The sequence below is a fragment of the Bombus bifarius genome, unplaced genomic scaffold (assembly GCF_011952205.1).
Source record: "Bombus bifarius isolate JDL3187 unplaced genomic scaffold, Bbif_JDL3187 scf7180000008010, whole genome shotgun sequence".
Classification (NCBI taxonomy): Eukaryota; Metazoa; Arthropoda; class Insecta; order Hymenoptera; family Apidae; genus Bombus; species Bombus bifarius.
The window spans coordinates 270,638-342,726 of record NW_022884388.1 but is presented as its reverse complement, the minus strand read 5'-3'; the positions used below and the strand labels follow the sequence as shown (position 1 = coordinate 342,726).

General features: G+C 38.9%; 3 protein-coding genes across 3 annotated transcripts in view; 2 read left to right on the top strand and 1 right to left on the bottom strand.

Moving 5' to 3' along the window:
* Positions 1 to 16,637: 16,637 nt before the first annotated feature.
* Positions 16,638 to 21,205, top strand: LOC117206889 (putative fatty acyl-CoA reductase CG5065). Its single transcript, XM_033446589.1, has 8 exons — positions 16,638 to 16,694; positions 18,449 to 18,770; positions 18,859 to 19,175; positions 19,275 to 19,522; positions 19,754 to 19,937; positions 20,212 to 20,397; positions 20,492 to 20,746; positions 20,818 to 21,205. Exons 2-8 carry the CDS (start codon positions 18,672 to 18,674, stop codon positions 20,894 to 20,896), a joined length of 1,368 nt encoding a protein of 455 aa, XP_033302480.1. The 5' UTR covers positions 16,638 to 16,694; positions 18,449 to 18,671; the 3' UTR covers positions 20,897 to 21,205.
* Positions 21,206 to 37,025: 15,820 nt separating this feature from the next.
* Positions 37,026 to 40,420, bottom strand: LOC117206890 (fatty acyl-CoA reductase 1-like). The gene is made up of 8 exons (XM_033446590.1): positions 40,307 to 40,420; positions 39,211 to 39,542; positions 38,806 to 39,122; positions 38,459 to 38,706; positions 38,049 to 38,232; positions 37,590 to 37,775; positions 37,244 to 37,498; positions 37,026 to 37,172 (listed from the first exon to the last, which is right to left on the bottom strand). Exons 2-7 carry the CDS (start codon positions 39,454 to 39,456, stop codon positions 37,429 to 37,431), a joined length of 1,251 nt encoding a protein of 416 aa, XP_033302481.1. The 5' UTR covers positions 39,457 to 39,542; positions 40,307 to 40,420; the 3' UTR covers positions 37,026 to 37,172; positions 37,244 to 37,428.
* Positions 40,421 to 71,920: 31,500 nt separating this feature from the next.
* Positions 71,921 to 72,089, top strand: part of LOC117206891 (putative fatty acyl-CoA reductase CG5065) — a 4,029-nt gene continuing 3,860 nt past the window's right edge. The window contains exon 1 of the mRNA XM_033446591.1: positions 71,921 to 72,034. The gene's annotated coding sequence lies outside the window, so the exon portion shown is untranslated. The remainder of the gene's footprint in view (positions 72,035 to 72,089) is intronic.

Below are 72,089 nucleotides of genomic sequence, written 5' to 3'. Positions count from 1 at the left end.
GCAGGAATGCAACCATCTGGCATCTTTCTCAACTTGTCGTGTCTATCCTTATATGACCGTTTGCCATCTAGAGTTTTTAAAGTATATCTATCCTCCTCTAAAACTTCCGTTATCACGAATGGACCCTTGAATTTCGGATCTAGCTTCGTTTGGTTTCTCTCCTAGTTCTTACGTAACACAAAGTCACCGAGATTAAACCTAACTATCTTCGCTTTCGTTTTGTCAAACCTGTCTTTATCATAACTGGCGCAAGTCTCTATGTTCTGTATCGCCTGTTGCCTTACATTGGAGATGTCTACTTCCTTTTCCTCAATATTATCAGGCAACGATAAGCCGTAGGGCCTTTCTGCCTTCCCAATTAATAATTCCAGAGGACTTGATTTGGTTACAGGATTGGTGGTGCAATTCAAAGCTAGTTGTATCTCGCCAATCGCGTCTTGCTAAGATCGCCCGGTCGTTTCCACCGTCGTTAACATATTTTTCAGCGTACTCATAATACGCTCTACCTGTCCATTGGCCCTACTCGCACCGGTTGCTATTAAATGGAGTCTAATGTGTCTATTCTGGCAGAAATTTTGGAAATCTTTACCCGTAAAACATCTTCCTTTGTCCGCTATTACCCGGCAGGGATTGCCGAATAAAAATATAGCGGACTTAAGTGCTGTAATGGCGTTAAAGGAATCTAATTTACGGGTATGATTTACAGGTATACAAATTTTGTAAAAGCGTCGACCAAAACAATGATATACTTCCTTCGAACCAGTAACGCTCGCACAGTTTCTCAAGCGTTTTATCCCAACCTAAGTGCATAATTGACTGTTGCACATGGGTAATAACAGACCATCTAAAACCTCTGGGGACAATGGACAAGCAGAGAGTTCTGCCTTTTCTCTGTATTTTACGATGAAGGGTACCGGACCGTAATTCATACGTATTCGCGATATCTCCCGTGAGCTCCTCGTTCTGCAATTTATTGACGATCCCAGAAATTTGGGAGTCGCGACGTTATTCCACTAATAGCCAGTCTTCGGAGATTTCGGTCAGATTGATTTCCTTCTCTATGACTTCGTTGATCGTAAGGTGATCCAAGTCTACGGGATTTCGCGAGACAAAATTTACGTGGGCCATTCGTTTACCCTCCCGGAACAGAATGTCAATAGTAAAAGTTTGTAAGTAAGCCCACAACCTGTAAACCCTGTCATTCAAATTTACCTTACTACTGGATGCCTTCAAAGGATTACAATCGGAGACGACAAGAAATTCTCGTCCGTGGAGATAATGACGGAAATGCTTGACGGCGTTCACAACTGCTAACGTTTATAGTTCGTAAGAATGATACCTAGATTCCGCAGGGCTACTTCTTATATTGTAATATTCTATTACTCTATTTTTACCTTCAATCTTGTGCATTAAAATAACTTCATATCCATCCGAACTAGCGTCGATACGAAGTTCTATCGGATAGTTCGGGTCGAATACCATTAACACCGGCGCGTCGGTCAGGGCGGAAATTACCTTCTGCCTTGTTTTTCCATGCCTATCTGTCCAAATCATGTTTTTATTATCGGAAGTAAGCGCATACAAGGGTTTCATTACCCGTGAAAATTTAGAGACGAATTTTCGGAAATAAAGGGCTAAACCTATGAACTACCTGAGCTGTGTGACGGTCGTTGACGCAGGTAAAGAACTCAAGGCGTGCATTTTACCCTGATTGGGACGAACTTCTCCGTCGTAAATTACATATTCCAGATAGAGTACCGATGCCTTTAGAAAAGAACATTTTGAAAAGTTAAAGGAGCATCCGGCTTTTACAAGGGTATCTATTACGGTGTGCAATCCTGTTAGAGCTTGATCTATCGAGTCGGCAATAATTAGGACCTCATCCAAATAGACGGCAACGTACGAATGGCACGTTGGCTGTTACACGTGTTTTCAAAGGAATCTCAAGAATGATCTCTCGTTTCGCCTGCTCGCATCATCGAAATCAGCAGCCGCTGCTGAATACAATGAAGGAAAGTGTAGTACAGATCACTGCGACCAAATGATTCCCCATGTCACCACAATTAAAAAGGGTCAAATGCTACAGAAGACTTGGCATGCGACTACTCCTGAGGATTTCCGCAGCAAACGCTTTTATGGCTTACAAAATTGTAGCAAGGAAGAACATAAATATTAGAATATTTAGACAAGTATTAGTTGCAAAATTATTAGGGTTGTCCGAAAATATAAGAATCCCCATTCTCGACGGAGTCAGCATAGTATCGCCGTCCCGAAAATGACTTCCGGAAGAAAGATTAAACGCGCACGCACTTATGTTATGCAAATAAAGGACATCGAATGGATCGGACAAAGGCACAAAAGAATTCGAAGAAAACAACAACTTATTATCCAAATTGTTCCTCGAGGGTAATCAATGCTGTATACTTCCTAGAAATAGGATGAATAGGGGTTTGGAGAAACCCACCGGCCATGTCCAGAATAATAAAATATCTCGCTTTTGCAATCTCGCGACTTGATCCGCAATGAGGGGTAAAGGATACCGTATATTTATTTAGTTCTCGAAAATCTACCTATCATCTATCTGAACCATCGTTCGTCTTCACGAGTAACACAGGGCTCGCGAACGGTGAATTACTAGGCTTTATGATTTTTGGCTGTAATTAAATCGCTTGTTCTCTCACGTACTATTCCGCGCTCGCGAAGTTTATTAGGACTCCTTGTACGGCGATGTTAGGATCAATTAATTGTACTTCTAACTGGCCTGTATTTTTTTGTACGAGTACGTAGGGAACCCGTAACGGATGAATCTCTGAATTTTCGAAAAGAAAGATTAATCTACCTTTATCACTACCACGTACCTCATTGTCAACTTCATTAACATCGATCCCGTTTTCGGCGGTTTTATTACAGGCATTAATTATTTCGTTTTGCACATAGCGAGGCTATTTTGTGTAATATTACGTCAAAATCTTGGCTTAAAATTGAACGAGCAATCGCGATATCGTATTGTTAAATAACTTAAGCGAGAACGTGAAAAGTTTATCTCTACCCGCCGACACCTGCAACGGACAAGATTTGAGCGATACGTTTATGTTAGGGAAGTGATACATTTACACTGTACATGAGAGTGTGTGTGTAAGGGTTAGAGGGCGTCAAGGACTCAGTGGAGACAAAAGACTGTTGCCAGATGTTAGAAGAATCTAGGCTAGTCGGTTGGCAACCAGCGTGCGTGCAAGACGTCCTTAGAGAGGAATATAGGTGTATAACTATTATATGGAAATATAGTAAATAATTTGTATTCCCAAATCCTCGAATTTCCTTAACATGGTAGCAGAGCGTGGTTACTAGTTTTGCAAGATATTTAGTGCGTGGTTACGATCTTGCGAGTGAGTTTTCAGTAAAGAAAAAAACTTTCAGAAAAAAAATATACTTCGAGCACGTAGGAACGCTTGAGTAAGAAAAGAAAAAAAGAAGAATCAATTAAAATGGAGAGATCGGAAATCATGGTACCTATATTCGATGGTGAGGATTATGGAATGTGGAAGCAAAGAATCACGATGTTTCTCAAATATAAGGAATGCGAGGTTGTTACAACTAGAGTGAAGAACGAAAGAGACGATGAAGACTGGGACAAAAAGGATTTGAAGGCGATTAATATAATTTATAGTGCAATATCGAACAGACAATTGGAGTATGTTAGGGAAGGAAAAACGGCGTATGATATAATAAAAAGGTTCGATGAAATGTACTTGAAAGAGTCGACGGCACTGCAGATCGTATGCAGAAGGAGATTGGAAAACATAAGACTGGAGAACTACAGTGATTCAGCATCATTCTTTAACGATTTCGAAAAATTAATCAATGAATTAAAAAGTGCGGGCGCACAAGTAAGTGAGAGGGAAAAGCTGAATTACATGCTGAATACGTTACCCGAAGAATACAGCTACATAGCGGACATAATAGACGCATTGAAAGAAGAGGATCAAACGGTAGCGTATGTAAAAAATAAAATAGAGGTAGCAGAGAAGAAAAATAAATCCAATCGAGGAGAAAGGCAAACCAACGCCTTTTCTGCAAAAAAGGAAGGATGCTTCAGATGTGGAAGATTAGGACACTTTGCGAGAGAGTGTCAAATTGGCGTCCAAGCGGAAAGCAGTAACGGCTATTGGCATGGGCCAACACGTGGTCGAAACAGAGGAAGAGGGAACAAAGGCAATACGAGCAGAGGACGTGGAAACTTTCATCGTCAATCAACAACCGGCACGGGCGAGAATGGAAACTCAAGAGCAGGCATATGGATAGCAACGGCGCACGCAGCAAACAGCAGTGAGACGAATGAGATAAGTAAGAACGAAATAGTGTGGCTATTAGATAGCGGTTGTACTGATCACATAATTAATGATATAAATTATTTCGATAAATCTATCGACCTAAAAGAACCGGTAAATATATATTTAGGCGATAATAGCCCGATAAAAGCGACAAAAGTTGGGAATGTTATAAGTTATTTTGAAGCATTCGGAAAACAAAATAAAATAAATATGAGGAAAGTATTTTACGCGAAAGAAATGTCCGCAAATTTGATTAGTTTAGGTAAACTAACAGACAATAAGAATACGGTTATTTCCAAAGGAAATATTGCGAAAATAATAGATGAGGATAATAAACTTACAGCTGTAGCGTTCAAAGAAAATGGGACATATAGAATAAAAAGTATATTGAAAGGGAAGAAGCACTTAGTAAACAGCGCCGAACGTAGTGGTATGAGTAAAAAGGAAAGATGGCATAGGATGCTAGGACACGTAAATTTTAAATATTTAGAGATTTTGGGTAAAGAGCAGCTAGTGACTGGCATACCGAATGAATTTGAAAAGGAATTTTTGAAATGTAGGGTGTGTATAGAAAGCAAAATGCATAACTTACCTTTCAAAAATAATCGAACTAAGGCTAGGGAAATAATGGAAATTATTCATACGGACGTATGTGGTCCCTTTAAGACCACCGGATTCAATGGAGAAAAATATTTCATTTCATTTATCGATGATTATAGTAAAATAGCTAGGATCTATTGTATAAAATCAAAAGATGAGGTCTTTGATTCTTTCGTACAGTTCGTAAATGAAGCCGAGAATTTAACGGGCAAGAGGTTAAAAATATTAAGATGCGATAATGGTAAAGAATATTTAAATAATCGAATTTATAAATTTGCTAGGGATAAAGGTATAAGAATAAATAATTGCCCAACATACGTACATGAATTAAACGGGACAGCGGAAAGGTATAATAGAACAGTGATGGACATGGCGCGTTGCTTGTTAGCGGAAGCGAAAGTACATAAAAGGTACTGGCCGGAAATAGTTTGTACAGCGGCATACTTGAAAAATCGAATATTAGCGAATACTATAGAAAGAAAGACACCTTTTGAAATATTCTTCGGGAAAAAACCAAATGTTAAAAATCTACATCTATATGGTAGTAAAGTTTTTGTAAGAAGGCCAGAACAAAAAAGAGTTTCCAAATGGGACAAGAAGGCAGATATGGGAATTCTATTAGGATATAGTGAAGTAGGATACAGAGTCTTATTAGGTGGGAAAATAACAATAGCTAGACATGTAGAGGTCATTGAGACAGACACTAAATGTATCGGTTTTGAGGAAAATTCATTAGAGGCAGATAGAAATGATAGCGAAGATAACTATTCATTGGATGGTATGGATAAGGAAGAGTTAGAAGGTAGGAAAGATGAAAATAATAGTAGTATTGAAAGCTCAAACACTCCTAGGAGATCTACACGTATTAAGAAAACTCCAGTAAGGTATCCAGAAAAGGAAAATATTTGCGAGATTCATGCAAATTATTGTAAAGTAGATATCCCTCGTACATTTGAGGAGGCGATTTGTTGCGAAAATAATGAAGTTTGGAAACAGGCTATGGATAAGGAAATAGAATGTCTCTATAAGAATAAAACTTGGAAATTGGTAGAAAGGGTAAAAGGCAAAGAAGTATTAGATGTAAAATGGGTTTACACGAAAAAATCAGAGGACAGGTATAAGGCTAGATTAGTGGTAAGGGGATTTCAACAAAGAAACGTAGCCGATGACATATATTCTCCAGTGGCGAGTAATCAGACCTTTAAGATATTGCTATCATATTGTTGTCAAAATGGATTAATAATTGAGCAAATGGATGTAGAAACTGCCTTTTTAAATGGTGAAGTAACCTCGGAGGTATATGTAAATCAACCAAAGGGATATGCGGACGGAACGAATAGAGTTTGTAAATTATCGAAAGCGCTTTATGGGTTAAAAGAAAGTCCGAGGGACTGGTATGAGTGTTTTGATAAGTATGTGACGAGATTAGGTTTTAAAAAGAACAATATAGAGCTGTGCCTATATACTTATGGAGAGGGAGAAAATGTTGTTTATTTGTTAATATACGTAGACGATTTGTTGATTTGTAGTAAAAACAAAGGGAAGATACAAAGTGTAAAAAAATTATTAACTGATAGATTTGAAATGAAAGATTTAGGTGAAGTAAAAGAATATCTTGGAATAAATATAGAGTATGATTATTTAAAAAATGAAATGAGATTAAGCCAAAAGAAATACATAGAATCATTAGCAAACAAATATAAATTACATAACGGCAAATTGTACTGTACACCTATGGAGACCAACTTAAAAATTGAAAAAGCTGAGATAAATAGAGAGGACATTGGATACAAGAATTTAATTGGCGCATTGCTGTATATTAGTGTAAATACCAGACCCGATATAAGTTATAGTGTGAATTATCTGAGTAGATTTCAAGATTGTTGTAACGAGACACATTTTAAATATGCCTTGCGAATATTGAAATATTTGTACCGGACTAGAGATTTAGGGCTACATTATAAAAGAAATGAAAAATGCGAAACGATAGATTGTTATGTGGACGCTGATTGGGCAGGAGATCATATAGATAGGAAATCGACTTCTGGGTATGTAATTAGATTGTATGGAAATGTAATTGGATGGAAGTCTAAAAAACAAAGGTGTGTGACAAAAGCCTCGACGTATGCAGAGTATGTAGCTCTATCGGAAGCGGTGAGCGAAGTAATGACTATCAGAGAACTAATGAAAATCTTCGATGTAAATGTAGACGATAACCCTGTAAAAATCTATGAGGATAACTCTGGAGTAATGAGTATAGCAAAATACGGAACTTTTACAAAAAATTCTAAACACATCGAAGTTCATTACCACTACGTTCACGAGTACGTAAAGGAAAATAAGATAAACATAATAAAAGTAAGTACAGAAGAAAACACTGCGGATATTTTTACGAAGGCACTGTGTAGAGAGAAATTTGAAAGGTTTAGGTCATGGATGAATGTAAAATAAGAGAAATGTAAAGAAAGCGATAAATGTTAAATATTTTGTTAATTCGACAAGTATGTAAATAAAATTAAGTGTACAGTATAAATGTAAGGAGGCGTGTTAGGGAAGTGATACATTTACACTGTACATGAGAGTGTGTGTGTAAGGGTTAGAGGGCGTCAAGGACTCAGTGGAGACAAAAGACTGTTGCCAGATGTTAGAAGAATCTAGGCTAGTCGGTTGGCAACCAGCGTGCGTGCAAGACGTCCTTAGAGAGGAATATAGGTGTATAACTATTATATGGAAATATAGTAAATAATTTGTATTCCCAAATCCTCGAATTTCCTTAACAGTTTAGTACCAATATTTCTTATTCCTCGCATTACTACTATATCAATCGTTCTTTTGCCAGAGATTCTCAAGACTACGGATTCTTTAATTAGCGAACACTCGGCTCCGAAGTCGGGGCAAAATGGAAACGTCTCACCCGGATGGCTTGATCTACCAGTTGGCGCCTCCACTACGTAGAAGTCGATTCGACACTCGGTATTGAAATTATATTCAGGGCACTGCTTTGTAAAGGATTTTCCTCCATAATCAGATTGGTACCTGCGCACCATGCAGCGGAGTCGAAAAATTGTTAGGTTCCACACTCGATTTTTGCACTAGCGACGGAATTAACTCGCGCACGATGGTCGTAAGCTCTTGCACTGTTATAACCGGCATTTATCCCACTTCTGATGTCGGGTTTACATTAGAATTAGGGTTAGGGGCGTAAAGCGAATCTTCGTTTGGATTACACGTCGTCGTTATGCAATAGAGAAGACATTGGCTAGTGCAAATACTATTACCATAGAACCGGACAAGTAATCGTGGTAATTAGATACTCGAGAAACTAATGACAATGATCCTAGGTTCAATAACGAATCCGCGGACAACGGGACGGTAGCCGTACGCACTCGCAAAGATCTAAGTCGGATTCTGTGTTAATAGTCGCTGGCGTTAATCTCTTTTCTTTTCGATGAGACCGCAAGAGAGAATGACTTTCCGTCCCGGTGACACCCCAGAGGAAAACTATGACGGGGTGTGTCTAAGGACACAAGATCACCGGATTCGTCAGGGACATTCTACGTTCGGAAAGTAAGTAACTGTGTATCTGTTGAGGGATTTTAGATAACTAGATATTAGTGCTTATAACGGTCGTCGGGCTAGCCGATCACGTACTGCGGAGACGCGTCGGCATCTGGTAAACATCTTGCACGGAGAATAGGATCTGCGTGTGGCGAGCTACGGGACAGAAACCGTTGGAATGTTTACTGTCACGTGTCACTACAAATCTTTCTTTTAAGGAGAGCTATAGGGCTACTCAATGCCTTTGTTAGATGGAGAGTTCGTCCCGTTGACCGCCGCTACGTTGGGCGACAGACTGTCACCTCGAGCCAAAACTCACCGTCACTAATCTCGAACAATTACAATCGGATTGAATAACTACAATAGTTTAGTTACAGTTATAGTAGACTTTAGATTGCAATGTTGCGGGGCTATCCGAAGGTTCCGGTGTCCTTTCATCTCCTACATATATATATATATATATATATATATATATATATATATATATATATATATATATGTCTGATCGCCACTGGGAATGGGGTTGTGGGCGTCAAATGAATCTTCTCGAGGATTAGCCATTGATACAGTACACACAGGCGTAGTTTATTGCAATGATAGAATTATTACAGTCTTAACAGTTGATCACGGCGGTTCGGCACTCGCGACGCTAGTGACGATGTTCTCGGGCTCAATAACGAATCCGCGGCCAACGGGATGACGACAGAACGTTCACACAAAGTCTAAGTCTGAAAATAATCACTGATCGCGAAGGCGTTACTCCTTGATCGATGAGATCGCGAGCGAGAATGCCTTTCCTGTCCCGATGATGCCACAGAGGAAAACTATAATGGGGTGTGTCTAAGGACACGAGATCATCGGATTCGTCGAGAAAAGCCTTCGTTCAGAAAGTAAGGGAAATTGGCGTTGCTGCTAATTGGTCAATCTCTATATCGGTGGTTAAAAAAGGATGTTAGCCGCCCTCGAGGGAAAGTTGCTAGTGGGAGACGCCGTTCGTTAAAAAATATGTCTCCCCTATCTTCCCGTAGCTGGGACAAAGACTGTCTGTCTGTTTGAAGGACTTTAGTTAACTAAACCTTAAGATTTATTACGGGCCCTCGGGCTAGCCGAATATGTACTGCGGAGACGCATCGACATCTGGTAATCATCTTATTCGAAGAATAGGGTCTGCGTGTGGCGAGCCACGGGACAGAAACCGTTGGAATGTTTACTGTCGCGTGTCGCCACGAATGTTTCTTTTAAGGAGAGCTATAGAATTACTCCATACCTTGTTAGGCAGAACGTTCATCCCGTGACCGCGGCTACGTTCGGCGACTGACTGTCGCCTCGAGCCCAAGCTCATTATCACAATTCTCGAATAATTACAATCGGGTTGAATAACTACAATTGTTTGATTACAGCTATAGTAGACTCTAGGTTACAATGTTGCGGGGTTATCCAAAATTCCAAAGGCTCCGGTGTTCTTTTCATCTCCGACATATATATATATATATATGTCAGAGATGAAAGGAAAACCGGAGCCTTCCCTTTGGAATTTTGAGAAAGCCTTCTAATGCTTTAGCCTAGATTTTATCATAACTGTAATTAAGCAATTGTCATTTGTAATTGTTTGATATTTGTGAAAGCGAAAGTGGGTTCGAGGTGACAACTGGTCGCCGAACGTAGCCACGGTCACGGGATAAACGTTTTGCCTGACGAAGGTGTGGATCGGTTGTATTGTTCTCCCTAGAAATCACATAGAATTGTACTTTAGAGATGCCGATATAATGGGACACACGTTGTATTAGGAATCAATCTCCAGACAGAAACTGCCTAGTATCGGCGTTTGGATCTTTCTCGATGTTTCCAAAGAGAATACAACAAACTTTTGACAGAAATTGCCTAGCAACAACGATTGGAACCTTCTCAATGTCTCCAGCGAGCATATAACAAACAAATGCAGTCGTATAGCGAAAAAGATTTTCATCAGCTATTCATTCGTGTGATCGCCTTGGAAAGTGATACATCGAGCAATTTGCCAAGTGTCTCAGCAATCGTATTATTGTGTTTAAAATTATTCTACGCATAGTAAAGAGTTATCCCGTTGACCGTGGATTCGTTTGAACCCCGGAACATTGTTAATAGCGTAAATTAAATTCATTATTCGTAAAACCTATCAATCGTTAATCTCATTATTCGTTAAATTCATTATTCGTAAGACATATTATTCGTTCCTCTTATTGTTCGTTAAACTTATTATTCTTTAATTTAATTATTAATTAAACTTATCGTTTGTTAATCTTATCATTTATTAAACTCATTATTCATAATATTTTGTAAAATCTTGTTTATTCGCGTAAATATATTCTCTGTTTTGTAAAACAATGGCTAATTCAAACGAAGAATCATTACGCGCCTTAAATCCTAATGATAACCCGACATATATATAAGGTTTTTTTTATTTTGAGCAGCCTTTGTAGTTAGTAGAATGGTCACCTTGACAGTGGATGCACTTCGCTGGGGTTTCCGGTGATTTAGTGCACTGATCAGTGGGGTGTGTACCTGCACATTTAACGCTGCGGAAGGTATGGTTGCAGTATTTCTTCGCGTGATCGTACCTTTGGCGCCTTTTACATTGCACTATCTCTTTTTTAACAAGCGGTGGTTCGAATTTTACTATCGAGTTCATTAGACGACTGATATTGTAAATTTCCTTATTGTTAGGCTTTTGTTTTATGTCGATAAAAAATAAGGATAACGGGTCTTTCGAGACGCTGTGCCTTATGTTACTAACGTTGATAAATTCGTTACCGTGTTTTAAGATTTCGTATTTGAGTTCATCTATGTTTGCTGAGTGGTGGATGTTGCGTAGAACCACTCGGAGAGGTTTTTCGAGTTTGAGCTGGTATGTATGGAAATTGGCGTTCATGGTCTTTAATAGTTTGGTGAGCCTTCTATATGCATCAGGGTTTGTCGGCAGGATTTTTACTTTGTTATCATTTGTGTAATATCGGAATATATTAAAGGTGTAATTTTGTCCGATTAATTATAATTTATTAATAATGGATTGAAAATACAGATATTAGTTAGACAGAGAAACGATGTTTGATTAACAGGAAAACTAAATGCAACGCTCGTATTTACAACAAATAACTTGACAACTATTTGGTAACTCTCTCTCTCTCTCTCTCACTAGCAACTCTAACACTCGACAACACTCGCAACTCAATTCTAACGACTCTATGCTTCGACGTCTCGATCAACTCTGACCCTCGCCAATGTATTCCTGCTCGGTCCTGCACACACACACACACACACACACACACACGCACGCACGCACGCACGCACGCACGCACGCACGCACGCACGCACGCACGCACGCACGCACGCACGCACGCACGCACGCACGCACTTTTCGGCTGCCATACTCTGGCCTCTCGATTGCCACTCCTTGAAATATGAAACCGTACTTCTGTTTTGACGCTGCTTATTTTTTCTCGCGTCACTGTTACTAGGCGCTCTTGGATGTAAACAACCACAAAAAGACGGCGTACACGGTGTTTTCTAATTTCAGCCGATCTCCAATCAAAGCTATTCTACGATATTACATTTGTTTTTAGGTTGTAGTCCTCTTTGGAGATATATCTCTCTATAGAATTAATCATCGTTTGTATGTCGATGACATCATCATCAAGTATTGGTGGGGGAGGGGAATTTCTTTGGGTGTGTTGGTTTGTTGGTGGGTCTGCAATTTCCATGGCGTTGTTTGTGGATTCCAATATGGCGTATCGATTTTATGTGGTTACTTGGTTTGTTGACTGTTCGTTCTGAGTGGCGTTTGTGTTTATTTTTGATGCTTCTATTTTTCGCTTTTTGGAGTTTTTGGCGCCATTAGTACGAGGGGGATCTGTTGCACTTTTGCCACGGAGGAGGTAGCGCGGAGCAATTATGGAGTTGCTCCTGCCTGGTCGTGATTCCTGGACCATCATCGAGCTAATTAATTCAAAATGAATAACTAGTCGTGAGGCTATGAGGCTAGTATTCGGATAGAGTTTAGGAGCGTAGGATCTTTTTCTCTAAAGGATAGGAAACACTTAGCTGTGTTCACTTTCAACGGATGGGCGACACGTGTTGGTTTACGAACTTCACAGAGCGCTAGACAATCGTCTGCACGCTTCGGCACTCAACAGTGAACTGCTATATACGATTCTTACAAGAATTGTTGTTATTTAAGGCTTAGGAAAACGTTTATACAGCAACCACACACACTGTGGGCATTTCTGGCGCGCGTTTCTGTTCAGTGACAGTACTTCGGCGGACTGGACTGTCGAAGCGAAAGGGTTAAAGAAGAAAGACAAACAGGTCCGTAAGATTTATGAAGTGGAACATGTGTAACCGTAAAAATTGTAGACATTCTCGTAGTTTGTGATATTCTATGATTTTAAGTGATAATAACACGTTGTATATCTAGTTTTTCTCCGAATAATGAAAAAAAGTTGGATGTCATTGCTAAGAAGAGACACGGAGGTACGAGAAGCATTCTTTTGCATATGGAAAGAAATATAATAATTTTGAATTAATGATTTTATAATGATGAAAAATGTTTAGATTGACAAATGTAATCTTTGAAAATATCTGCAAAATAAGACGTATAAGGTAAGGAACCTTTCATACGATGATTTGCAAAAGTATAGAAACCGTTAAAATATGCCTTTTCTAACTTTTTTGTTATTCGACATTCGTAATAATAAAAATAGTGCGTTAACGAATTCGTGCTAATGTATTTCGAAATTTCATGACACTGTTCGTCTAGAAGATATGTAAGTTATTACTTGATAGCACGATAAACTGACTGTGAGTAGTAATGTTAGATAATATATGAAGAAGAAGCTCGACAGAAGAAATCAGGATACAACGATGAATGCAAGATTCTTAATATTCAACACGTATATATCACGTGGTGGTCCCTTCAATATGTATCATCCAGTGTCGAAAAGATACGTCCTTTCTATGAAAAATATTTTGTTTACTATTTTATAACGAACAACGAGCGAGGGCGAAGACACAGCTTGATAAACTTGATAATATAATCATAGTATATAAAGTATGACAAGAAGCAGGTTTTTCGTGGTGACTGTGTGGCGGAGCAGACGTAGGGAGGACGGAGCCGTGAGCGTACTCGCAATCTCCGGAAAACTGGAGAATTCAGGCAAGGAAAGTAACCAGAGTGAAGGATTAACGCCCGTGAAAGTAAAGCGGGTGTAGGAACCCATGAAATCTGGCGTGGAATGGAGCTAAAGGCGAAGATAAACCGAGTGCGAGGTTATGACGGTGGGGTAGCCATATTAGGACGCGTGACAACAGCGCCGCTACACGGGCTACCCGAGGAACTACACGGACGCAGTTATATTGGCATGCGCGTCAAAGCGCCGCGCGGGCCATTCGAAAGTGACAGCGACTGGTGGAATAGCAAGTGCGGAAGAAGTGGCCATTTTTGCGCCCAATGGCGAAAAAAGACGCAACAGTGGCGCAAGATAAGGAGTTAGGGGTAATCGTCAGAGGAGGGGGCGAAGCGGAGCTGGTGGAAGGGCCCGCTGGCAACGATGGATATGGAACCTGCGCTGCTGCTGCGGATCATCGCGACGCTTTTCCCCCCGCAAGAAGACAGGGCGGCAGAACGGCCGCGGGAAACGACACGGACGTTGGAATGGACGGAGGGACGACTGGGAAGTCACAGAGGAAGAGATATGGGAGGCGACCAGAAGAATGGCCTCCCGCGACGTGGCGCCGGGCCCGGACGGAATCTCTGGTCGGATCTGGGCAGAAGTGATGGGAGTCATGGTCCCCAGACTTCGGCGCCTCTACACAAGATGCCTGAAAGAGGGAGCTTACCCCCGGATATGGCGGACGGCGAGGCTGGTCTTGCCCGGCCTATGCATAAACATGGTAGGCGAAACCGTCCAAGTGGGATCGCAGATGAAATATCTGGGTCTCGTCATGGACAGCCAGTGGACGTTCGAGCCACACTTCGACTCCCTGATCCTGAAAGTGTCGGTGGCTGCTAATGCCATGTGCGGCCTGTTACCGAACATCGGCGGGGCGGGAGACGCGGTGCGCCGACTTTACGAAGGCGTCGTTCTGTCCCGAGTGATGTACGGGGTCCCGGTATGAGCGGACGACCTGATGGCGAGTCGTCGCAGCATCCTGCTCCTGAGGAGGCTGCACAGGGTAACCGCCATGAGAATCATTAGGGCATACCGGACGGTGTCCCGCGCGTCGGCGACCGCTCTATCCGCCCCCCCCCCTCCACTGTGGAGCTCCGGGCGCTAGGAAGTATTGTCAGTCTTTGATAACGGGTGCTTACCTCGGAGTATACTTATCGCCACACAGTACCCGGGCACCCCTAGGACCATAGGGGTTGGTATACGCACAACCATCGCGCAAGACACTTTGTGCCTTGCTACCTTGATTAGCTAAGCCCGCAGGATCCTTCGTCGGTTACCGGTGGAACGGGGCGTTTCTAAGCCCTACCGTCTTACCAGGATGGTTCCGGAGCAGGTGGGACGCTGCTCACCCGCCGAAGGCCATTCGGGGCAAGCCATTACCCCTTAAATCGGCCCTCTTGCCAGCATCTTGGCCATCAACCACTTCCACCACGAGTCCAAACCCATAATTGGCCGAGCAGAAGGGTCGCTACTCCCTCCGGCCTTACACTCGGCCGCCCGTGGTACCATCCTAAGTCATTGGTGGGACTATCGTGTGGATGTACCGTCACGTCACTGCCGGCCGGCAACCTGCGAACCGTACTCCACAGATCCAGATAGGACTCACGTAAGCGGGGGCCTCAAGGCACAACGTGCCCGGGAACGTATCCCGACGGTCCTATCCTTGGCATCAGGATCGTGGGTTGGGGTTAGGTTAGACTTACATACATAGACTTACATAAACAAGTCCTCTTGCGGAATCCGGGCGCTAGCACTCAAAAGGAGATACACCCACCGGAGAGTATCCGGGAGAATATCCGACCGAGCAGGCGGCTCAAAACGACATAGGAACCGCTGAGGAGGACACGTGGGACCAGTGGCGATCGCAGCTGATCAACGAGGGATGCGAACATCGGAGCGCGGAGGCGGTCCTCCCAAACTGGGTGGCATAGAGAAGCCGCCACGGCCTCGCGCTCAGATACAGAATGACCCAGGTGCTCATCGGACACGGCACGTTCGGCGAGTCCCTGAAGAGAATCGGACGAGAGACGAGAGACATCTGCCACTACTGCGGAGAGGGCAAGGACACGGCGCAGCATACCCTGGAGCTCTGTCCGTCGTAGGAGCTGCCCCGCTACACTCTGCGACACGCCATAGAAGGAACATTGACCCCCCTTCCCCCGCGATTGTAGAGGCGATGTTGAGAGGGGCACAGGAATACGAGGCCGTCCGCCTCTTCTGCGAGCGAGTTATGCTCGTGAAGGAGCGAGCGGAAAGGGAGAGAAAGAAAAACTCTCACCCTTGCAGGATAAGACGATGGAGAAGGATGGCAGTCAGACGACCTAGAGACGCTCCACCGCCATCCCAACGGACCACGCCTGGAAGGAGCGACATCGCTAGGGGCAATGACCCCCCCTCCCCCCTAACTCCAATTCAGTAGTCAGGAGGTACTAGGATTGGCTCGAACAAGAGGACGCGAGAAGGGGGTGCAACAGAAGTTAATTCATAAGAGGTTCCTGGAGCACCCCTGTCACACGCTTAGGATGGCCATCATGGAGTCTTAGTCGGTAGGAGTACGACACTACTCTGCTGTTACGCGATTACTGCAGCAGCGGAGTGTCCATGAGGATTTCTCCACGTATAAAAAAAAAGTATATAAAGTATAATATATAAAATAATTGCGAAAATGCATAATCTCTCCATTACATAATATTACTTATAAATACTTTAGTTTATTTGCCTATGTTTCAGTTTATTTTACTAAATGCAAGGAGTCATTGCTATTTCAAGCGTAAAATGACTAAAATATCTCGCATGTTTAATTTAGTCGCCCCGGTGTGTTGTTTACACTTTCATGAACACGAAAGGTTTTCGAGATGAATATATTATTCGAATCAGCAACGCATAACATTACCCGGTTTCAGTGGTAGGGTGACGTTATTAAAAGTAGGAGTATCTAGAATAGCGACACATCGAATATCGTTACAGTACAGTGAAAGACGTGTCTGGGAAACAGTAGCAGGTAACAGACGATTTCTTGTTATTCTGTATTCAATTGTGTCTGCCATTAGCTGTCATTCATCATTACCGATGTCATATAGATCAAAACTATCATCGAGTTATTAATTACTACAATAGTTTAAATGAAGTTTTTGAATTCTGAAATTTTTATTTTGTATTTTACATTTTACGCAGTAAAATGGTTCGTTATTGTGATTTTTCAATAATTTACAATCAGTCAGTAGAGGTAATCGGAACATTCGCCTTCGTGTCATAGTTGCATGAGACACTGGCTATTTTTTGGCAAATATTGAGTTTAGTATCGTTTTTCACAAGTTATTGTTAGAATTTACTTCGACTTTTCGGGTTTATGAAAGGAGGAAATACGCTCCGCGGTGACTACATTAATCATGTGAGATATTTTAGTCATTTTATAATTTAAATAGTGAATGTTTGTAGTAAATTAAATTGAAACAAACGCAAATGAACTGAAATATACATATGTAATATTGATTCTATATAAAAGAAACTATGAAATGGTAGTGGGGAGATTATGTATTACGCAATTATATTATTAAGTTCAAGTAAAATATCCTACATTGTGATATCATATATTTCCCCTATTTTATTTATCACTTTCTTTATAAATATAGTTGTTAATTATTTACATGCGACAGAATATCCCTTCGGATTACAACGTAAACATCTTTTCATAGACATTCAAGTATTAAAAAGGCTTTATTTTCAATGCTTTTATAAATTGTTATTAGTTATTACTTAATAATAATAATTTTCTTCACTTGTATACTATGTATATGTGTGTACAATATTTAACGTATCAAATTTCTATAAAACAGTAACTTCTGAAACAATAGGCTTGATATTGTAAAGATCAAGCAGAAAACAAATTACAAAAACTAAATAACGTAGAACGTAATGCAATGTAATATACACAATCATAACAATATAAAAATATTGTACATTCCTGAAGTTAAAATAAGATGAAAATAGAGAATATAGAAACTGCGCTCTTTTTTACACGAACGATAGGTTCGCAACAGCTTACCTCGTGCAAGTCGTAAAGGAGAAGACCATGGCGTTCGGTGACGTAAACCATCTTGCGTAACATTTTCTAAAAAAAATCATCGATTATAGATTAAACCTGTTTACTCATTGAAATCTATAACAGCATATCGGAAATTTTTCTCTTTTTGTCTTGCTGAATAAATAATGAATGCAGAGCACATATAAAATATGTTTACACAGATTTCAAATACGCACGCATTCACGGGTTGTGACAGAAAAATCACACGTACTACATATTTTCATGGTGCTACTAAATGTGGGCGAATACTGTCTCCCATGAACCACACACATTTTCCACACAAATTCTGATCACGGTATATTATAATACTCACAAGCATACACATAAAATAAAAAATGCAGACGTGAAACAAAACTACATAAAGATTAAGTATTAATAAAGCATCAACTAAGATATCGTTTTATGGAGTAATATGCAATAATACAGATTAATGTACAGCCGCATGAAAAATTGTATTTGCAGCGTCGCATAGCTCTTTTAACTTTTCTCTTTATTTGATGAACGACTTCCCCACATAGAAATATATTTGTACATTACACTGGATCATTAACTTAACGCAATTACTTGATTCATGCATAAGGAAACCATAATTGTTGAATTACGTAGATTTCTTTAGAAGGTAATATATAACAAAATCCCAATTATAACTAATATGGTATATTATTTACAAGACGTTTCCACTTACTGTCTGTCGGGAATGCCAGTCTATGGTAAATATTGGAACTGAAAGTGTGAAGATCCTGAGACATGGATACAATCAATAAAGAAACGAATAAAAATGGGACCAATGAAGGATTGAATAAGACGAATTCGCTCGAGGAATTCTACGCTGGTAGTGGGATCCTTGTGACTGGAGCAACCGGATTCGTGTGAATAGGTATACTGGAAAAACTGATGCGCGTGTGTCCACGCATCGCTGCCATTTTTATACTAATTCGCCCAAAAACTAACGAAACGATAGAACAACGATTTAAAAAGATCATAGATGATCCCGTTCGTATATAATACTTGTTTCCTCCAATGTTTAAGCCTGTCAGGAGCCAAATTGATTGACTGTCATTTCTGGAATTCTCGTTTTCAGATATACGATAACATTAAAGCGAAACATCCCTCAGTTTTGAGCAAAGTTTACCCCGTGAAAGGTGACGTGAGTCTGCCAGATTTAGGTCTTTCGCGAGAAGATAGAAGTCTGTTGTTAGAGAAAGTAAACATAGTGTTTCACTCCGCGGCCACTGTGAGATTCAACGAACCGTTACACGTGGCTGTTAATGTGAATACAAAAGGCACCGCCCGTGTCATCGAGCTTTGGAGCGAACTAAAGCATCCGATTAGCTTCGTCCACGTCAGCACAGCTTTTAGTAATGCGAATCTACATGAGATTGAGGAAAAAGTTTATACGTAAGAATAAGTTATATGATAACGTTGTTCCACGGTTTACGAATATTATATTTGTAATTATAGCTCGAAGAATATGTTCACTTATTATTAATTTTGCAGCACGAGTTTGAAAGCTTCAGAGGTGATCGATATGTGTGACAAATTCGACGAAAGGTCGATTAATGAAATAGAAAATAGGATTTTAAAAACATATCCAAACACATACACATTCAGTAAGAATTTAGCAGAGCAGGTTGTAGCAAGCAAGTGCAAAGATCTGCCAGTTGCAATAGTGAGGCCAAGCATAGTTGGTGCCTCTTTGGAAGAACCATGTCCTGGTTGGATACACAATATTTCTGCATTAACAGGTATTTTTATAAATATTTCTCAATGATAATTGTTCAATACTCGTCATATTTCGGAAAAGTATAGTTAATCTATTGTTAATCTAAAATGAGAGGATTTCCACCAGATCATACTTATTATAGTTCATGTTTGTTGTTGTTCACAATTATGAGAATTCAATCCAATCTATTTAGTGCTACATTTCTGATAATCGAAAATCACAAATAATTTCTAAACCAATTTAATGTTACCAGGTGTCATTCTGCTAGTAAGTAAAGGATGTGCAACAGCGATACGAGGTAGGAGAGATGCAAGATTGGATGTAGTGCCTGTCGATTTCGTAGTCGACACGATAATATGTACTGCATGGCATGTCACGCTACATCCTGATCATGAAGTTAAAGTTTACAACTGCACCAGCAACGCATACCCTTTTAAGTAATATTTCTTACGAATATATTTTAACTAATGTAATTCGATTGTTACAGTATTCCAAAAAAATTCAGTTTATTTAAGTAATGTAGACAATGCGCAAACAAACATAGAAAATAAAAGTCCATTTGTGATCAGAATACGATAATTTAGGAAGATAGTGATGTAATGTAATACTTATTTAATTGCATAATATTTCCTGAGATACTCGGATAGTAATAAACTTTACTTTAAGCGTAATTCGATTGATTGTACAAATGTAATTATTTCAATTCGCAAGATGGGGTCAGATGAAAGATGCCGTGGTGAAATGTGGCATAGAAACTCCGATGAACGATACGCTATGGTACCCGGGTTGTTCAATAATAACTAATAGATATATTTACAACGTTCTGAGTGTAATTCCGTATATTTTGCCTGCGTTCATCATAGATATCTTTTTAAGACTCCGAGGTAGTAAACCAATGTGAGTAAACCTATCGATCCTTGAATAACGAGGACAATCTTTCTGGGACAATCTTTGTGTTCATCTACAATAATAATTAAAAATAATATTTTAGAATGATGAAACTTCTAAAAAATGGCAACAAACTGTTCACATCGGTAGTGCATTTCACCTTGAACGAATGGACTTTTCAACAGGATAACTGTTCCGACTTGGCCAAGAAGGTGAAAATGTTGAATGACAGCGATATGGTCAAACTAGATTTACGGGATATGAATTGGGAGAAGTATGTTGCAACTTACCTAATGGGAATTAGGAAATTTATTCTAAAACAAGAGTTTAAGTCAACAGCCCGACAACGATTATCAAGGTGCGTATAAAAGTATCTTCGTATAAAAGAATAGGAACTTTTATAAATACATATATTTTCGGTTATTTCAGGTTGTACTGGGTACATCAGATCACCAAAACATCCGGTATAATAATTTTGCTAAGGATAATACTATGTTTAGTGTACTGACTATTTTACTGTTTTCTCTTCGAACCAAGAACAATATAAATAGAATTTTATAAATGAGAGATTCATCATTCCTTTCATTTTGTCTTTCCACTCGTTTCATTTCTAAATAAATTCATTTATGACATTGCTTAATAAGGATGTATGTATTTATATACACACGGTTTCTGATTTATCATACATGACAACACCTTTACTCCTCGATGTTTCTAGTACAATAACATCTGCGAACGTTAATACATCACCTTTAAGTGTTTGTTTAAAGATGATTTCTACATAAAAATTCTGCGGCGTGTCTTTACGTTATGCTAAACAACAAAATGATTATATAGAGAAAAATAGTAATATTTACTACTGTTACGACCGATCGCGGAGAGACGCGGTCGCGAGGAAAACGCGTCAGCGAGAGGCGTAAATTCTCGCTACGATTCGGTGAATCGACGCCGCGAAGTAGTCGTTCCCCTGTTTCGGTTAGGATAACAGAGGTGGTTGATTGAATATGACACAGTAGTAAGTTATATTTCACCGTTTATTCCACAACTTATAACGAGGATAGTTACACTGGTGCGTATGTACGAGATTGGTGAATAACCCGCTCGAAGGATGTTGATCGTTCGAAGGATGCGAAAACAGTAAAGTCTTGGGAGACGATGATGTGTCGGAGGAAAACTAAGGATGGGTGTGTCTAGCGCACGGGACCATCGGATTTGTTGGTGCCGATGTTATTTAGGAGAGTGAGGGAATAGGCTTCGTTTTTAATTGGTTAAACGAAGGGTCTTAACCGCCCTCGAGAGAAAGTGGTTAGTGGGAGGAAAGTTGCAGCGTGCGTGAGAAAAACCAGCTTTCCCTTGTCCAGCCGTGGTAGACATTAGTGTTTAGAAATTCTTCGGAACCAGATATTTGTTTTGTTTCAAGGACCTTTTCTAGGAAATCTATGAGATTGATGGACGGTGTTTAAAACTATGGAGGATACGCTGCGAGTACCCGAAGACATCTGGTTGCCACATTGCCCGGTGCGTGGCCTCGGCCATGTGGCGTGTTACGCGACGTAACAACTACTAATAATTTCTATATTAAATCAGTTCACTGAAAATAAATATTTTTCCGTATAATGATTAAAATTTCTTTCTTTTTCCATCAAACAAAAGTTAAGAGATAATTATACTATAACAACAATAATTCATCATTGAAAATTCCTTTGAGATTTAAAAAATGATGATAGCAAATAAATATCTTTTACAATAAGATAGTTCTAAATGCCCACTTTCGTTTCTGAATTGTTTGTTCACAAACCTTGTAGTTCTTTGAGCAGTCGGCGTTAAAATATATAACACCATCGACGAAATAGGAAACAGACGTGGCAGTGAGAACTGGACAAAATGTTACTTTACATAACAAGTCGCAAATAGTATACGTAGGAATTGATGTTCGGGGCACTCACCTCCAATAACCTTGTCATTCACCTATGTTATCGAGGTTATCATTCATTCATCATGTATTAGCCTTCGCTCGTTGTTCGTTATAAAATTATTAAGAAACTATTTTTGATAGAAAGAACGTGTCTTCTCGACACTGGTTACATATATAAGGGGTCACCATGTGATATATACGTGTTGAATAATAATATTCTTGTATTTATCGTTGTATTCCGACTTCTTCTGTCGAGATTCTTCTTGATATAGTACTTAATAGTACTGCTCACAGTCAGCTTATCACGTAACCAAGTAGTAATTTACATAATTTCTAGGCGAACAGTTTCACGAAATTTCGAAATGCGTTAGCACGAATTCGTTAGCGCGCTTCTTTTATCATTACGAATGTCGAATAACAAAGGGGTGAGAAAAGACAGTTTAATGATTTCTATCTGTTCGACCGCCCGCGGAGAGACGCGTTCGCGAGGAAGTGTGCCAACGGGAGTCGTAAATTCCCGTTACGATTGGATAATCGACGCCACGTAGTGTTCGATCCCCTGTTTCGTTTAGGGTAATAGAAGTGGTTGAACTGATTATAACACTGAAGTAACAGGTTACAATATACACATTATTCCAACAACTTTATAGACATAGACATTTACGCACGGTGCATATGGATATAAGTTAAATAGATGACGGATCTAAGGGTGGAAAAGCATTCAAGGGATGTTCACTTATCTAGAAATGGAAAATCAGTCGATTTGATAATGTGGTGGAGGAAAGCTATTGATGGATGTGTCTAGCGCACGGGACCATTGGTTTGGTGGATTGTAATTTTGGCTAGGAAAGCGAGGGCAATAGTCGTTACTTCTAATTGGATAAGAAAAAGGTTGGTGGACAAGGAAGGGTTCTAGTCTCCCCCAAGAGAAAATTGCTAGCGGGAGACACCGTACGTGAGAAAAACCAAATTTCCCGTACCTTCACGGAGTAAACCATAAATTTAAGTAACACTTGAAGTGAAAAGACACTTGTTTGGTCTGAAGGACCTGAACTATGAAAATGCTAAGATTTATGGTAGGTCCTTAAAATTATTGAGGGTATGCAATAAGAGTGTGTAGACATCTGGCAGACATCTTGCCCGCGGCGTGGGGTCTGGTTCGTGTAGAGAGTCACAGGATGTAACACTATCCTTTTATTTATTATTTTGTAGACTTTCCAAAGTCCGCATGTGTAAATCTAAACATTTTTCTGTAAAACCATTATATTTCTTTCCATATGCGAAAAACCTGCTTTTCGTACCTCCGTACATTTTAGCAATGACATCCAACTTCTCACAAGTTTCAAAGACATACATTTCGTTTTTAATGACCTTCCGGAGCATCCCATGTAAGAAAATGTAAAGTTCGAACGCCCGCGGCGTCGGTGTTCTTCACCTTTGCCTGTAGAAAAGAAATCGTAAATAACTATTATAAATCGTCTGTGGTAAACCGCTATGAATTATAATCATGTAAAATCATAGAACATCATATTCTACGAGAACGTTTACAATTTTTACGGCCATGCATGTGCCACGTCATAAATCTTACGGAGATTTTCGTCTTTCTTTTTTAAATAAGTTTTGATATCTCAAAGGTAGTTCGAAAGTGTTTACTACGTAGGATAAATTTCGCTTAACTTTGTAGAAAATATCAGTATTTTAATTGTAAAGTGTTAAGGATTGTAATTATTCCGCAAAATAAAATAAATTTCACTCTTTGAGGAATAATACAAGAAGAATTGGTTTCTGGAGATTGGAAATGGCTTTTATAGTCTTATAATTGAAAGAGTAGAGTATTCGTTCTAAAAACTTTGTGATTTTAATGGTTCATGTTCAGATGATAAAGGGGTTTTCTCAGGTGCGTAACACATGCTTGATGACTCTATTTATGTAGAATCGACGAAAACAAAGATTATATTATAATTGTCAGTCTTAGTTTACGGGTGCTTCCCTCGACGTCAACTTATCGCGCAGTTCTGCCCGAGCGGCCGAGGTAAATGGGCGTGTGAAACAGTGCTCCGGAGAAAGTGCGGCAAGTGGGAAAGAGAAAACTACGAACGGTTACGCCTATAGCCAAACGGTGGAAACCCGTGTCCTATATCAAGAAGGCTAGCAAACTGTTACGCCGGGCGACTCTCTGCCTGGCCCAGGTCACACACCGCGGGCCAGACGGACACCAGATGTCCGCTCTTCCGTACGGCGTACCCTCAATAGCCTTAAGCATCCGTCATAAACCCGAGTCACTTGCCTGCTAAGGTCCTTCAAACAAACATCTGGTTCCGAGGAATTTCTAAAGACTATTGTCTACCACGGCTGGACAAGGGAAGGTTGGTTTTTCTCACGCACGCTGCAACTTTCCTCACACTAACTACTTTCTCTCGAGGGCGGTTAAGACCCTTCGTTTAACCAATTAAAAACGAAGCCTATTCCCTCACTCTCCTAAATAACATCGGCACCAACAAATCCGATGGTCCCGTGCGCTAGACACACCCATCCCTAGCTTTCCTCCGACACATCATCGTCTCCCAAGACGGTACTGATTTTACATCCTTCGAACGGTCAACATCCTTCGAGCGGGTAGACACACCCGCAGATCAGTCACTCAATCATCTCGTACACACGCACCAGTGTAACTATCCTCGTTATAAGTTGTGGAATAAGCGGTGAAATATAACTTACTACTGTGTCATATTCAATCAACCACCTCTGTTATCTTAACCGAAACAGGGGAACGACTACTTCGCGGCGTCGATTCACCGAATCGTAGCGAGAATTTACGCCTCTCGCTGACGCGTTTTCCTCGCGACCGCGTCTCTCCGCGAACGGTCGTAACACAAACCAACTATGGGAAATATTCCACCGATAAGAATTATAAACAAATAAGAACAATATTACATACACAAAACAACAGATACATTAAAAACACGTCAACCAACAAACCAAGGACAGGACTGCTCAGCCACAATAGAAGTTGACATGGAAAACAACAAAGCAACAACTCAACAGGACGAAAGCTGAAAGGTAGCCAGCTATAACAAAAAAAGAAAAATAACAGCCAACCCAGATATGGAACACCAGCGATGGCTGCAAGAATTACCGCTAAGAAACTCCTTCAGCTCGCTAACAGAAGAATTAGACGACGACCCAACAAGCAATACCACAACTCAATCAACACACATTACAAAACCTCCACCAATATTTGTTGAGGCGCAAATAATAGACCCGCTTATCGATCAACTTAACAACATTGTTGGAAAGGATAGTTACAGAATAAAACAAACAAAACTAGAACAAATAAAAATCCAAACAAACACACCAGAAAATTACAGAAAAGTTATAAAAGAATTAAGGGGAAAAAATGCCATATACCACACGTACCAGCTCAAAACGGAAAGGTGCTACAAAGTAGTTATAAGAGGACTGCACCCAAAAATTAACACAAAAAAACTAAGTGACGAATTAGCAAAGATGGGCCACCAAACAAGAACTATAAACAATATTACAAGGTACGATACGAAGCAACCACTACCGCTATTCTTAATAGAATTAGAACCTAAAAATAACAACAAGGAAATTTTCGATATTAAAAAAAATCTTAAACACACTAATCACAGTCGAGCCACCCAGGCAAAAAAAGACACACCACAATGCATGAGGTGTCAACAATATGGACACACTAAAAATTACTGCAACAGGAACCCGGCGTGTGTCAAGTGCGCAGAAAAGCACCTAACAGCGAACTGCCCACACATGGGAAAAATAAACGACGTAAAATGCTACAATTGCGGTGGAAATCACCCAGCGAGTTACAAAGGCTGTCTAGTAAGAAAGCAACTTCAAGGCAAACTTTTTCCGCCGCTTCGTAACAGGACACACAACAATCTCCACACGCAACAGGACAACACAGAACCTACGTCAACACCAAAAACACAGCACGCAAGGAACAATAACCACACTAACATCAACACCGCTAGAAACTGAAGCTACGCGCAAGTAGTCAACCGGTCGTCACCCTTAGACAATCAAGAACAGAACAACCACAGCAACGACACTACAGAAATCAAAGAGTTAATAAAACATTCCATAAAAAACACCGAAATACTCATAAAAATGATAAGCGAACAAAACGAACTCCTCAGACAGCAAACACAGCAGATAACAGTCATGTTACAATTACTTACTAACATGATGAGCAAAAAATAAAAATAGACACGCTTAAAATAGCAGCCTGGAACTCTAACGGGCTACAACAAAGGGCCCTAGAAACTAAAACATTCCTGTATAGCAATAACATCGATACACTACTCGTCTTAGAAACACACCTCACAATAAAAAGCTACATAAAAATACCGCACTACACCATATACGACACCAAGCATCCCTCAGGGAAAGCACACGGAGGGACGGCAGTAGTAATAAAAAACGATATTAAACATCACCTACACAGCCAGGTCAGTAAGGAACATATACAAGCAACTACCGTTACCGTACACACTAACAGCAACCAACTGCAGTTGTCAGCAGTATAGGTACCGCCGCGACACAAAATCACAACGCAAATGTGGGAAGACTACTTCCGACACTTAGGTGACAAGTATATTGCAGCGGAAGACTATAACTCAAAGCACACACTATAGGGATCAAGAATCACCACACCTCGAGGCAGAACCTTGGAAAAATACATTAGAAATAACAACCTCAATATATTATCCACAGGAAGACCGACATACTGGCCGACAGACCTGAGCAAAATACCTGACCTGCCAGAATTTGCAGTTACAAAGGGACTAAACGCAAATAAACTAAACATAGCATCCAGCCTCGAGCTCAGCTCCGACCATACGCCCATAATAATTACATACAGAAACAAACCAATACTTTATAGCAGCACAGAGAAGCTATGCAATAAAACCACCAAATTCAAAGAAACATTCAAACATGCAAACATTCAAAGAAATAATAGAGAGCAAAATCAGCTGCAACATCCCACTGAAAACACCTGAACACATCGATCAAGCAGTAACAACACTCACAGGAACTATCCAAGAAGCAGCAAGGGCAACCACTATACCTGAAACAACCAACAGACAAACAAAAACAGTTCCACTAGACATCCTCGAAATAATTAGAGAAAAAAGAAAAGCGAAAGCAAAATGGCCAAAACACAGAACAAAAGAAAACAAAAAACACCTAAACAAACTCACAAAAGAAACAAAAAACAAAATAAAAGAGCACAAAAACAACGAGTTCACAAAGTTCATCGAGCCACTATCTGCTCACGAGAACTACAACCACAAAACGAATAAAGAAGACAACAAAAATTGTACCAGCAATCAGAAGAGCAGACAACACATGGGCAAGAAGCAACGAAGAGCAAGCTGAAGAATTTTCCAACCACCTGTGCAGCACATTTACCCCACATAAAATCAACAACAGCAACCACAATAGTCATACGGACGAGGATGCGCTAACCACTAGTACACCTACTGACAATCACTACACCATACCCAAAGCAACAGCACAAGAAATCAGAAACATAATTGAGAAAACAAAAAACAATAAAGCACCAGGAATCGACATAATTAACGCAAAATCTTGAAAAACCTTCCGCCAAAAGCGATAAGACAAATCACAATAATAGTAAACGCAATGCTAAGAACACAATACTTTCCAAAAGCCTGGAAACTGGCACAAATCATAATAATACCCAAACCAGGCAAGGACCCACACGAAACCAAGTCCTATCGACCAATCTCACTACTTCCGGTGTTCTCTAAGATACTAGAGAAAATAATCTACGACCGGATAAAACCAAGAATAGAGAAGAATCAACTAATACCGGATCACCAATTCGGATTCAGAAACAAACACTCCACAATAGAACAAACGCACAGACTCGTCAATGAAATCCTACAGGCGCTGGAAACAAAACAATACTGCACGGCACTCTTTGTGGACATCGAAAAAGCATTCGATGAAATAAACCACACTAGCCTACTACAATCAATCAGAAAACAGTTCCCGGGGCAGATATACCAACTAATCAAATCATACCTAAGCAGCAGAAGCTTCATAATAAAAATCAAAAACACACACTCGGAAGCTAAAGAAATCAAGGCAGGAGTTCCGCAAGGAAGCGTCCTAGGACCAATTCTATACACATTATACACGGCCAACATACCAACAACTAACAACAGGAAAATACTGACATTCACGGATGACACAGCTGTACTAGTCAGGCACACTAACCCTGCAACAGCAGTTACACTACTACAAGAACATATCACAAAAATAGAAAAGTAGCTTCAAGCAAAACAAATCAAAGCAAACCCCGAAAAATGCAAACACATTACATTCACCCTGCGAAAACAGAAACAACCAAACATTGTACTAAATGGCACACACATAATACAAACAAGGCAAGTCAAATACCTAGGACTCCACTTAGATTCACGACTCACATGGAAACAGCATATTAAAGCAACAATAGACAAAATACAGATGGCAAGGAGACAAATGTACTGGCTAACAAGTCGAAAATCCAAACTAAGCATAGAAGACAAACTAAAAATATATAAAATGGTCATAAAACCAATCTGGACGTACGGAACAGTACTATGGGGAACAGCAGCAATGAGCCATATAACCAAAATAGAGGCAACGCAATTTGCTTACTTAAGGACTCCAACTTATTTTGTTTTGCCTATTAAATGCGATCCGAAATAGATATATCGTGTTTACGCCTATTTTAAACAGAAAAATCTTACAATTTATAAAAAGTCAAATGTTAGAGTGTTTCATCACTGAATTAGTAGTATCTGAAAAACTTTCGGATTCGGATTAAATTATGCTACTGAGTTTCACGAGATATTGGAAGACACCTTGGAAGGAATTCTCCTTAGCGCTGGAGATAACAACCGGGTATTTACAGGCACTTATCCAAAGTTTGTTGTGTATTATATATATAATAATTAGGTTATTACTCCAAAAACGTTTTTGGAGTCGTATAGTTGTATCTTCTCTCGTTTTGTAAATAAAGCGAAGATATATCATTAACGCTAGTATGCACGTATGACATGAACAAAGAAGTTGATGGCTTGTATTTTTTTAGAAGGTCTTCTAATTCCTGCAATCAGTAAATATCACAATGATAAACTTAGTAGATGAAAATAAAATAATATCAGGAAGACAGATTAAGTTTATTCATAAGTAATAATCGAATGAAGCGATTACGAACCGTTTATTTTGAAAGTGGTGTAAGTCCATTTTTGGGAAAAATTAGGGAAACGACAAATTTACATATACTTTAGTGTGATTTTTCTTATTTATAAGTAATTTATAATTTAGATTTAAAAAATTTTTAAATTTTAAATTTAAAAATTATTAAAAATGTAGGTTAAGAAATTTGTTAACTTTTTTAAATTTAGATTTTAAAATTATTAAAATTAATAATGATTTATTTTGAAAGTAGTGTAAGTCTATTTGTTGTAATCTATAGACTGTCCAAACGGCCATGGTATCAATAATGACAAACAAATGATAGAGAATGGAATTCTATCCTATTTATTTCACATAGTATTGCGCGTGCGAATGTGAACAAGTTGTTTAAATGCGATTCAGTAATGTACTCATAAATTATTATTACATATAAAATGTTACGAAATTAATAATAGTTTTATGTTTATACCTTTTCCAAAAATCACCTTCTATCGTCTTTTCCAAAAAATAATACAATACAAATATCGGAGATGCGATATAGAGATACCCTTGATAAATTGATTTTATAAACATTTCAATGTAATAAATAATCTAATAAAATGTAAAATATAATATCTGTTTTCATTCACACTGATGTCTTAACATAAATTAAATTAACTAAATGACTTATTAAGCTTTATAAAGAATGTGCTAAATTGTCTTACTTCTTAGAATCTGGTGGAAACGGATCTCAAAGCATCCTGTGGCTAGCTTTGAAACCAATTGATCGAAGTGTTGTTTACGATTGCTGGAAACTGTCTAGCCCTGTTTCATAATGTTGCACCAACGGGAGAAAAGCAAAGAATGCATTTTAACAAATTTCGAACTCGATTGATGAAAAATTTCCAACAATTTTCTTTGGTGTCCATCATGCCGGTTTGTTTTACCTACGATATAATAAAAAGGTCGATATAACATATTAGAATAAAAATTGAAGCCATGCATAAGGCAAATATATAATAACTGCATTGAAATTCCTCAGTATTAAAGATATTATTTATACGAGTACCAATGCACAGGGCAAAGTTTAAATTCAGACTATAATTAAATCATAGTTCAAACTTTAAAAATATATGTCGGAGATGAAAGGACACCGGAGCCTTTGGAATTTTGGATAATCCCGCAACATTCTAACCTAGAGTCTACTATAGCTGTAATTGAACAATTGTAGTTATTCAATCCGATTGTAATTGTTCGAGAGTTGTGATAATGAGCTTGGGCTCGAGGCGACAGTCAGTCGCCGAACGTAGCCGCGGTCACGGGATGAACGCTTTGTCTAACAAAGGTATGGAGTAATCCTATAGCTCTCCTTAAAAGAAATATTCGTGGCGACACGCGACAGTAAACATTCCAACGGCTTCTGTCCCGTGGCTCGCCACACGCACATCCTATTCTTCGAGTAAGATGATTGCCAGATGTCGATGCGTCTCCGCAGTACATGCTCAGCTAGCTCGAGGGCCCGTTATAAATCTTAAGGTTTGGCTAACTAAAGTCCTTCAAACAAACAGTCTTTGCCCCAACTACGATAAGATAGGGGAGATCTATTTTTTTCAACGAACGACGTCTCCCACTAGCGACGTTTCCCTCAAGGTCGGCTAGCATCTTTTTCTCACCATCGATATAGAGATTGACCAATTAGCAGCAACGCCAATTTCCCTTATTTTCTGAACGAAAGCTTTCCTCGACGAATCCCATATAGTTTTAGACACACCCCATATAGTTTTCCTCTGTGGCATCATGGGGACGGAAATTCATTCTCACTTGCGATCTCATCGACGAAAAGAGTAACAGTGAATATTACGCGTTTGACTTAGATTTTGTGAGCACGTTCATCTATCATCCCGTCGACCGCGGATTCGTTATTGAACCTAAGATCATTATCATTAGTTTCTCGAGTATCTAATTACCACGGTTACTTGTCCAGTTCTATAATAATGGTATTTGCACTAGTCAATGTCTTCTCTATTGCATAACGACGACGTGTAATCCAAACGAAGATTCGCTTTACGCCCCTAACCCTAATTCTAATGTAAACCCGACATCAGAAGTGGGATCAGTGCCGATTATAACAGTGCAAGAGCTTACGACCATTGTGCGCGAGTTAATTCCGTCGCTAGTGCAAAAATCGAGTGTGGAACCTAACAATTTTTCGACTCCGCTGCATGGTGCGCAGCTACCAATCTGATTATGGAGGAAAATCCTTTACAAAGCAGTGCCCTGAATATAATTTCAATACCGAGTGTCGAATCGACTTCTACGTAGTGGAGGCGCTAACTGGTAGATCAAGCCATCCGGGTGAGTCGTTTCCATTTTACCCCGATTTCGGAGCCGAGTGTTCGCTAATTAAAGAATCCGTAGTCTTGAGAATCTCTGGCAAAAGAACGGTTGATATAGTAGTAATGCGAGGAATAAGAAATATTGGTACTAAACGTATCGCTCAAATCTTGTCCGTTGCAGGTGTCGGTGGTTAGAGATAAACTTTTCATGTTCTCGCTGATAGTTATTTAACAATACGATATCGCGATTGCTCGTTAAATTTTAAGCCAAGATTTTGACGTAATATTACACAAAATAGCCTCGCTATGTGTAAAACAAAAATAATTAATGCCTGTAGTAAAACCGCTGAAAACGAGATCGATGTTAATGAAGTTGACAATGAGGTACGTGGTAGTGATAAAAGTCGATTAATCTTTCTTTTCGAAAATTCAGAGATTCATCCGTTACGGGTTCCCTACGTACTCGTACAAAAAATACAGGCCAGTTAGAAATACAATTAATTGATCCTAACATCGCCGTACAAGGAGTCCTAATAGACTTCGCGAGCGCAGAATAGTACGTGATAGAACAAGCGATTTAATTGCAGCCAAAAATCATAAAGCCTAGTAATTCACCGTTCGCGAGCCCTGTGCTACTCGTGAAGACGAACAATGGTTCAGATAGATGATAGGTAGATTTTCGAGAACTAAATAAATATACGGTCGCGGATCGGTATCCTTTACCCCTCATTGCGGATCAAGTCGCGAGATTACAAAAGCGAGATATTTTATTATTCTGGACATGGCCGGTGGGTTTCTGTAAACCCCTGTTCATCCTAATTCTAGGAAGTATACAGCATTGATTACCCTCGAGGAACAATTTGGATAATAAGTTGTTGTTTTCTTCGAATTCTTTTGTGCCTTTGTCCGATCCATTCGATGTCCTTTATTTGCATAACATAAGTGCGTGCGCGTTTAATGTTTCTTCCGGAAGTCATTTTCGGGACGGCGATACTATGCTGACTCCGTCGAGAATGGGGATTCTTATATTTTCGGACAACCCTAATAATTTTGCAACTAATAACTTGTCTAAATATTCTAATATTTATGTTCTTCCTTGCTACAATTTTGTAAGCCATAAAAGCGTTTGCTGCGGAAATCCTCAGGAGTAGTCGCATGCCAAGTCTTCTGTAGCATTTGACCCTTTTTAATTGTGGTGACATGGGGAATCATTTGGTCGGAGTGATCTGTACTACACTTTCCTTCATTGTATTCAGCAGCGGCTACTGATTTCGATGATGCGAGCAGGCGAAACGAGAGATCATTCTTGAGATTCCTTTGAAAACACGTGTAACAGCCAACGTGCCATTCGTACGTTGCCGTCTATTTGGATGATGTCCTAATTATTGCCGACTCGATAGATCAAGCTCTAAAAGAATTGCACACCCTACTAGATACCCTTGTAAAAGCCGGATTCTCCTTTAACTTTTCAAAATGTTCTTTTCTAAAGGCATCGGTACTCTATCTGGAATATGTAATTTACGACGGAGAAGTTCGTCCCAATCAGGGTAAAATGCACGCCTTGAGTTCTTTATCTGCGTCAACGACCGTCACACAGCTCAGGTAGTTCATAGGTTTAGCCCTTTATTTCCGAAAATTCGTCTCTAAATTTTCACGGGTAATGAAACCCTTGTATGCGCTTACTTCCGATAATAAAAACATGATTTGGCAGATAGGCATGGAAAAATAAGGCAGAAGGTAATTTCCGCCCTGACCGACGCGCCGGCGTTAATGGTATTCGACCCGAACTATCCGATAGAACTTCGTATCGACGCTAGTTCGGATGGATATGAGGTTATTTTAATGCACAAGATTGAAGGTAAAAATAGAGTAATAGAATATTACAGTATAAGAAGTAGCCCTGCGGAATCTAGGTATCATTCTTACGAACTATAAACGTTAGCAGTTGTGAACGCCGTCAAGCATTTCCGTCATTATCTCCACGGACGAGAATTTCTTGTCGTCTCCGATTGTAATCCTTTGAAGGCATCCAGTAGTAAGGTAAATTTGAATGACAGGGTTTACAGGTTGTGGGCTTACTTACAAACTTTTACTTTTGACATTCTGTACCGGGAGGGTAAACGAATGGCCCACGTAAATTTTGTCTCGCGAAATCCCGTAGACTTGGATCACCTTACGATCAACGAAGTCATAGAGAAAGAAATCAATCTGACCGAAATCTCCGAAGACTGGCTATTAGTGGAATAACGTCGCGACTCCCAAATTTCTGGGGTCGTCAATAAGTTGCAGAACGAGGAGCTCACGGGAGATATCGCGAATACGTATGAATTACGGTCCGGTACCCTTCATCTTAAAATACAGAGAAAAGACAGAACTCCCTGTTTGTCCATTTTCCCCAGAGGTTTTAGATGGTCTGTTATTAACCATATGCAACAGTCAATTATGCACTTAGGTTGGGATAAAACGCTTGAGATACTGTGCAAGTGTTACTGGTTCGAAGGAATGGCGGAGTATGTTCGCAAATTCGTAAAGAACTGTCACACTTGTCAAGTTTCGAAGGCCAGTTCAGGTAAAATACAAGCTGAATTACACCCTATACCTAAGACCAGCATATCTTGGCATACAGTTCACGTGGACATAACGGGTAAACTAAGCGGTAAAAGTGGTTAGAAAGAATATGTATCATGTATATGTAATATCATTGTTTTGGTCGACGTCTTCACTAAATTCGCATATCTGCATCATACTCGTAAAGTAGATTTCCTTAGTACCGTTAAAGCACTTAAGTACTATATTTTTGTTCGGCAGTCCTTGCCGGATAATAGCGGATCAAGAGAGGTGTCCTAACGGGTAAAGAATTCCAAGATTTCTGGCAAGGTAAACACTAAAACTCCACTTAATCTCAACCGGTGCGAGTAGGGCCAACGGTCAGGTAGAACGTATTATGGGTACGTTGAAAATTATGTTCACGATCATAGAAACGACCGGGCGATCGTGGCTAGACGCGATTGGCAAAATACAGCTGGCTTCGAATTGCACCACCAACCGCGTGACTAAATCGAGCCCATTGGAACTATTAATTGGTGGAACAGCAAAGACCTTACGACTCGTTGATACCCGATAATATCGAAGAAAGGGAAGTAGATATCTCTGATGTAAGACAGCGGGCAATAGAGGATATAGAAATTAGTGGTAGGTACGATAAAGGTGGAGTTGACAAAACTAAAGCTAAGGTAGTTAGGTTTAACCTTGGTGATTTTCTATTATGCAAAAACGAGGAAAGAAACCAGACGAAGTTAGATCCGAAATTGAGGGGTCCATTCGAGATAGCAGAGATTTTGGAAGGAGATAGATATACTTTAAAAACCTTAGACGGCAAACAATCATATAAGGACAGACATGACAGACCGAAAAAATGCTAGAAGGTTGCGTCCCTGCTGAGTTAGACGTCTGCGATGATGACAACGGCGGTGATAATAACGATGCAAGTACACTGACCTCAGAGGATCATTAACACTGCGTTGTGGTCATAGCAATACACCGAGTGGTTTTATGTGCTTTCTTTTGTAACCCGTTGAGTGGGTTTATGTGCTTTTTGTTGTAACCCGTTGAGTGGGTTTATGTGCTTTTTGTTGTAACCCGTTGAGTGGGTTTATGTGCTTTTTGTTGTAACCCGTTGAGTGGGTTTATGTGCTTTTTGTTGTAACTCGTTGAGTGGGTTTATGTGCTTTCTGTTGTAACCCGTTGAGTGGTGTTCTGCGCTTTCTGGGTGTAATGCACCCAACGTGGCAATATGATCCAACAAACTGAGATTCACCAGTGTACGAAATCGAAAATGATCTGTTGTGTCATTACGGTCTGACTGGCGACTCACGGAACGCACCTAACACTTTGAATACAAATTATAACATTACAAATTCTTATTCTCTTTTATTTTTCTGTTGTCAAATCTCCGAACGAAACTTTGTTATTGCACTGGACCCTTGACTTACTTGGACATTTAGTTAAATCGTAAATAATGTCAGTTGCATCGAATCTAATGTAAGAAAACACGATATTTTAGTTACACACGAGGACGTGTGATAGTCAGGATGGCCGTGTCGGAGATGAAAGAACACCGGAGCATTTGAAATTTTGGATAATCCCGCAACATTGTAACCTAGAGTCTACTATAGCTGTAATTGAACAATTGTAGTTATTCAATCCGATTGTAATTGTTCGAGAGTTGTGATAATGAGCTTGGGCTCGAGGCGACAGTCAGTCACCGAACGTAGCCGCGGTCACGGGATGAACGCTTTGTCTAACAAAGGTATGGAGTAATTCTATAGCTCTCTTTAAAAGAAATATTCGTGGCGACACGCTACAGTAAACATTCCAACGGTTTCTGTCCCGTGGCTCGCCACACGCAGACCCTATTCTTCGAGTAAGATGATTGCCAGATGTCGATTCGTCTCCGCAGTACGTGTTCAGCTAGCTCGAGGGCCCGTTATAAATCTTAAGATTTAGTCAACTAAAGTCCTTCAAACAAACAGTCTTTGTCCCAACTACGAGAAGATAGGGGAGATCTATTTTTTTCAACGAACGACGTCTCCCACTAGCAACTTTCCCTCAAGGTCGGCTAGCATCTTTTTCTAACCATCGATACAGAGATTGACCAATTAACCGCAACGCCAATTTCCCTTATTTTCTGAACGAAAGCTTTCCTCGACGAATCCCATATAGTTTTAGACACACCCCATATAGTTTTCCTCTGTGGCATCATGGGGACGGAAATTCATTCTCTCTTGCGATCTCATCGACGAAAAGAGTAACAGTGAATATTACGCGTTTGACTTAGATTTTGTGAGCACGTTCATCTATCATCCCGTCGACCGCGGATTCGTTATTGAACCTAGGATCATTGTCATTAGTTTCTCGAGTATCTAATTACCACGGTTACTTGTCCAGTTCTATGGTAATCGTATTTGCACTAGTCAATGTCTTCTCTATTGCATAACGACAACGTGTAATCCAAACGAAGATTCGTTTCACGCCCTTAACTCTAAGTCTAATGTAAACCCGACAAATACATACATCCTTATTAAGCAATGTCATAAATGAATTTATTTAGAATTGAAACGAGTGAAAAGACAAAATGAAAGGAATGATGATTCCCTCATTTATAAAATTCTATTTATATTGTTCTTGGTTCAAAGAGAAAAAAGTAATGTTCAAATAGTCAGTGCACTAAACATAGTATTATCCATATCAAAATTATTATACCGGATGTTTTGGTGATCTGATGTACCCAGTACAACCTGAAATAACCGAAAATATATGTATTTATAAAAGTTCCTATTTTTTTATACGAAGATACTTTTATACGCACCTTGATAATCGTTGTCGGGCTGTTGACTTAAACTCTTGTTTTAGAATAAATTTCCTAATTCCCATCAGGTAAGTTGCAACATACTTCTCCCAATTCATATCCCGTAAATCTAGTTTGACCATATCGCTGTCATTCAACATTTTCACCTTCCTGGCCAAGTCGGAACAGTTATCCTGTTGAAAAGTCTATTCGTGCAAGGAGGAATGTCCTATGAATGTGAACAGCTTATTGCCATTTCTGAGAAGTTTCATCATTCTGAAATATCATTTTTAATTATTATTATAGACGAAGTCAGAAATTATCCCCGAAAGATAGTTAGTTGTTCGTGGATGAGTAGAATACTCACACTGGTTTACTACCTCGGAGTCTTAAAATGACATCTATGACAAATGCACGCAAAACATGCGGAATTACACTCCGAACGTTGTAAATATATCTATTAGCTACGACTGAACAACCTGGATACCATAGTGTATCGTTCAGTGGCATTTCTATGCTATATTTTACCACAGCATCTATCATCGGACCCCACCTTGTCAATTGAAACACTTGCATTATTATTGATTCTAAAATTATACTTAAAGCACAGTTTATTGTCATACGAGTATCTCGGAAAATATTATGAAATTGAAATAAATATTATATTGCATCATTACTTTTCTAAATTGAAGTATTGAGAGCAAAAGTGAACTTTTGTATTCTACGTTTGTTTACGAACTCTCCACATTACTTAAATAAACTGAATTTTTGGGATACTGTAACAATGGAATTACATGTGTTAAAAAAGATTCGTAATAAATTTTACTTAAGAGGATTAGCGTTACTCGTGCAGTTGTAAACTTTAACTTTAAGATTACGATGTAGCGTGACATGCCATGCAGTACATATTATCGTGTCAACTACGAAATCGACAGGCACTACATCCAATCTTGCATCTTTCCTAGCCGGTATTGTTGTTGCACATCCTCTGCTCACCAGCAGAAAAAGACCTGGTAACATTGGTTTAGAAATTATTTGTGAGTTTCGGTTATCAGAAATATAGCACTAAATAGATTGGAATGAATTCTCATAATTGTGAACAACAACAAACTTGAACTATAATAATGATGATCTGGTGGAAATCCTCTCATTTTAGATTAACAATAGATTAACTACACTTTTCCGAAATATGACGAGTATTGAACAATTACTATTGAAAAATATCTATGGAAGTACCTGTAAATGCAGAAGTACCCTGTATCCAACCAGGACATGGTTCTTCCAAAGAGGCACCAACTATGCTTGGCCTCACTATTGCAACTGGCAGATCTTTGCACTTGCTTGCTACAACCTGCTCTGCTAAATTCTTACTGAATGTGTATGTGTTTGGATATGTTTTTAAAATCCTATTTTCTATTTCATTAATCGACCTTTCGTCGAATTTGTCACACATATCGATCACCTCTGAAGCTTTCAAACTCGTGCTGCAAAATTAATAACAAATGAACATATTCTTCGAACTATAATTACAAATATAATATTCGTAAACCGTGGAACAACGTTTTCATATAACTTATTCTTACGTATAAACTTTTTCCTCAATCTCATGTAGATTCGCATTACTAAAAGCTGTGCTGACGTGGACGAAGCTAAGCGGATGCTTTAGTTCGCTCCAAAGCTCGATGACACGAGCGGTACCTTTTGTATTCACATTAACAGCCACGTGTAACGGTTCGTTGAATCTCACAGTGGCCGCGGAGTGAAACACTATGTTTACTTTCTCTAACAACAGACTTCTATCTTCTCGCGAAAGACCTAAATCTGGCAGACTCACGTCACCTTTCACGGGGTAAACTTTGCTCAAAACTGAGGGATGTTTCGCTTTAATGTTATCGTATATCTGAAAACGAGAATTCCAGAAATGACAGTCAATCAATTTGGCTCCTGACAGGCTTAAACATTGAAGGAAACAAGTATTATATACGAACGGGATCATCTATGATCTTTTTAAATCGTTGTTCTATCGCTTCGTTAGTTTTTGGGCGGATTAGTATAAAAATGGCAGCGATGCGTGGACACACGCGCATCAGTTTTTCCAGTAGAGCTACTCCCAGGAATCCGGTCGCTCCTGTCACAAGGATCCCACTACCAGCGTAGAATTCCTCGAGCGAATTCGTCTTATTCAATCCTTCATTGGTCCCATTTTCATTCGTTTCTTGATTGATTGTATCCATGTTTCAGGGTCTTCACACTTTCAGTTCTAATATTTGCCATAGATTAGATTTTATAGATATCATATTTGCCATAGATTGCAGACAAACTGTATTTGGAAAAAGTAAAAGAATTATGTGACCCAACAGCCCAGAGGATATGAAATCCGTAAATATTTAAAGGAACTGTCAATCACTCTTAATCTTAATCTTAGTTTATGTTGTTATTCGAAGAGATATTTGGACGCAGCATCTAAATAACTAACAAGTATAATTATAAGGAATGTAATAAATATAACAAGAGAAATATATTTTATCATGATGTAGAGTATTTTGCTTAGATTTAATAAAATAATTGCGTAAATACATACTCCCTCTACTACTACATCATTTGTTTTATATGTAATTACTATTACGTATGTATACTTCACTTTGTTTACTAAAAACAAGTGAACTTACTATTTAAAATGTAAAATGCATAAAATATATCGCACGGTTAATGTTGTCACCGCGGAGCGTATTACAATTTTCATAAACGCGAGACTCGAAGCAAATCCTAATAATAAGTGATGAAAACCCGATCCTAAATACAACTTTTGCCAGAAAATAATGTCTCTTGTGCAAGTAGGTTACGAAGGCGAATGTTCCGATTACCTCTACTGACTGGTGATAAATTATTGCAAAATTAAAATAATGAGCCATTTTAGTGTGTAGAATGTAAAATACAAAATATTTGAGTATTCAAAAACTTCATTTAAACTATTGTAGTAGTTAATGTCCCGATGATATTTTTGATACATATGATATTGATAATAATCAAAGACATAAATGAAAGACACAATTGAATACAGAATAACAAGGAATCACCTGTTACCTGATGCTATTTCCACCGCGTAATGTTTACCAAATATCGTACGAAAATGCGACTTGGCGATAGCAGATACCGATACGTCTGTCACAGTACTGTAACGATATTCGATGTGATACACTTCAAGATACTGACTCTTTTAATAACATCACCCTACTACTGAAAGTGGATAATGTTATGCATGAATGATTCGATTAACGCTTTTTATCTCCAAAACCAAGGAAGAAGGAGTCTTGAATGGTCTTTAAACATGAAATATCGATCACAGCTGACTTTTTATCACTGATTGCTCATACATTTGCATTTTAATGACATTTTCATTGCACATAACGTTTTATAGGTTAAGCTGAAGGTGAAAATAATTGAATTGCAAACTCCATCTCATATAACGAACGATCTTTTTTGCTGAGGTAAAAAAACACCAACACACAATCAGCGAAGAAGATATTCATACAGTACTTAACTATAACAAAAATTAGAATTATAATAGAACGTCGTTTAGTAGGATATTTTTAGCAAATGAAAAATATATACATATTCTTAAAATCTGCAAACAAATTTTCAAGAAAAGAAGAAGAAAAAGATTCGATACCAGCTCCTGTTGTGAAAATATTAATATCTAGCTAATGTTAAAAATTATATGTGTAACATATATTCGTGCAATTAGTGCTTCATAGTATAAGATGTATTTGAAACGCAATTTCATCCTGATGTAAGCAAATCCAAAGCACAATACTACTAATACATTAGCGTGGGTTTTGTATCATGTTTGGAAACACGTAAGAGGAGTAAGAACACGTAAGAACAGAAATCATTTATAGAAGGCACTCTTTAAAAAATGGAAAAATAACTTAAATAGAGCACTCATCAATTTGATCAATTCAGTGTCACCATATTTGTAAGACATAAAGGAATCAAAAGAAAACTTTACTAGCAGGAAAAGTCGTGGTTGGGCAGACTCCGATTTTAATAAAACTTGAGACGTAAACGTAAAATTAGCAAATATAATGCACATGTATTGATGGTGGCACATAATTCCATTCTGGATTAAATCTTTTGCATTATTGCATCTGGTTTTTCGAGAGTTCAATTCCTGGCATTTATTGATAAGGTGGTACTGCATTTTTCACATAGTCCAAAAGCATAATTGCAACTTAGGTAGCATCCAATGGCAACAATTTTACCGTGTTGCATACATATTTGGAATGCAGGAGCACGACAAATTTTATATAATTGCAAGTTTTGTCTTCTATTCACCGATGATTGATTGAACAACATATTTTATATAAACACATTGGCAAATATGCATGATCGAAGGGGACGATTAATCTGTCCTACTTTAGGAACGTGTAGCGGATTTGATCTTTGATATGGATTTAAATAACATAATAATAATTTCTTGATCACCAAGTAGTTCACTTTGTCGCTGAAAATCGTTGTGTTGTTCAGCCTTTTTTGCATGTAGAAGTCTTCTGTTATACCTGTATTCTGATACACCTACAATTTTCTGCTGCTTCATGGATAGTAGGATATTTTTCTCAATAAAAGTAAATGTCAATATGCACTTTAACATTTGTTCCTCAGAGAAGGGGTCATTTGCGACCCATGATTCTTTTGAGACTCTTGTTCCTCGTGACGAACGGAGTATATGCTATGGCAATAAAAACGTTAGACCTCGAATTTCATGGTCAAGATCGTTTTTGAACAAATTATTTTTTACAAATCTTCACTGATCCGAAAGTGTAAAATTACTATACGATAGATTCTCTTTACACTTTACTCTCTGTACACCCTGTACAACATAAATATGTATTAAATATTACGGGATGTGTTGCTCTGTTTCGCAATTTTTTAATAAATTTTATGAATGACAAAATCTGAGCGAGCGCAGCATTGAATGCGCTGGTAGAGCGTGGAAAATGTTAAGCTGATGGAAAGCGAGCAGCAAGAGGGCGAAAGGCGGGCTGAAGCGATATTTTATTTAATCACTCTATTATGTCGTACGAATAACAGAAAAAAATAACAGGAAAAAGCGTCGACATACTCACGAATCATATTGCAAATAATCAATGCATTCACTCGACGTTAGTTTCTACTTGCGCATAATCGGCCACCTTACGTCGCGGTGGTCTGAAAATGAAGCATAGTCCCATTCTTATTTAATAATCACAAACCTAATTACAGATACACGCTCGCTCTAACGTCAACAATATGTTATTTTATTCAAAATCACTGTCATTGTCCCGTCCTCTTAAATTACTTTTCTTGTTATACATACGTCGTAACAAAATGATTTAAAAAATCATTTTCATATCCGTGAAATAGCATTTCGAGAAATTCTTCCGCCTTTTCCTGAAACGAATAACTTGGTACTGTAGAATAGCTACATCCTCTATGATTTCGATGACTTTTGAACACATTATCGGGAATACGACTCTAAACAACCATTTCCTGTACATGTAACTGTTAGACGGCTATAGTTTCTGAGATATTCAGAAAAAATTATCGATGCCAGTCCAATGAATTCTACCAATGTATAATGTATATAATTATATACAATTGTGCATCCGCGACAGCGTACGCGCTGTTATTTGTTGCCCGACCATCTTTTGTTTATAGTATATACAGGATGTTCAATGTAAAACAACATAAAGGCTGATTCTTGAAGGTAAAATAAGACGGAAATCAAAAAGAAAAAAATTGCGTTTTCGGATTTATTTTTGAATTATTGACAATTAAAAATCGGCCGAAATATCACTGTGCGCGAGTAAATCTCCTTACACGAACGAAAGTAGGTCAGCTCAAGCAGTGGGGTACACGATGATCATCAAATCGAACGATAGATGGGCAGCAGTTTATTTTGTACTACAAACTATGACATTCGGAGGCGTAGACCATCCTGCGTAAAGTTTTTTAAGAAAAATCATCGATTATGCTTACTCATTAAAATCCATAGCAGCATATCGTAAACCGCTTCATTTTCGAATAGAGAGGATTAGTGTCTCCATTAATTCTTTGTCTCGATAAATAATTAATAAACAAAAACACATATAGACAATATTTGTAGAAAATTCACACACGTTGGGAAATCGCACACGTACCTCGAGTGTGCGCACTGCTGACAAGAAAATCGTAATGAAAATAGCAATGTTCACAGAAAAAACTACATATGAATTAAGTATTCTTGAGCTACTACTGAATGTGGCCGTACGCTGTTTTGCATAAATCAGAAACGATTTCCATACAAACTACTGATCACTAAATATTACAATATCCACACACATGCACATGAAATAAGAAATCAGGAAACACGGAAAAAACTGCAAAAAAATGATTTAAACTTATACTCCAAGAATTAATTAAGGTATCGTTTTATGCAGTAACGGGTAATAATAAATGTCAATTGAAAAATTATATGTATCGCATTAAATAGCTCTTTAAAAATTTTCGCTTTTGTTGCCGAGATGATACTATCCTTGGAAGGCAGTTCTAACCATTTTTAAACACATCTGGTGAGCAGCTTATACGTTTTTTCAATAGACATACCCAAAGAAACACCTCAGTTAACGTGTCTATTCCTGACCAATTTCGAAAAAATCATACAAAAGAAGTAAACGGGTTGGCCAAGAATATTGTACATTTTTCTTTCTGCAAGAACTCTCCACTATTACCTTGTTATGTAACATGTTTTAGTGACTTTAGAAATTTGGGCAGAGCCCAACCTCTTTCTTTCAGAAAGAGGATAGAACAGTTTTGGAAGGGCTAATTCATTTCGACATCGTCGAAGAGAGACGTTAACCCCTTCCCGTGCCATTTAGCTCGACGAAACAGACCAGACTGATGCTCGTAAACAGGAACTAACTTTCAGTCACGATCGTAACGGGCAAAAAACAATCCGCGAGCTCGGCTTGTTATGTTTACGTTTGACCCAAGTATCTAGTCAGACTCGCGATATTCATGTTTGGGCCAAAATCTTCATCGCGAGTCTGACTCGCTAAAGTACAGGAAGGGGTTAAGAGGACTGTATAAACGTAAAATTGAAGTTAATCGTAATTGTAGTATAGATTTAAGTTATTTCGCTGTACGTATTTTTAGGCTTCTTTATTTTTAGTTCCTTGAACTTCTTTCCTTTATTATTGTATTCTTTGTTATTTAAAAAATGTTTTATTTAGTTCCAACGCGAGTGATTCGGGTGTGTAGTGTGTGTAGTTTTTTTTTTTTTATTTATTTGTTGAAATTACAATCAATTCTCGCGTTGAGAATTTTCAGTAATTTTTCTGGCGTGGCGCAGTGACATGGCTGTTTATTTATAATAAGTTAATACTTATTATAGATAAGTATAATTTATAAGTATTATAAGTAAGTGAATGTGCTTAATTTGGATAACTAAATGAATCTAGCGTTTAGGTCTAGCGGGTAGTGCCTCTTCAGCCAGCGAATCTGGTCCGTCGTATCAAGTAGTTCGGTGATTAGGGGGTTTCGGTGTTTGTTGACTCTTTTGCTATATCTGTCGCTATATTTTGCTGTTTCCTCTTTGACTGTGGGTATCTTGAGGTCGCGATGGATTGTTTCGTTGGTAACATACCAAGGTGCATCTATTAAGGATCTGAGGCGGATGAAAAGAGAGCGAGGGTGCGTTTGCGTTTCGTCCCGGGACTACCGGTGGACTCGTCAGTAAGGCTATGCCCGGTAGTCTCTGCCTTAGACGTAGAGGGAGTCTCGCTAAGTGCGGTATTTATATCAATCGCTCGTATATTCGACTGCTAGCGAGTTAGGCAGACAGACTCGTTGTCGTCGTAGCCCTCTAGTGTTGGCGGTTGGTACTCGCGGATCGCCCGGGAGGTGTTGCGCCGCGTTGATGCCTCGACCTGTCGGCGTCCTGTTGATACCGGATCCGCCACAGATCTTAGCGTTTTCGATTGGAAGCGTTGAAGTATTTCAATGTTGGAGTTACTTGCTGTTCCCCATAGTTGGATTCCGTAGGTCCAGACAGGTTTTATTACGGTCTTGTACAGGGTAATTTTATTCTGTATGTTTAGTTTGGAGCGTCGGCCCGTGAGCCAATAGAATTTTTTTAGTTTGTCCTTTAGTTGTTCGTTTTATCTGAGATGTGTTTTGTACTTCCTCATTAATATATAAATGATAGCAACGAAAAAATTTAATGCGCATATTTATATCATTAACCTCCACATACAGTTTGCTGTTGAGTGCCGAAGCGTGCAGACGTGTCTCTAGTGCCCAGTGACGTCCGAAAACAACACGTATCGCCCAACCGTCGAAAGTGAACACAGCCAAGTATTTCCTACCCCTTAGGGAGAAGAAAATCCCACGCACCTAACCCCAACCCGAATACTAGCCTCATAGCCTCACGACTAGTTGTTCATTTTGAATTGACTAGCTCGATGATGGCCCAGCAATCGCGACCAGGCTCTCCTGAACTCACAACTACCCCGCGCTACCTCCTCCGTGGCAGAAGTGCAGCAGAACCCTCCGCACCAACGATGCTAATATTACAATAGAAATATCAAAACCAAACACGATCGACACCCGGAACGAACAACCAACGATACAAATAAATACCCAGAACAGGTTCGCCGTATTGCAATCCACTAAAGACGCCATGGAAATCGCAGACCCGCCGCCAAACCAACAAGCACAGAGAATCCCCCCTCCCCACCAATATTTGTGGATGATGTAATCGGCATACAAACAGTGATCAAGTCCTTAGAGAGAGATATCTCCAAGGACGACTACAACCTGAAGATCAACAACAACAAAGTAAAAATTCTGCCGACAACCACCGACGCATACAGAAAATCACCAAACTGCTTAAGACATTGAACGCCAACTTCCACACGTACCAACTCAAACAAGAAATACCTTTCCGAGTGGTCCTACGCAACATCCACCACTCAGCAGACATAGACGAACTCAAATACGAACTCTCAAAACTCGGCCACGAAGTCATCAACGTAAGTAATATAAGGCATAGAGTCTCGAAAGACCCGTTATCCTTATTTTTCATAGATATAAAACAAAAGCCTAACAATAAGGAAATTTACAACATCAGTCGTCTAATGAACTCGAAAGTAAAGTTCGAACCACCGCTTGTGAAAAAAGAGATAGTGCAATGCAAAAGGTGCCAAAGGTATGGTCATACGCAGAAATACTGCAATCATACCTTCCGCTGCGTTAAATGTGCAGGCACACACTCCACCGACCAGTGCACTAAATCACCGGAAACCCCAGCGATGTGCATCCACTGTCAAGGTGACCATCCTGTCAACTATAAAGGCTGCTCAGCCTACAAAACCCTGTACACAAACAGGTACCCTAAACTCAGAGCAAAAGGGGTAATCAACCAAACACCCAGTCCTACTAATTTCATCACTACCTCAACCTCCTATGCCCAAGCAGTACAAGGCATCCAAAATAATCCGAATAGCCAAAGGGATCTTTCCCAAAATAGTGTCCCCAACTTACCTAACACAGACAACTTCTCTAGGCTTGAAAAGCTAATAGAGAAACAGTCAGAGCAAATAAATAATTTGCTATCGCTACTAACAGTCATCATGGATAAATTAATACGCCCCGACGCAAAATAAAACCAAGGCGCATAGCTCTTTGGAACGCCAACGGTCTAGCGCAACACAAAGTTGAAATAGAACTCTTCCTAAAACACCAGCAAATCGACGTAATGCTCGTATCGGAAACCCACTTCACCGACAAAAACTACCTGAAAATAAATGGTTACAAATTCTACCATACCCAACACCCCAGCGGAAACGTCCACGGTGGCGCCGGAATCATAATCAAAACAAGTATTAAGCACTACGAACTTCCATCATTCCAGAGAGACTACCTCCAAGCAACAAACGTAGCAATAGAAAACTGTCATGATACAATCACCACTTCAGCAGTATACTACCCTCCCAGACACTCCATCGCCAAAGAAGACTTTGATAACTTCCTTGACATCCTGGGCAGTAGATTCATAGCTGGAGGAGACTATAACGCCAGACATACCAAACGGGGCAGTAGACTGGTTACAGCAAGAGGCAAAAACCTCTTAAACAGCATAATAACCAACAACCTCAACTACCTCACCACATACGAACCCACATACTGGCCCACTGACACTAACAAAATACCCGACCTTCCGACTTCTTCGTAACTAAAAATATCTCATCAAGACACGTCGAAATCAACTCCTCGGCTGATCTCTCTTCTGATCATTCCCCCGTGATAGCAACAGTCAGTTCAACAATTATCGAGAATACACCTAATGGCTTTATCTCTAACCAACTCACCAACTGGCAGCTCTTTAGAGAAGTCTTTATTCACTCAACTTCAGCCTTAACTTCACGAAAAACTAATGAAGACATCGAAGCAGCCACGGAATACTTAAACACGAGCATAATAAACGCCATCCGCTCCTTCACACCTACTGAGACTTCTATCAGCAAGCGTGAATATCCCCATTACATATTTAAAAAAATAGCAGAAAAACGTAGACTAAGAAGAGTATGGCAGACCCATTGAACACCGGATGACAAACGCAAACTAAACAACGCAACTAGAAAGCTAACCAAAATCATCAGAAATTATAAAAATGACTGTTTTCATAAATATCTCGCCAATCTGTCCCCCACAGCTGACTCCAACTACTCACTATGGAAACTCTAGGAATCTAACGCGCCCCCGGCAAATAATCCCTCCAATCCGCCGTCCGCAAGGTGGATGGTCGCGCAGCCCTATAGAAATAGCCAACCTGTTTGCTAAATACTTGTCTAAAGTATTTAAACCCCATTCCACCAAAGCTGCAGCGGACATAACTGAATACCTGCACTCTCCTTTCCAAATGTTTCCTCCTATTGAACTCTTCACTTCTGCAGAGATTATAGAATCAATCAATCGCCGAAATCAATAAATCGTTAATTAGGTCCATTCCTGGTGCTTTATTATTTTTTTGTTTTCACAATTATGTTTCTGATTTCTTGTGCTGTTGCTTTGGGTATGGTGTAGTGATTGTCAGTTGGTGTACTAGTGGTTAGCGCATCCTCGTCCGTATGATTATTGTGGTTGCTGTTGTTGATATTATGTGGGGTAAATGTGTTGCATAGGTGGTTGGATAATTCTTCAGCTTGCTCTCTGTTGCCTCTTGGCCATGTGTTATCTGCTCTTCTGATTGTTGGTACCTGTTTTATTGTCTTCTTTATTTTTCTTGTTGCTTTCCATAGTTGTAGTCCTCGTGTGCAGATAGTGACTCAATGAACTTTGTGAACTCGTTGTTATTGTGTTCTTTCATTTCGTTTTTTATTTCCTTTGCAAGTTTATTTAGGTGTTTTTTTTGTTTTCTTTTGATCTATGTTTTTGCCATTTTGCTTTTCTTTTTTCTATAATTTCTTCGAGGATGTCTAGTGGAACTGTTTTTGTTTGTCTGTTGGTTGTTTCAGGTATGGTGGTTGCCCATGCTGCTTCCTGAATAGTTTCTGTAAATGTTGTTTCTGCTTGTTCGATGTGTTCAGGTGTTTTCAATGTTGCAGTTAATTTTGCTCTCAATTATTTCTTTAAATGCTTGCCATTTGGTGGTTTTATTAGATAGTGTCTCTGAATTGTTATAAAATATTGGTTTGTTTCTGTATGCAATTATTATGGGTGTATAATCAGAGGTAAGCTCGAGGTTGGCTGCTATGTTCAGTTTATTTGCGTTTAGTCCCTTTGTAACTGCAAAATCTAGTAGGTCAGGTATTTTGCTCAGGTCTGTCGGCCAGTATGTCGGTCTTTCCGCGGATAATATCCACGGGAGGGGGGGGGGTCATTGCCCCTAGCGATGTCGCTCCTTCCAGGCGTGGTCCGTTGGGACGGCGGTGGAGCGGCTCCAGGTCGTCTGACTGCCATCCTTCTCCATCGTCTTATCCTGCAAGGGTGAGAGTTTTTCTTTATATTGTTATGATTGTGTATATTACATTGCATTACGTTCTACGTTATTTAGTTTTTGTAATTTGTTTTCTGCTTGATCTTTACAATATCAAGCCTTTTGTTTCAGAAGTTGCTGTTTTATAGAAAGTTGATACGTTAAATATTGTACACACATATACATAGTATACAAGTAAAGAAAATTATTATTATTAAGTAATAACTAATAACAATTTATAAAAGCATTGAAAATAAAGCCTTTTTAATACTTGAATGTCTATGAAAAGATGTTTACGTTGTAATCCGAAGGGATATTCTGTCGCATGTAAATAATTAACAACTATATTTATAAAGAAAGTGATAAATAAAATAGGGGAAATATATGATATCACAATGTAGGATATTTTACTTGAACTTAATAATATAATTGCGTAATACATAATCTCCCCACATTTCATAGTTTCTTTTATATAGAATCAATATTACATATGTATATTTCAGTTCATTTGCGTTTGTTTCAATTTAATTTACTACAAACATTCACTATTTAAATTATAAAATGACTAAAATATCTCACATGATTAATGTAGTCACCGCGGAGCGTATTTCCTCCTTTCATAAACCCGAAAAGTCGAAGTAAATTCTAACAATAACTTGTGAAAAACGATACTAAACTCAATATTTGCCAAAAAATAGCCAGTGTCTCATGCAACTATGACACGAAGGCGAATGTTCCGATTACCTCTACTGACTGATTGTAAATTATTGAAAAATCACAATAACGAACCATTTTACTGCGTAAAATGTAAAATACAAAATAAAAATTTCAGAATTCAAAAACTTCATTTAAACTATTGTAGTAATTAATAACTCGATGATAGTTTTGATCTATATGACATCGGTAATGATGAATGACAGCTAATGGCAGACACAATTGAATACAGAATAACAAGAAATCGTCTGTTACCTGCTACTGTTTCCCAGACACGTCTTTCACTGTACTGTAACGATATTCGATGTGTCGCTATTCTAGATACTCCTACTTTTAATAACGTCACCCTACCACTGAAACCGGGTAATGTTATGCGTTGCTGATTCGAATAATATATTCATCTCGAAAACCTTTCGTGTTCATGAAAGTGTAAACAACACACCGGGGCGACTAAATTAAACATGCGAGATATTTTAGTCATTTTACGCTTGAAATAGCAATGACTCCTTGCATTTAGTAAAATAAACTGAAACATAGGCAAATAAACTAAAGTATTTATAAGTAATATTATGTAATGGAGAGATTATGCATTTTCGCAATTATTTTATATATTATACTTTATATACTTTTTTTTTATAAGTGGAGAAATCCTCATGGACACTCCGCTGCTGCAGTAATCGCGTAACAGCAGAGCAGTGTCGGACTCCTATCGACTAAAACTCCATGATGGCCATCCTAAGCGTGTGACAGGGGTGCTCCAGGAACCTCTTATGAATTAACTTCTGTTGCACCCCCTTCTCGCGTCCTCTTGTTCGAGCCAATCCTAGTACCTCCTGACTACTGAATTGGAGTTAGGGGGGAGGGGGGGTCATTGCCCCTAGCGATGTCGCTCCTTCCAGGCGTGGTCCGTTGGGATGGCGGTGGAGCGTCTCTAGGTCGTCTGACTGCCATCCTTCTCCATCGTCTTATCCTGCAAGGGTGAGAGTTTTTCTTTCTCTCCCTTTCCGCTCGCTCCTTCACGAGCATAACTCGCTCGCAGAAGAGGCGGACGGCCTCGTATTCCTGTGCCCCTCTCAACATCGCCTCTACAATCGCGGGGGAAGGGGGGTCAATGTTCCTTCTATGGCGTGTCGCAGAGTGTAGCGGGGCAGCTCCTACGCCGGACAGAGCTCCAGGGTATGCTGCGCCGTGTCCTTGCCCTCTCCGCAGTAGTGGCAGATGTCTCTCGTCTCTCGTCCGATTCTCTTCAGGGACTCGCCGAACGTGCCGTGTCCGATGAGCACCTGGGTCATTCTGTATCTGAGCGCGAGGCCGTGGCGGCTTCTCTATGCCACCCAGTTTGGGAGGACCGCCTCCGCGCCCCGATGTTCGCATCCCTCGTCGATCAGCTGCGATCGCCACTGGTCCCGCGTGTCCTCCTCAGCGGTTCCTATGTCGTTTGGAGCCGCCTGCTCGGTCGGATCTTCTCCCGGATACTCACCGGTGGGAGTATCTCCTTTTGAGTGCTAGCGCCCGGATCCCGCAAGAGGACTTGTTTATGTAAGTCTATGTATGTAAGTCTAACCTAACCCCAACCCACGATCCTGATGCCAAGGATAGGACCGTCGGGACAAGTGTCCCGCTTACGTGAGGCCTCTATGTACGCCGCAAGGAAGGTCGCCTGGAGTGTAGGCGAGTGGCTCGTCTATGCTCGCTCTACGTGGCCTTGGGTAGTAGCGCACCAACGATCCTGATGCCAAGGATAGGACCGTCGAGATACGTTCCCGGGCACTTTGTGCCTTGAGGCCCCGCTTACGTGAGTCCTATCTGGATCTGTCGAGTTCGCAGGTCGCCGGCCGGCAGTGACGTGACGGTACATCCACACGATAGTCCCACCAATGACTTAGGATGGTACTACGGGCGGCTGAGTGTAAGGCCGAAAGGAGTAGTGACCCCTCTGCTCGGCCAATTATGGGTTTGGACTCGTGGTGGCAGTGGTTGATGGCCAAGATGCTGGCAAGAGGGCCGATTTAAGAGATAATGGCTCGCCCCGAATGGCCTTCGGCGGGTGAGCAGCGTCCCACCTGCTGCGGAACCGTCCTGGAGGGGCGGTAGGGCTTAGAATGTGCCCCGTTCGACCTGAGACGCGCGACAGCCCCTGCAGGCTTAGCTAATCGAGGTAGCAAGGCACTGGTTGCCTTGCGCGATGGTTGGGCGGAATCTCAGCCCCTATGGCTCTAGGTGTGCCCGGGTACTGTGTGGCGATAAATAGACGCCGAGGAAGGCACCCGTTACCAAAGACTGATAATATTTCCTTTGATGCCTCTGAAGCTCGGAGTTCAGAGAGCTTGATGCGAACTTCGCCTCGCCTGACTGCGAACGCAGGAGCTTCTGGGCCAATTGTGATTCCCATGATACTTAAGATTTTTAATATGGGTATAAAAGCTTCATTAAAAATACATACTGCGAGGAAAGTGGAAATTTGAATTGTCTGCGTTCCTGCGTGGATGTGCTTCGGAATAAAAGTTCATATTAACGTTTTATTCGTTTTTATTTTTTCGTTTTAATTGTTATTAATTAAAACTTCTTCATCTTGCGAACTTCTCAATTTTGCTGCAAATGCATTAGTGAAATTGGTTTCTTCTTCTACGGTAAATTGATTACCGGAAAATCTTCTCTTCTTCAGTCTGCATGCCCGTTTAGAGCTGAATTTTGAATGTTTTTTATCCATTTTACTTTAAAATCTCAATATATAAAACAATTTCTACTTTAAATATTTATAAAACGTTGTCAGAGTTAGTACGTGCACGTTGCTTGAAGGCTGGCTCAAAACTAACTTGAAATAAATACTAAGACGAAAAGATTCCGACAAAATACCTTTCTATGGCCTTGAAGTAAAAATACCTTAAAGAAGGGATAAACTACAATAAAAATTTTATGAAGGTTTTCATATGAGGTACTCGGGCAGCGTCTACCGTCTATTGCTCATTTGTCCCGGTCGGACCGGAGCAGATGCCGCGTCACAAAAATGGCAGTAACTCATAAAATAATTAAAATTTTGAAAAATCCTGTTAAGTGCATATTCTTGAATGTCTAAACTTTGGAAATATGAAAACAAATTTTTCGATTTTTTCAAATTTCTAGACCAGAATACCCCCTGGGGGGGGGGTTTAAAATTTCTTTTTGCATTTTTTATTTTTTTAATTGAATGCATAATATCTTAAGAATATTGTGTCAAAATTTCAAGTCGATTGGAGCAAAATTGACGAAGTTACGAGTATTTTTATACATGTCGGATGATATTACCTACCCGGCCCGAGCGTGCTATTCTTACTTCGCAGACGTTTTTTTCTCTAAATAATACCTAATCTTACCACCAGATCTATTTATAGTACTTAACGACTTAAGTACAAATCTCCTTATACCTGTACTGTATATTTTGTCAGTGTAAAGTAAAAAATTTAGTGTAGGAGTAAATATTCCATTTTCATTAAGTTCTGTGTTAAATTATTACTAAAATGCCTAAAAAAGTTACTAGATCTGATAGACAATCAACTGATTCGAGATTATATCGACCTAGAAAAATTGTACCTCCGCATAAACGTAAATACGAAGGCACTTCAACAAATAGCGCGTTAGCTAAAAAAATAAAAGTGATAATTGATTTTTTATTAGTCTTTTCAACAATTGTTACGCTAGTGAAGAGGTAAACCGATAAAATTCGCTTATGAACGTTTTATACCAGACTTTTTAGCATTCAAAACTTTAAAGCGTCTTCTCCACAACTCAGGTTTTCAAAGTCGGTGCCCTCAATCTCAATTACTTCAAAACTACTGCACCGATCCTTTTGAGATTTTGAAGACTATTTCTGTATATAATTTACGAGGTAACGCTGTAGAGCTTTTTCAAATTTGTTAATTATTTTTATTTTAAAATAACAAATTAGTCGCAAATTTTCGCACAAAATCGCGTTTTTCCCTTCAAAGTGTTTAAAAAAAGTGAAAAATTGAAATTTCGAAAAAACCTTCGCAGCGTTAGCTGGGGAAAACTGTTGCCTAACGAATGAACTTTAACTTTTTGATTTCTGATGATCCAGCACCAAGTTCTGAGGGGCACCGCAATTATACTTGTTTCCGAAACAATTGTTACGCCGCCTAAAACATCTGCACGCCAGCCCGCGCGACAGGACAACAACCGGCCTGCGTAACGTCACTTCGACCCTCAATAAACCTAAGGACCCACCATAACTTTCACTTCCCTGTATTGTTTCACCATGTGTCTTCAATCCGTTTGTCTGGAAGAATTTTTAAAGCCTAAAAATATTCTCGAAACACAGTCGGTTTTTAGAAAGGTCCTTGGGTTTATTAGGCGCACTTAAAACACGGAGAAAGCGGGTATGCGCCCATTAGGAAAATCTGAATAGCCTTCTAATAAAACAAGCTGGGTTTTCTTCACGAATACGGTCATCTATCCACGACGATGGTAGGAGACTTCCTACTCATCCCTTCGAGCAGTAGGGCAGGTCATTACCAATCAACACCGCGGTTCGTTACCCTCACTTTTCCTAACGAAAGTGGGAACAACGAATCCGCGTTCTTTAGACACAGGGGCACACCCACATCGAACTTTTCGACCGTATTAGAAAAAGAGCGACAGTCAGTCTAAAAACTAACGCCTAACGCGGCAGTCTACACATAGCGCGAGAGTCGCATACTTCACGCAAATCTTTTGTCGGTTCTCGGTGCTGTCGAACATACATCTCCTCTCCTAAATATATTATAGTGCTAAGTCCATTAATACATTAATTTCCATTATAAGAGCCCTGCTCTAGCGTACATATCTATCGCATCTTCGTGCGACAAGTTGTTAACTATTTATTTCTCTTCGACAGTGTAATCTAAGTGTTGGAAATATATAATTTATAATTCTATGAATCACAGTGTTATACAAACTCAATCACCCCTATTATCTCAACGGAAATCAGGGGATCGATCAATTCGTGGTGTCGATTGTTATAATCGTAACGGGAATTTACGACTCCCGTTGACGTCTCTCCTCGCGATTACGTCTCCCCGCAATTGGTCGAATTTACAACAATAATTGCTGCCATTGCCGTATTTTTTTAATATTTCTCCGTGAAAATTGTATACAATATTCTTCGAATGTCACACTTTAATGTACTATTGGTTTTAAAGAAGAAGTTTTAACTGTATCGTCAGAAAAAATTCACAAAAACATGCCTTTTTTTGTACGAAATAACCTTACCCCCCCCTTAATTTAAATTCACTAGTACGAGCAGGGAGTTTCGTCACCCCACGGTAGTGTTGAGCAAAATTTCTCTTACGTATGAAATAATAAATACATATACAATTTCATTTCTAAATGAGAATAAAATTATGTGTTTATAGAAAAGATATTTAGACGATATTCGAGACACATAATGTCTTATCATTTCTTCTTTGGGTTAAATTGGAAAACAATAAATGCTTTTCCACTTTGTCTTTTCCTTTTTATTTTATACGATGAAAAATTTGCAAACTTCTTGTCGTTGATTTCTAATTAAGTTAATCGCACTTCTTAGTTACGTTTAAAACTATTCGTCTTTCAAACGTTTGATTTTGGTGTATTCGTTACAGTCGGCAAAGAAAATATTCGCTTCGCTGGAACCAACAACTGGTAAAGGTGTGTTATATTTTTATGCCGACTTGGGAAAAGAGAAAAGATGTACCAATTCGACACAATCGACGTAGTTTCCCTTTTTTTTAAATGTATGTTTGCCGATTGCTTCAAAACTACTTGACCAATCGGGATTTTTTGCATCTTGCAGGGAATGTTCTGTCGTTGTATCGCTTAGACAATTTTCTTTCATTTGTTTTTTCTAAAAACTTTTTTGCAAAAATTCAATTTTCATGTATGTATGTCAGTTACTAAGGATTGCATGGAGCTATCGGAATGAAATCTTTTGTGTCTTCTACAGGTACGATCGTTCTTGCAAAGTTCATTATTAACTACTGTTATTGTAAAGAATTTGTTTGGCAATTTCATTTATATGTGTTTAATAATTGCTCTGCAGTAGGACTGATTATAGTTATTGGGCTGATATCGAGGTGACATCAAAGCAGCAATCGGACCGAACGCTTTAAAATTGCAGTTGTCACTATAAGCATCAACTCGTGTTTCTGTCGCAGGAAATATTGTTCTGCGGACTCTTTTTCGGGCATGAGTTTACTTTCATTGCGAACTCAAAAGACCCAATTATTGTAAATCAATATTTATACAGTCATAACTGATTCAAGTTAACGATATATTGTTATGTAAATTATCACTAGAATTGTTTTGAATCAATAGTACATCTTTTTTTCAATTCGCGCCCGTCGATCCGAATTTTCAAGTCCACATATATATGTCGGGTTAAGATCGGAATTTTGGGAGCGTGACAACTCTTCGCGTGGACTAGCCATCGTTTCATCGATTATATGTATACGTATATACAAGATTATCACTAAGCTTAACAAATAATTAAGTCTAATGAATGATAAATTTGATGAACAATGAAATTAATGAATAATATGATTTACGAATAATGAATTTATGTACACTATTAACAATGCTTTTGTTGGTTCAAACGAATCCACGGCCAACGAGATAACTCTTTACTAAGCGTAAAAAATAATCTTAGGCGCAAAATACGATTGACGAGAAATGTTCGATGTGTCACTCTCCAAGGCAATCGCAAGAATGCCAGTGTCACGACCGGCATACTTCAAATCCGACGGATTGACGATAGAGATAAAGATGTGGCGGCACTCGGCGACAATGTATATCGCTGAAGTGCCTAATGAACCATCAACATCCCAACGGTCCTTCCACCGAAGGTTCTAGAAGAAAGAGCACGTGGCAACGAACGCGGACGCCTAGCAAATGCATGGACGGTGGGGATGTTGAGGGATGACAAAAGAAAGTAATCGGATCCGATCGAAAGTCAAATCATAAGAATCAGTCTTAGAAAGTCACGCCTAGAGTTCGGAAGTAGATTGTAAAGTGTATTGATGTTAGAAAAAAAAATAGTTTTCTTTTTTATTTTTTATCTCAAATTCCTTTTTTATTTTGTTACTTTACGTGACATTTTGGCGATCCTGCCAGGATAGTGAAAAGTGTTTGTTCGGAAACCAAAAGACATTCATCATCTACGGAAGATCGAATTATTTGGGACTACGGTCATCCGCAACAACAAAGTAACTATCACGAACCAAATGAAGTAACAATAAAAGGTAAACTGAATTCCTTTGTACGTTACCGTGAAAGAAAATTTAGCTTCAGTAGCCAAGACTCGTCTTCGTCTAAAAATTATAAATCAGCGCAATAATGTCTAAGGCAAACGAATCTCAAACTTCAACCTCAACTGACCCAATGTTGCGAGCAATATGGGACAGTATTCAAAAACAGAACGACAACATTGCCCTTTTACGAGAGGAAATGTTACGTTTGTCTATGCAAAATGACGAAGAGAACAGACACAGGGCAGCAGAAATCGAGAATCTCGGGAAAACCGTCGCAGCGCTACGGACTGGGTTCGGATCCCCTGCGACCGATGAATTTGCTTCCATTATCACCGAAAACAATGAAAGTGCGTCGACAGCAATCAATCGCACCGTGAATATGGCAAAAGCACGCAAACTGTCAGGGTTAGCAGCTCCAGACACCCCACCTGTCCACCTCGACATCGAACAACCCGAGGTGGAAGAAAGAGGCTATTTTCCGCCCGCTCCTCCCACTCTACGAGCTAAGGATGCAATACGCTACATCCCAACGCTCAACGGAAATGATGATGTAGGAGTTGAAAACTTCATCAAAGAAGTGAGAAGTATGAAGGATCGCTGTATGGAGCAAGATCTATTGCTAAAAGCAAGAAAAGTGGAAAAAATCGTGGGGAAAGCAGCCCAAAGTATTCGCAACATTCCTATTGAGTGTTACAGTGATCTGTACGACGCACTGAGAAATAACTTAGCAGCACAAGTGACTTCGGATGAGTATCAAGAACAATTACGAGAGTTGAGACAGGGACGCGAGGAATCAGTGCAAAGTTTTAATATTCGGTTTAGAAGAATACTCAACCGTTTGCTGTACGCAGTAACCAATGAGTACCCACAACCACTAACACGTAAAATTATGACTGAAGAAGTCACGAAGAAGACTGTTCGTGTGTACCTAAAGGGACTCAGACGCGACATAGGGCGAATACTATTAAGCAGTGAACCCTTGAATCTTCCGGAAGCTGAAAAAAAGGCAGCCGATGTAGAACGCTACTTGCGAGAAGAACGACAAGCTAATTGGTCATGTAATCGCTTACCTTCGGTTAGTAATCGCCCCTACAACCAGCATATGCAGGTAAGACGATCTAATGTACCATCAAGATCGCCTAACACGCCAGTAGCTCAGAAACCTGCTACATTTAACCAAGTAGAAAATAGATCACCTGCTGAACGCGCGCAGATGAAGTGCTTCAAGTGCGGAAAGCTGGGACACATTGCCAACAAGTATCAAAATTTTCTACCACCGAGCCAGCGCGATCAACCACCCGCAAGGATTCAGGCAGTCCAGGAATGGGACGAAATACAAGAAACAATATCGAACCAGGAGATGGACGAACCGTACGAGACATACGAGTCAACATCGCCACGGAAAGACTACTCGCAATACCTTTGTCAACCCGAACAGAAGAGCGAGTATTTCTGGTCGACACAGGAGCAGGGATAAACCTGGTGAAACGTAACAAAACTGTCAACGCGATACAAATAGGGCCTAAACAAAAATTTTCTATGGGACGAGACAAATACGAAACTAACGAATACGTAACGAAACGAATTTTTGGACAAAATCACATTTTTCACATAGTACCGAACAATTTCCCTATTAGCGAAGACGGAATCATTGGGCTACCATGTTTAGAGAAGTATAACTATTCAATATCCAATGACAAAATCCGATTAAACGACAAAACCATTTTATTTCAGAAACCAATACATTTGACTCCTGGAGAAAACAGAGTTCAAACAATCTATTTGGAAGGCAAACCAACTCAAGTATGTTTCATCAACACTGTTGAGCAAAACATTGAAATTTCTAGCAATATTCAAAATTCTCATGACTTTTCCAACGTATCAAAACTAAAAAGCCTAGTGAGAACAGATCACATTGAAAAACCAATCCGTGAATCCATCGAAAAGATTATCCTCCATTATATTGACATCTTTAATTTAGAAACCGATCTTTTACCCTGTACTAATTTAACTCAGCACACAATTTCGTTAACCAAAGACAAAATTATTAACACACGATCGTATAGACCACCGGAATGTCACCGTGACGAGATTTCGCGACAAATAGGAGACATGTTGAAGAAAAATATTATAGAAGAATCCGAATCCCCTTATAACTCTCCGGTATGGGTAGTTCCGAAAAAATTAGACGCCTCAGGAAAACAGAAATGGAGGATAGTTATCGATTTCAGGAAACTAAATGAACTCACAGAACAAGACGCTTGACCTTTACCTGATATAGACGACATTTTAACACACTAGGAAACGCAAAATTCTTTTCGGCACTTGATTTATCCTCAGGATTCCATCAAATTACAATGAACGAGAAATCTAAAAAATATACCGCTTTTTCGACACCGCAAGGGCATTTTCATTTCAATCGAATGCCATTCGGACTTAAAAACGCACCCGTTACCTTTCAAAGATTCATGGACAGAGCCTTAACTGGACTTGTAGGAAAATACTGCTTTGTTTATTTGGATGACATAGTGATATTCGGAGAAACGATTCAAGAACATAACGAAAACCTCACGATAGTATTTCAGAGACTCAGAGAATTAGGACTTAAATTGCAACGGGCAAATGTGAATTCGTAAAACCGGAATTAGAATACTTAGGCCATGTAGTTTCATCCGAAGGAGTCAAACCCAACCCCAAGAAATTAGACGCTGTAAAAAACTTTCGATTACCCCGCAATGCCACGGACGTGAAATCATTCTTAGGTTTAGCAGGTTATTACCGCAAATTTATTCGTAACTTATCCAAAATCGCGAAAAGCCTTACAGACTTAACAAAAAAGGACACACCATTCCATTGGACCGACAAACACCAGATTAGCTTTGATACTTTAAAAGACAAACTCTGTAATTTCCCAATATTAGCTTATCCAGACTTTAACAAAACCTTTACCTTAACTACCGACGCAAGTAACGAAGGACTAGGAGCAATACTGTCGCAAGACGGTCATCCTTGTTGTTACATTTCAAGAACACTGAATCCACCCGAACGAAACTATACCACGACAGAAAAGGAACTCTTAGCCATCGTATGGGCCGTGAAAAGATTAAGACAATATTTGTTAGGACGACGCTTCATTATTCGAACCGACCACCAAGCTCTTAAGTGGCTACACAATTGCAAAGACCCTTCTAGCAGACTGATTCGTTGGAGACTTAGACTCGAAGAATATGACTATGAAATCGAATATACAAAGGGTAAAGATAACACAGCTGCAGACGCTTTATCTAGATTTCACGCAGTAACTCGCGACGAAGTAGTTAACCTCGACCTAGTAATTGCTCACACTAATTCATTCAACGCATGGAAAGACAACAACGAGAATCCGAAACTCTTAGAAATTAAACCGAATGACCAAACATTTTACCAATTAACTCGAAACGACTTGGGAGAATACGACGAGGCACTTTGGATTAGAAGACTTTACAAAATTCTTAAAGATACAACAAAAATCGGTATAGGAAATAACGATTTCACTGAATTAGAGAAAACACAGATTAAACTCATGCTAATATATTTTAACGACACGTACAAGAAAATTACTTATGCACCTAATCCCATCTTAAAACTAGACGAAAACGAAATAATACAAGCAATAAAGGAAAACCATAACGACACCGTAGGACATTTAGGGATACAGAAAACGTATCAACGGATCAAGGATAAATTCAAAATTTCCGGACTTTTAAAAAGAGTAGAAAACTTTGTGAAAACATGCGACACACGTCAAAAGGAGAAACTAACACGTATCAGACCCAAAGAATCCCCACAAATCTCAGACACGCCACTTAACCCTAACGACAAAATCGCTATGGACATCATAGGACCGATGACGAAAACCAAACGCGGAAACCAATACATACTTTCAATACACGATGAACTTACGAAATATCTGATACTAGTTCCCCTTAAAACGCAACGAACTGAATCCATAATTAACGCGCTCATTGAACACTATATTTACATATTTTCGGCACCAAAAACGATCCTAACAGATCAGGGACAAAATTTTGTTAGTGATTTAATGACGAAATTTGAAGAAGCTTTTAAAATCAAACACATCAATACAACTTCATTTCACCCACAAAGTAACGCATCCCTCGAAAGAACGCATGCCTCAGTTAAAGATTTAATTCGTACTGCATTACACGACAATGACAAAGAATGGGATGAAGTACTTAATTTCATTTGTTTAGGGTACAACACCGCGAAACATGAAGAAACAGGATTCTCTCCCTTTGAATTGACCTTTGGGCGAAAAGCTAACTTACCTTCCGCAATATCCAAATTTCCCACACTTACCTATGATGATATGTACTCACTTTGGCAAAAACACTTGAATAAATATTGGGAAACAGCTCACAAAACACTTATTCAGAATAAGCAACGATACAAGCGAGACCAAGAAAGAAAGATTGTTAAAACTCAGACTGTGTTTAGGAAAGGAGACTTTGTTTTAATTCACAACGACCATAAAAGAGATAAGTTGGACATTGAATGGTTAGGACCCTACAGGATTAACGATGTGAAAACTCCTTATTACATTATTTCTATCGACAATGCTAAGAAAAATATACATGGTAACCGATTGAAAGCGTACTTTTTTCAGGATAATGCCTAGCACTAGTAACAATACCCTTAATTAGTTGCCTTAAATTCACGGGATAGGAATTACGCTTTGTAAACAAACCCAACTAATTCACGATCGAAAACTACAACATGATTACACCTCTGAAATTATTAGCTAACTAACAAATATTGTAAAATTGCTATATTTAAGATTAACGAAATAACTTTTGTACCATCACATGCAGAAAATCAATTCATAGTGATCCCTGAAAAAAAGCGTAAACATATCCTTTGATCTACATTTAAATAATTCCATTCTACTACGATCTTAGAGGACCAAGATAAATCTAACTAGGGGGGTATGTCACGACCGGCATACTTCAAATCCGACGGACTGACGATAGAGATAAAGATGTGGCGGCACTCGGCGACAATGTATATCGCTGAAGTGCCTAATGAACCATTAACATCCCAACGGTCCTTCCACCGAAGTTTCTAGAAGAAAGAGCACGTGGCAACGATCGCGGACGCCTAGCAAATGCATGGACGGTGGGGATGTTGAGGGATGACAAAAGAAAGTAATCGGATCCGATCGAAAGAAAAATCATAAGAGTCAGTCTTAGAAAGTCACGCCTAGAGTTCGGAAGTAGATTGTAAAGTGTATTGATGTTAGAAAACAAAATAAAGTTTTCTTTTTTTATTTTTCACCTCAAATTCCTTTTTTATTTTGTTATTTTACGTGACACCAGCCTCGTCTGCAAGAACGCTGTTGCTAAGCAGTTTCTGCCTGGAGTTTGGTTATTGATACAATGTATGTTCCATTGTCTCGACACCTCCGAGGTAACCTCACACGTGGCTAGGCCCGCTCAAGAGGCCGCATGCCGCCACAATCACACTTCTCGGAAAACCCATACAACCACTCCAGACCTCCGTTAGGCAAAACGTTTATCTCGTGACCGTGGCTACGTTCGGCGACCAATTGTCACCTCGAACCCTATCTCGCTATCACAAATTTTAAACAATTACAGCTATAATAAAATCTAGACTAAAATACTAGAGGATGTTTCCAAAATTTCCAAGGGAAGGCTTCGGCTTTCCTTTCATCTCCGACATATATAACTGTTAAGATAAAGAAAGAATTCGGAAATACAAAACATTTACTTTATTTCACACACAACAGCTATACATATACCTTACACTCTGAAGATCTCGATAACCTTCTTGCACGCACGCTTGTTGTCAACCGACTCTTCCAGATTCTTCTAACATCTAACAACAGTTTTTTGTCTCTACTAAGCCTGGACGCCCTCTAACGCTTACACACACATTCACATGTACAGTGTAAATGTATCATCTACCCAACAATAACTGTCTTTCTTATCAGCATACAATCAGAAATGCAGCAACTGGGGATGTATATTTGGTAGTTGTTTCGTATTTGTACATGTATTTTTAATTAATGACCTTTACGCGAATATTAAATCATACGCCTCATGCAGTTGTCATATATATGTCGGGATGGCGTTGAGGATAGTGTTGTGGGTGTTTGATGAATATTCATTGAAGTTAGCCACCGTTGCGGTATAACAAAGGTATGGTTTATTAACACAAGTATGGATAACACAGATTTACAATTAACCACGGCGATAAGGCGCTCGCGACACTAGTGACAATGGTCTCAGGTTCGATAACGAATCCGCGGTCAACGGGATGATAGGTGGAAGTTCTCACAAAATCTAAGTCTGACTCTTTGTTGGTAAAACGTGAAATAATTGCTGATAGTAATGACGTTACTCTTTAGTCGACGGGATCGCGAGACAGAATGACTTTCCCGAATGACCGTCCCGATGATGCCATAGGGCAAAACTATAATGGGGTGTGTCCAAGGACACGAAATCATCGGATTCGTCGAGGATAGCCTTCGTTCAGAAAGTAAGGGAAATTGGCGTTGCTGCTAATTGGTCAATCTCCATATCGGTGGCTAGAAAAAGATGCTAGTCGCCCTCGACGGGAAGTTGCTAGTGGGAGACGTCGTCCGTTGAAAAAATAAGTCTCCTCTATCTTCTCGTAGTTGGGACAAAGACTGTTTGTCTGTTTGAAGGACTTTGGTTAGCTAAATCTTAAGATTTATAACGGGCACTCAGGCTAGCTGAACATGTACTGCGGAGACGCATCGACATCTGGCAATCATCTTACTCGAAGAATAGGGTCTGCGTGTGGCGAGCTACGGGACAGAGACCGTTGGAGTGTTGGAACGCGGCGCAACACCTCCCGGGCGATCCGCGGGTACCAACCGCGAACACCAGAGGGCTACGACGACAACGAGTCTGTCTGTCTCGTTAGCGGTCGAATATACGACCACGATAACAATACCACACGATATATAACACGGTACAAATACTGCACCTAGCGAGACTCCCTCTACGTCTAAGGTAGGGACTACCGGGCATAGCCTTACTGACGAGTCCACTGGTAGTCCCGGGACGAAACGCAAACTCTCTTTTCTCCTGGCAGCAACAACACAGCCTACACTCCATACCTTTGTTAGACAAAACGTTCATCCCTTGACCGCGGTTACGTTCGGCGAGTGGTTGTCACCTCGAGCCCAAGCTCATTATCACAAGTATCGAACAAATACAATCGGTTTGAATGACGACAATTGCTTTATAACGGCTATAGTGAAATCTAGATTACAGTATTATGGGGTTTTCCCAAAGTTCCAAAGGAAAGGTTCCGGTGTCCTTTCATCTCCGACAAATGTATTGTTATGGTGCAGAATGAATTTGAATCTTCTCACATAAAACTTTTCCTTGTTTCTACCTATTCTTATGGTTTATCTCTTGATTCACTGAATCTTCTTAGTCTTCGTCTTCGTCAACGTCTAGCTAAAGACTTTCTCTGTCAAATTCCAAAGTGTAGCTCATTGTTATATCAGATCTATCGCTTACATCAGTTAAGATCAAATCATCATCTTTTTCAGTGTTTGCCCTGTTAAACAATAACCGGAATCACCGAAATGTTTCCCTGACATGTACCATAACTTCCATACTTCATAAATGTCAAAAAAATATTCTCTGAGCAATCCTGTGTCAATAGATTTATTAGAATTAAACACATTTTCAAAGTAGTTGAATTAAGCTGTTCTATGGATGCGGTAGCAACTCACGAAGAGAAATGTTTTTTAAAATAATTCTTTTTTGGAATGGAACCAAACAACCGTTATTGTTTTGAATCAAAAAACCTTGCTTGCCGCATCTCCGACAGTTATCTCCTAAAAAGGATTAACAGCAATGGGTACTTTTTGCCTAATTTGAGTCACAGACATCTAAGTGCTATTAATTAATTTTGAAAATAACGTTCAAATCAATACAGTCCTTTGCAATATGTTCCCCATTTAGAAAAAATCACGACCTAAGAAATTATTTTCCCATGTACGGAGTTTGTTCTAGGTTTTAACAAATGAGACGCATCATTAAAAACAAAAATTATATGTCGTTACCAGATGGATGTACAAAATAAGAATTTTGAGATTTCTCTGTCTCAACACTCAATTTATTTAAAACTTTACTGTTAGTTGGTCTACGTTGCAGGTAAAATGTAACAACAACGTCGCGATGCTTTGTACAATTGAAATATATCGTCATTTACCATACCTCTGGCGAGAAATTTGTCACAATGATAGAAAATAATTCGCCTTCAATTGTCTAATAGACCTTTGACAATACCAAGTTTTACAGTTTTGTGAGACCCGACGACTTGTTCGTTGTTTTCGTCTATTTCCATCTTCTCACAAATGTATGCTTCGTCGAAACATTTCCTCTCGGAAATTAAACGTCGAATACCTTGGCCAAATTCCACCTAAATTGCCCATTTTCTAAGCGTAGATAAAGCTGGAAATGAATACCGATTTTTCCTCAAAACCTGATAGGTTCTTGGGCTTACGCTGCTTAGTAGTATGGCAGTACATATTTTAACACTCCACTTGATTCTATTTTTTATCACTCATTAGAACATCTATTTGTTTTTGAGCGAATGCGTTTTTCAAAACATTACGTACATTTTCTTTGATTAAATGTTTTGCAACTCGAGATGTTTCTCTTTCTAATCGATTTAATTCCATTTCAGCGTTTTTCTTTCTTTTCTTCTCTTCATCTATTACTCATTTTAATCGTTCATATCTTTTACTTGACATTTGAAAATAATACAAATTATGGACAAAACTTTATTATTTTTGCTTATTGATATCTTATAACAGTATGAAAAAGATGCGAAAATGTCAAATTTTATAGGACTGTAAATTGTTTAGAATAAATACTTTTATATATTTAAATCCATTTTAAATATTTATTTAATATACTTTGCTATACATTACATAAAATTTTTGAGTGGATGATTTAACGTGTTGATGTCAAGACAAATTGATATTTGATATCGTCAAATGTACTTAAAATTATTCCAAGTACAGAGTTAATCGTCGCTCACTCAATGACACTCGATATACGTGTAGGAGGTTGGGTGGTTCGAGCTAGGTGAAAAGGGAATGAGCGTTTCGTCCCGGGACTACCGGTGGACTCGTCAGTAAGGCTATGCCCGGTAGTCCCTGCCTTAGATGTAGAGGGAGTCTCGCTTGGTGCGGTATTTGTATCGTGTGCCCGTATATTCGACCGCTAGCGAGATAGACAGACTCGTTGTCGTCGTAGCCCTCTGGTGTTAGCGGTTGGTACCCTCGGATCGCCCGGGAGGTGTTGCGCCGCGTTGATGCCTCGACCTGCCGGCGTCCTGTTGATACCGATCCGCCACATACGTATATTAGGTCACGCTTACGTTCGCTCGATATTAACTGTCCTAGAGAGAGTGTTCGTTTATTTATACTGGTCGGGGAAGTGCTAGAAACTTTAAAATCGTCTCCAGTTGACGGTTGCACGTAGCGGCTATATTATTTTGTCCGGAATTTGTTTATCATTATGTTTCGTACGTCAAGATGACGTCAATACCCCGAGGCAAAACAACAACATGAGTCACTCTCGATTCGCCTCGTCCTAAGACTCATGTGCCGCTACAAACTAGTTAGAATAGACCTTTGTAATCCTCGAGCAGATTATCGTCAGAAGATGTATCTACACGGAATACTACTAAACTTCTACGACATATAATAAATTGCGTATGTGTGCAAATTAATGATATATATATGCGTATTAACTTTTTTCATTACCAACGTTTAGATGTTAATGAGGAAGACAAAAACATAAGAGATTAGAACGAAATAATTTATCCTGTATTTGCAAATATAGGTTAAAACGTTATGCAAAATATAGGTTATAAACTATATATATTGAAACTATGCGCCCGAATGAACGATACTATTGATATCGATTACGTGTAATCAGGACCACGGTTATGTAAACAGTTCTTGACAAGCAAATACCGAAAGCGTAGAAGAAATCGGCCGCAAGTTGAGTTGTGATAAAAGAACATGGAAGACAAGAAGGGCATTATACATATGCGTGGCATGCTATGAACGTCACAGGCAGAGAAATTGGTACTTTATCCGCTTTCACCTGCCTCGTAAGAACGAGGGCGAAACAGACAATGGCCGTGTCACGTAAAATTCGTGATAAAAAAGGAAGAGCTGAGCAATAGCTTAACTTGACTGTCCCTTTATATTTTTATATGCTTTTATTCACAAAAATGATTAAATACAATATTACAATGAAGTAGCGAAGTTACAAAGTATTAAAATAGTTGTTCAAATCGCGGCTAAGACTGTTCCAAAACTAGTCTCGTGGTCGAATGCTCGCAGTATTTATATGTTGAGTTTATAGGAGTTGAGGGGCAAGGAGAGGATACTGAGTGCCCTACATAATGGGGAAAATTTGGTGTTGGGCCATGTACAAAGGCAAGGTCAAAGTCTAACAGTTCATTGCCTGGTAGTGGAATGACGTGATTTGGGTATGGTCGCTGTCACAGCTGCATGTCAGCAAAACACTACGCACATTCTGCCAATGACTATTTTTCTCAACCTGTTAGGACTAAAAACAGTTCGCAAACTTCCGTTAAACAGTTTCTTGTTTAGAGATGTCTACAGACAGCTGAATAAAACTCCTTGAAATGAATTTTCCGTATTCAGGGCACCAAACATGTAATTCTTTTGAACCCAAAATATTTTGGGTGTTTCAGTATCATGTAATTCTATATAATATGACTGCTTACATGTTTCGAATTCAGGTGCCTTAGACATATTAAATAGCTATGCAAATAAATATTATAAGATAAATATTAACTGCTGATAGTACTAGAATTCATCGGTATGAATAAAAGCCCTAGCATGCTTGTGTAGCTAATTAGACCTTTGTTTTAGCGAAATTGTTCAGATTTATACAGGGTGGTTGGTAACTGGTGGTACAAGCGAAAAGGAGGTGATTCTACGCGAAAAAAGAAGTCGAAAATATAGAATAAAAAAAATTTTTTTTTTTTAATTTTTCCTACAGTGAGATCCATTATAACGTACCGCACGCGTACCGAGCGAAAATTCAAAGTCGATTTTCTTGAAAACAAAGCCTCAAACGAAAAATTTTTATTCTATATTTTCGACTTCTTTTTTCGCGTAGAATCACCCCCTTTCCGCTTGTACCACCAGTTATCAACCACCCTGTATATTTCCTTGCTCGCTCTATTCATTTTTTCCAGATCTGTCCAGACCTGTTTATGTCACTGTGTCTGAAGTACAAAAGCAGCTGCATAAGATGTTCACATTATTTGTTTCGACAAAATACTAATATTAAACTTGATGTATTATTCTATATTTTAATTTTCTTAATGAAATATGAAATAAACTGGACATGTTTTAATTGTTTAATAGGTTATGCTTATATTATATTTCACCAGTTGATCTATTACAACTTGTGGTATGATTTGTATTATACATTATGCATGAGTGATTTACCTCCATAGCAAAAGAAATATCTTTTTTAGTGTCATAAATCCATGCTTTCCGTCGTTTATTACCTTTAGCAGCGAGCAAAGTTTTTCTCTGATGTATTGATTCCGTTTTCTTCACATTTCAATACAAAACACCATTTATAATTTCTCGTTTAGATTCACGATCAGAAAATCACTCCCACTTTGTGCTGACTTTTATAAGAAACTTTAACATCATTTTCCATGCGAATGGACGAGTGTGGTTGATAGTTGTTTTCGCAAAGTTGGTCCCTGTGCTCAGGAGAATACGACGCAAGCAGAAAAATTTTACCTTTTGATCCTGAATTTCAAGGCTAAGGTCGATTTTTTGGCAACACTTTTGTATTTCGACCAAATAGAGACGTAAAGCATCCTACGCGATGTGTTTTAAGAAAAATTATTGATTCAACATTAAATATGTTGTTCACAGAAAAATCGTAACGAAAATAGTAATCGTACTATATTACAGTAAATGTTCAATGTAACCTCTGTTTTCTTACAAACAAAGTACACAGTAAGCACGATACATGCAACACACTGTATATACTACACACACTACACACCAAAATCACTCGCATTGGAATTAAATAAGAAAGATTTAAAAAAGAACAAAGAATACAAAAATAAAAAAGAGTTGCAGTGTTCAAAGAATTAAAAACTAAAAGGCCCCAAATTACATATTACTTCATAAAACAATACCTTCATTAATCCTTCGAGTATAAGCTTAAACAATCTCTTCCGTAGTTTCCTTTGGTTCTTTTATTTTTTATTTCATGTGTATGTATGCGAATATTTAAATATGCAGTATCAGTATCTCAAGAATACTTGATGCGTATGTGATTTTTTGCGAATACCCACGGAGGGACGATCGCGGTGCGTGTATCAAATTTGTCTAAACATTTGTATTATTTATTATTTACTAATACTACTATTATGATATTTTATTTATTTATATTATATTATTTGTTATTTTTATATTATTAATTATATATTATTTATTTTACTTATATTATTAAATACTATTATTTATTAATTACTTATGGAGACAAAGAATGAAAGTAAACAGTAAGGATCTCTACTCTACAATTCCATGAGGCGGTTTTCGATATGCTGTTATTGATTTTAATAAGGAGGCAAGTATAATGTTTAATCTATGATGTAAAAAAAAATCATAGATTATAAAAAATAACACGTCACGCAGGGTGTTTTATGACTTCGAATGTCATAATCTTGTTCTCTACGCTTTGTGGAGGTAAACTAGTACCCATGTGTCGTTCGATTTGAGCACCCTGTGCACCCCGCTGCTTAGGCTGATCTATTTTCCTTTGTGTAAGGAGGTTAGTGCGCGCACAGGAATGTTTCGACGAATCTTTAATTGCCAAAAACTCAAGGATAAAGTCTAAAACGTAATATTTTTTTCCTGATTTTCATTTTATTCTTACTTCAAGAATCACCAATTAAATTTTTTCACATCTGTAGTCGAACACCTTGTATATATAATGGTATGATCTGTAGTCAAATCAGCAAAAATGTAAATGTATAAATATCAAATGCTTATTAGTTTGAATAAACACTCTCAGAGCATTGACGGCTATTGTCGACTCATCTAGTAAGGTGCTTTTAGCGTCGATCGTTGGCGATGGTAATATTGACGTAATAGATAGATATGAATATACATGACTGACGTAATCTCTTCAAACAATTGCTTATTTACTGTAGTATTTTTTCCCTATATGTTAAAATTTTTATTAGCATATTTTTGTCTATTTTTAATTTGTTGAAGTGGTCACCACTTCTAAAAAAAAACTCTACATCTGGTCTTTGTAGTTTTCTCAAGCACTGAAGTCATCGACAGCGTATAAACAATAGACTGGGACGAAGGCAGACCATAGACAGTAGACAGGCGACGATGGCTTCGGGGCTTTCAGTTATAGGGTAACACTGCTAGCGTGCGGATCGGGACCAGCTCAAATTATATTTCTATTTGTACACTTCTGTATTAAAATATATTTCCTACTTTACAATTTATCCACGCGTTCCTCTGTTCATACATCTAATAACCTCATCATAATTGTTTTCATAATAGACTTTTAAGGATTGAACTTTGGAGGGTGGTTTCACTTTATAAACTTGAGTTAGCGTGGCTAAAAGAGAATACGTGTTTAATATTTTGCGTTGTTCTTCAAACCTGCAAAGTTTTAATAAAATCGGAGTCTGACTGTTCGCAGCCTTTTTTGTTAGCGAAGTTTGCTTCTAATTTTATTATGGTCTGAAACTCTCGTGGCGTTGAATCAAATCAAATGGCGTTATCAAATTGATGAGTGTTCTACTTGAAATATTTTTCCATTTTTTAAAGAAAGCCTTCTTTAAATGATTTTCCCATATATTTTCAATAATGTTTATATTACGGAGCTGTTTATAAACGTTTCCAAACACGATACAAGATCAACGCTCGTGGATTAGCATTGTATTGTATAACATTGTGTATCGTGTATCATTGGGCGTTGGATAGTTACCTTGCATCAGGAAGAAATTGTCTTTAAACCCATTTTTTTAGGCTTTGATGCAGATTATTTTTTTTACATTTATGTACGTTTCATTCTATGAAGCGCTAACTCGACAAATATGTATTACACATATATGTGTACCATTAACCAGATATTTATTAATATTTTCATAATACGAATAGATTATCCAATACTTTTTTTAAAATTACTTTGAGGATTTGTAAGAATATGTATATATCTTTCATTCGCAAAAAATTTTGTAATAAACGATGTTATATTACAATTTTGTTAAGATTATGCACTATATAAATAGTTTTTACACTGCTTCTGCGTTATTGTTTTTCAACTCCACCAGAAAAAATAATCCGTAATTATCAGAAATGGAATTTGTAATGCAAATATTTTTTCCTTCATCCTGACCAATAAGAAGTTGTATGTAATGCAAATGTCATTAAAATGCAAGCTGTAGCAGCAATCAGTGACAAAAAATCAATTCCTGTTGACCTATTACGATCAAAAACCACTCAAGCCTACTTCTTGTTTGATTTTTGAGATAAATATATTAATCAAATGATTCTTGCATAGCATTGTCCAGTTGCAGTAGTAGGGCGATGTTATTACAAGTATGAGTATTTAGAGGAGCGACACATAGAATATCGTTACAGTACTGTGACGGACGTATCGGTATCTACTATCGTGAAGTCGCATTTTTGTTCGATCTTTGGGAAACAATACACAGTGAAAATACTATCAGGTAACAGGCAATTCCTTGTTATTCTGTATTAAATTGTGTCCTTCACTAACTGTCA

Excerpts from the sequence above, each read along its gene's own strand:
- LOC117206889 (XM_033446589.1), top strand. The coding sequence starts at position 18,672 with ATGCGCGTGTGTCCACGCATCGCTGCCATTTTTATACTAATTCGCCCA. Across the intron at positions 19,523-19,753 it reads CAATATTTCTGCATTAACAG|GTGTCATTCTGCTAGTAAGT; the intron begins GTATTTTTATAA and ends TAATGTTACCAG. Across the intron at positions 20,398-20,491 it reads CTCCGAGGTAGTAAACCAAT|AATGATGAAACTTCTAAAAA; the intron begins GTGAGTAAACCT and ends ATAATATTTTAG.
- LOC117206890 (XM_033446590.1), bottom strand. The coding sequence starts at position 39,456 with ATGGATACAATCAATCAAGAAACGAATGAAAATGGGACCAATGAAGGA. Across the intron at positions 38,233-38,458 it reads GGGTACTTCTGCATTTACAG|GTCTTTTTCTGCTGGTGAGC; the intron begins GTACTTCCATAG and ends CAATGTTACCAG. Across the intron at positions 37,776-38,048 it reads AGTAACGCTAATCCTCTTAA|GTGGGGTCCGATGATAGATG; the intron begins GTAAAATTTATT and ends TCAATTGACAAG.